The following is a 72089-nucleotide window of genomic DNA, read 5'->3' on the forward strand; positions in this document are numbered from 1 at the left end:
ATTCCATCAATTAAAAATAAAATACATTTTTAAAATGACCTATTACAGGAGGCATTGTTTCTGGCATTAGGGATACAAAGGAAAGTGTAGTTCTTGTCCTCAGGGTTGATATTCTCTGGTGAGGTGGATAAATCTAAACACAGAAAAGTACATAATACAGAGAAATCCAACACAATATAATTTGAAGGGCTTGGGGAAGCACTAAGAATTGAGATTCTAGGAGCTAGATATGGGGAAGGAGAGCATTCTATCATGTCATATATAAGGACCATGAAGTAGGACCACTCAACTAGAATGTATCATACATGAAGGGAAATATTATTAAATTGGGTCTGAATCACAAGGGAGACAAAGACATTGTACAGTGCCTTAAATATCATTCAGAGGCATTTGTATTTTTTCCCTTCTCTGGCCAATAAGGGAATACTCATTGTACCTTCTTGAGCAGGGGAAATGGTTGGTTAGACTTGTATAGCTGCCAGACTGTAGAGTAGGAGAGATTGGAGTCAGGGAGTATGCTGTAATAGTCCAGTTGAAAGGTGATGGGGACCTGAACTAGAGTAGTATCTGTTAAAGCTGAGAAAAGAGATCATATATGACAGATATAGTAGGGGTAGAATGGACAAGATATAACAATTGATCAGTTATTGAAAGAGAAGGTAAGGTAAAAGTCATACCCAAGCTGGCTGTCATGATCTCTGTTCCTACATTTTTATACCTCAAAAGATAAAGATAAGAGGCACCATTGCTCAAATCAAATCCCTGATATTTTCCTGTATCTGCCTTTAGAAAATATCTGGCATTTTAATGTATCTTTTTAAATTGCCTTTAGTGTATGGGAATGTAACCATTGCACAAGAATATACTAATCCTGACAGTTTGAAAACTTTATGTTGAACTAGAAAATTTAAATGCACAAAAACAAAAACAAAAACATTCCTATTGTGCAGAGAAAAACAAGTAGGAGACCTGGAGCTAAGATTTATGTCAGTTTCTGAAACTTCACTTGCCGGTTTTCATGGATAAGCAGCTGGTACCCATTATCTGCTAAGTAGGTGAACTTTAAATAAGTCCACCCCATCAAGGGTTATCAAGTAAGGTGTCCTGACCTATTTTTTCCCCCTAAATTCAGGGGGTGGAGTAAAGCAAAAGAGGCAAGCAGATATAATATTGTCAACTCTCTTCACTTGAAAAGTTGCTGTTGGGTCTGCACAACTGGGGTACTCATCCTCATTGGATCAAAGGGCAGAATTTGGTGTTTTGCATAGTTCTGATCAACATAGCTGCTTCCTGCTCCAATGTGACCTAGTTATCTCTATGTTCTGATGTGTAATAGCTAGTGTGAATGTCTCCAGTATGATAGTATAAAGCAGGGATTGATAACACTGGTCTCTAAGTTTGGAAATACTTAGATTAATGAGAAAGATGCTAGTGATATTTCTCCCCTTTTCATGCATGTGCATGAGTATCCACACACGTGCATATACACTCATATACAGAGCAAATGAATATGATAAATTTATGCATTTTAGAAATGTTTTTCTCTTTGAAATCATCAATAAGCAGTAGCCAGGAGCTGTGTTCTGATGAACATATATCAGAGTTAGAAACATCTGTTGATCCTTGAAAGCATCCCAAAAGAAGGTGTTTGTTCATGTAATTGAGACTGATCTCTAGATAAAGCAGGGAGATTAAACACCTCTCAGGAGGGTATAGTTTACAATGAGGATAAGATTTTGCCAGTACATCTTTCATGTAAGGTGCTGACTATAGCACCTTTTCCAAATGACTTGTGTATTTAAACCAATTAGAAATGGATTGCTCAAATTTGGCAATCCATAAAACAAACCCAAATAACCAATCAGTCCTGTGGTCTGTCATCTTCTTTTGAAGTGATAATATTGGAATAATGGAGAAATGACAAGAAGTTGGTAAAGCTTATACAGTTTTCAGAGTATCCATAAATGCAAATTTTGTTTTTGGAATAAAAAAAAAAGTGAGCTTCTTTTCCATTGGCAAGTTAGTGGATATGCTCTTGAGGGAAATAAATATCAATCCTAAATTTTTGGCTGTAAATTAAATCAGAAGACAAAAGAAAAGTTGGAACTTTATTTAATGAAGGTGAAGGGATTTTGTTTTGTGTAAAAAAAAAGAATTTAAAGAACCGGTATTATTGTAACTTCAAAGGCAACCCAATGCATTTCAATAAAATCCTTTTGACATTACAAAGACACTTTATCCAGACACTTGTGAAGACACACATACACACATACAGACTAGTATCAAAAGGCACTGGATATAGTGCCCACAAAATTAAAAAAAAGTGATGGAATTCTACCAAGCAAGACAGGATTAGTTACAAATATGGAAGGAATTTCCAAATCAGCTGCTATGTATAGTCAGGTCACTGAATTGTTGAGTAAAAATAACATTCAGTGCCAGATTAGAGGAAAAGGTGAAAAAAAAAAAGGGAAAAAAGAAGAAAAATGAGGAGTTGTGGGTTTCAATTAAAACAGTCCAATTGACCATTAAAATTATTAATAAAGTAGCAAATGAATTTTAGAAGGCATCAACAGAATATCACCATCACCATTTCCTAAAGAAATTTAACTAGCCTAAATCTATTTTCACAAGTAGGCCAAAAGGCCCTCCACTAACAATTTTACCAGTCACCCTCAATAATTCCCTTTGCTCTGAGTTTTAGGCTTCAGAAGACTTGGTATTAGGAGGAAACACATTTATCCAAGTGTAGAATGTCCTGTCTTTTTATTTTATTTATTAATTATTATTATTATAGCTTTTTAGTTACAAAACATATGCATAGGTGATTTTTCAACATTGACCTTTGCAAAGCCTTCCATTCCAACTTTTCCCCTCCTTGCCCCCACCCCCTCTCTTAGATGGCAGATAGTCCAATACATGTTAAATATGTTAAAGTATATGTTAGATCCAATATATGAATACTTATTTATACAGTTATCTTGCTGCATAAGTGCAAAGTCCAGGCTAGCTCCCTGGAGGCCTCAATAACAGCCAGAGTCAGGATAAGGAAAGGGCCTTAGTCTTTAGGGGGAGAAATGAAGGAGATAGACAAAACTGCCAGGAGTTTTGCCAAGGATCTGGAGTTCAGAATCTCCACACTTTTCTCCTCTCTGTCCTATGGCCAAGTGAAGTCCTCTGGCCTCTCTCACTCCACCCCTTAATCCTTACCTACAATTCTCTTAACCCAAGTGTTGAGCCAGCATGAACTGTGAAAAGAGAAATTACAAACATATGCTAATAGAGTTATTTTCCAATAGGTAATTAGCCTTAAGTACTCAGCTGTCTGATTCAAGCACACCTTTTAAGAATTTCAGCCCTTTACACATAAGGAAAATCGGATCTAGAAAGAAATACTTGAGAAGGAAAACAAAAATGCAAGCAAACAATAACAGAAAGAGTGAAAATGCTATGTTGTGGTCCACATTCATTTCCCATTTTTCTCTCTCTGGGTGTACCTGATTCTCTTCATTACTGAACAACTGGGGTTTGAATCATCTCAATGTTGAAGGGAGCCACATCCATCAGAGTTGATCATTATATAATCTTTTTGCTGTGTATAATGATTTCCTGGTTCTGCTTATTTCACTTAGCATCAATTTATGTAAGTGCCTCCAGGCCTCCCTGAAATCATCCTGCTGGTCATTTCTTACAGAACAATAATATTAAATAATATTCATATACCACAATTTATTCAGCCATTCTCCAGTTAATGGGCATTTCTAGCCACTACAAAGAGGGTTGCCACAAACATTTTTGCACATATGGGTCCCTTTCCCTTCTTTAAGATCTTTTTGGGATATAAGCCCAGTAGTAACACTGCTGGATCAAAAGCTAAGAACAGTTTGATAACTTTTTGAATACAGTGAATGTTATGGAATATTGTTGTTCTATAGGGAATGACCAACAGGATGAATACAGAGAGGCTTGGAGAGACCTACATGGACTGATGCTGAGTGGGATGAGCAGAACCAGGAGATCATTATACACTTTGACAACGATATTGTATGAGGATGTGTTCTGATGGAAGTGGATTTCTCTGACAAAGAGACTTAACTGAGTTTCATTGGATAAATGATGGACAGAAACAGCTACACCCAAAGAAGGAATACTGGGAAATGAATGTGAACTATTTGATTTTTGATTTTCTTCCCGAGTTATTTTTACCTTCTGAATCCAATTCTCCCTGTGCAGCAGGAGAACTGTTCGGTTCTGCAAATATGTATTGTATCTAGGATATACTGCAACATATTTAACATATATAGGACTGCTTGCCATCTTGGGGGGGGGGAGGAAGGGAGGGGAAAAAGCGAAACATAAGTGATTGCAAGGGATAATGCTGTGTAAAAATTATCCTGGCATGGATTCTGTCAATACAAAGTTATTATTAAATAAAATTAAATTAAAAAAAAAGAATATAGTTCTAAATTGCTCTCCAGAATGGTTGAATTTATTCACAATTCCACCAACAATATATTAGTATAGCTGTTTCCCCTTCTCCCCCAGCATTAGTCATTATCTTTTCCTGTCTTCTTAGCCAATCTGAGAGGTATGTAGTGGTATCTCAGAGTTGTCTTAATTTGTATTTTTCTGATCAATAATGATTTGAAGCACCTCTTCATATGATTAGAAATAGTTTCAATTTCTTCCTCTGAAAATTGTCTGTTCATATCTTTTGACCATTTATCATTTGGAGAATGGCTTGAACTATTATAAATTTGAGTCAAGTCTCTATATATTTTGGAAATGAGGCCTATAGCAGAATCTTTGATTGTAAACATGTTTTCCCGGTTTATTGCTTCCCTTCTAATGTTGTCTGTGCTAGTTCTGTTTGTACAAAAACTTTTTAACTTAATATATTCGAAATTTTCTATTTTGTGCTCAATAATGATCTCTAATTCTTCTTTGATCACAGATTCCTTACTCCTTCACTGGTTTGAGAGGTAAACTATGCTATGTTTTTCTAATTTATTTATAATCTCAGAATGTCCTGTATTAAGTGGTGATGTTGTCAAACTTGAGCTGATAACCTACATAATGGATCTGTCATAATAAGGCTTCCTTGGTTATACCCACAATTAGACCTTTAATGAAATACATGGCTCTCTTCTAACTTTTCAATTCTGTACTTCTGATTCAAGTGAGTAATTTTCATGTTCAAGATAACACTGGTTAAAATATCAACTACGTAATATAAGGTTAAAGAAAAATATGACAGACAATTAAGAACAAAAAGCTCTTTATAGGCAAAGAGAAATTGTGGAAGAGGAAAAAAAAGTTTATAGGAAGTTTGCTGAGACCCAAATAAACTAGATCATCCAGAAACATTTATACAACCTTATTGAGAATAAACTCTACACATATTGAAAACATTTGATAAGGATACAAGAATGTTTTTCAAATGCTATTCTACCACAGAATTTAGCTTTATAGTCTCAAAATTAACTTTAGGTGCAGAGGAAACAACATTCTACTTTGCTTATTTTTCATTGACATTATTAAAAGCTTTTAATTTAGTAAAGGAAAATAGCATTTTTAAAATGCTCCTTTTCCAATGTAGCTCCCATGCATACATTAAGATAAATTCATGGAAAGGTGCAACAGCAGAGATAACTTTTCAATGACTAATTATTTAATATCAAATGTTGCCACTCCTTGGAGGATCTCCAATGTAAAATTTGACTGGAAAAGATGTCAAATTCCTCTAGACATTCCAATTTGTAAATTATATTGTAATAAAGACATCAAAATCTTGTGCATTGCAGAGCCTCCTAAATGAAATCCAATCAGTCAATAAATCAGTAGGCATTTATTAAAGTCTTGCTATATTCCAGCCACCATGTTAACACCTTGTATCTACAATGCAAGGGAAAAAAAAAACATTCTCTGCCCTTTTGGAGCTTACATTCTTTAAAAAAAATAAAGCTTTTATTAAAGATTTATTATAAAACACATGTATGGGTTATTTTTCAACTTTAGCCCTTGCAAAACTTCTGTTCCAAATTATACCCTCTCCCCTCTCCTAGATGGCAGGTAGTCCAATACATGTTAAATATTTTAAAATATGTGTTACATCCCATATATGTATACATATTCATATAGTTATCTTGCTGCACAAGAAGAGAAAAACAGATCAAGAAGGAAAAAAAACTGAGAAAGCAAATAAAATGCATAGCAAACAACAGAAAGAGTGAGAATACTGCTGTGATCCACACTCAGTCCCTACAGTTCTTTCTCTGGGCATAGGTGGCTCTCTTCATCATTGAACAAGTGGCACTGGTTTGAATCATCCCATTGCTGAAGAAGCCATGATGGAGCTTACATTCTTATAGGGGAGATATGAATGAGAAGGACTTAGGACTCTTAAGGAACACAATATTTGAAAGGACTAACCAAGCTACAAAGTTTTTAGATGTGGTATGATAATGAACTTGGTTTCTCTCTCTCTCTCTCACTCTCTCTCTCTTTTTTTTTTTTAATGGCTACCCTAGATAAATTTCAGAGAATTACCCAATTGTTGATTAGTCTTTATCCTGCTTAAATTGTGGCTGCAGTATTGTGTTAAGCTTTGAGTGACACAATGGAATGATTTCCAGTAAATATAAATATAATGTATTTTATTATAAATATATAAATAAAATGTATTTTAGTATATCTTATGAATATGATCATTAATAAATACTTATTGAGAAAGTAACATTTTAAGGAGCATATTGTCAAATGGAAAGCATCCAGAGAAGAATATACATTGTGATAATATTTATTGAGATTCTGTCAGATGAACATCACTTGAGGTCACTGAAAATGTTATTCATCTAAGTGGATATCCATCAGTTGGAAAATGGCTGACTAAGTTATGGTATATGAATGTAATGGAATATTATTGTTCTATAAGAAATGACCAGCAGAATGATTTCAAAGAGGCCTGAAGAGACATATATGAACTGATGCTGAGAGAAATGAATAGAACAAAGAGAACATTGTACCCAGCAACAAGAAGATTATGTGATGATCAATTGTAATCAACTGGGCTCTTTTCAACAATGTGGTAATTCAGACCACTTCTAATATAGTTGTGATGGAGAAAGCCATCTGCACCCAGAGAGAGGAGGAAACTGAATGTGGATCACAACATGCTATTTTCATCTGATTTATTCTTTTTTGCTCATTTTTTCTTCTTTTTTGATCTGATTTTTCTTGTTCAGCATGATAAATGTGGAAATATGTTTGGAAGAATTGCACATATGTAATTTATGTTAGATTACCTGCTGCCTAGGTGAGGGGTTGGGAGGAGGGAGGGAGAAAAATTTGGATCACAAGGTTTTGCAAGGATGAATACTGAAAACTATCTTTGCATATATTTGGGGAAAAAGCTATTATTAAAAATTTTAAAAATAAACTATTTTTAAATGAGAAAAGCCAGTTGCAGTTAATGATTATAGATAACCCTGGATGTTATATTTGTCACAGCTTACACCTTTACATATAAATTAATTTCAATTTAGTTTGTTAGGCTATTACTAAGTTATATAATATTGATATCTGTCTTACTATGAGAATTTGCTTTGATTTACTCAAAGTAATGGGTGGAAAAATAATGGTATTTTTATTTTACAAAATAGGCTATGACATCAGAAATAAGTAATTAGAAAGATGGTATATTTCTTTTCTTTTTTTTTAACCGACACAGTTGGGGTTAAGGGACTTGCCTGGGTCACACAGCTATGAAAAAGATTCTTGCCAAACATAGGGCTCTAACTGAAGCCTGAAAAGAACCAGAAAGGCCATAGGCAGAGGTAAGGAAGGAGAAAGTTTTAGCCATGGAGGAAAAACAGTGAAGATGTTAAGAACAGAGTGTCTTGTTTGAGAAACATGAAGATCAATGCCTAAGGATCATTTAGGTGAGTAAAGGACTGCAAAGGAAGTAGTGGATCAGATTATAAAAGCCTTTAAAAGCCTAAAAGACAATTTCATATTTGATTCTGAAGGTACTAGAAGGTATTGGAATTTATTAAATTGGGAAGAGACATGATATTGCTTGTGTATTAGGAAAATCAAAACTATGCTATAAAGTAGTGGTCATCAAAACTTTTTAGTACTGGCTAGGAAATGTAATCAATCAGTAGAATAGATTAGGATCACAGGACAAAATTGGCAATATCTACAGCAAGCTTGTGTTTGACAAACCCAAAAACCCCAGCTTTTGGGATAAGAACTCACTATTTGACAAAAACTGCTGAGAAAATTGGAAACCAGTATGAAAGAAATTAGGGTTTGATTTAGACCTAGCATCTACCCAGTGGATGTCTCTTTGCATATAGTCACTTTTTATTGTGATCTCTGTATCTAAATCATAATCAGCCAAGAATAACTATTAAGAATAGCTGAGTTCTTTGGCTACAAAGCAATCACAAGCATAATTTTAAGTCTGGCACAGCTAAGCCACCTTCATTAGTATTTTTTTTTTCATTAATTCTCTTGAAATTCTTGATCTTTTGTTCTTCCAGATGAACTTTGATACTATTTTTTTCCAAATCTGTAAAATAATTTCTTGGGAGTTTGATTGGTATGCTATTAAATAAAGAGATTAATTTAGGTAGTTCTGTCATTGTTTTTATATTCACTTGGCCTACCCATGAGCACTTGAGATTTTAAAAAACTGATTAGGTCTGACTTTAGTTATGTAGAAAGTGTTTTGTAGTTGTGTTCATATAGTTTCTGACTTTCTCTTGGCAGATAGATTCCCAAATATTTTATATTATGAACAATTATTTTGAATGGAATTTATTTTTGTATCTATTTCTGCTGTGATTTGTTGATAATATATAAAAATGCTGATGATTTATGTGGATTTATTTTGTATGCTGCAACTTTGCTAAAGTTGTGATTTTTCTAATAGTTTTTTTAGTTGATTCTCTAGGGTTCTTTAAGTATACCATCATATCATTTGCAAAGAGTGATAATTTGGTTTCCTCATGACCTACTCTAATTCCTTTAATCTCTTTTTCTTCTCTTATTGCCAAAGCTAAAATTTCCAATACAATATTGAATAATAATGTTGATAGTGGGCAGCTTTGTTTCACTCCTGCTCTTACTGGGAATGGTTCTAGTTTGTTCCCATTACATATAATGCTTGCTGATGGTTTTAAGTAGATGATACTGATCATTTTAAGGAAAAGTCCATTTATTCCTATACTCTCTAGTGTTTTTAATAGGAATTGATATTGGATTTTATCAAATGCTTTTTCTGCATCTATTGAGATAAGTATCTGATTTTTGTTAGTTTGGCTATTGATATAATTGATTATGTTGATAGCTTTCCCAATAGTAAAACAGTCCTGCATTCCTAGTATAAATCCTACTTACTCATAGTGTCTTATTCTGGGAATGACTTTCTGTACTTTCTTTGCTAATGTTTTATTTAAGATTTTTGCATGAATATTCATTAGGGAAATTGGTCTACAATTTTCTTTCTCTATTTTCACCCTACATGGTTTAGCTATCAGCACCATATCTGTATCATAAATTAAATGTGATAGGACTTCTTTCCTTTTTTTTTTTTAATGATTATTTTTTTTTATTAAAGCTTTTTATTTACAAATATATATGCATGGGTAATTGTTCAACATTGACCCTTGCAAAACCTTTTGTTGCAAAATTTTCCCCTCCTTCCCCTTACCCTCTCCCCTAGCTGGCAGGTAGTTCAATACATGTCAAATGTGTTAAAATATGTGTTAAATCCAATATGTGTATACATATTTATACACTTATCTTTCTTCATAAGAAAAATTAGATCAAGAAGAAAGAAAAAACTGTGAAATAAAACAAAATGCAAGCAAACAACAACAGAGAGAGTGATAATGCTTTGTTGTGGTCTACACTCAGTTCCCATGGACCTCTCTCTGAGTGTAGATGGCTCTCTCCATCACTGAACAAGTGGCACTGATTTGAATCATCTCATTGTTGAAGAGAGCCACATCCATAAAAATTGATCATTTTATAGTCTTGTTGTTGCCATTTATAATGATCTCATTGTTGTGCTCATTTTACTTAGCATCAGTTCATGTGAGTCTCTCTAGGTATCTCTGAAATCATCATACTGGTTGTTTCTTACAGAACAATAATATTCCATAACATTCATACATCATAATTTATTTAGCCATTCTCTAGTTGATGGACATTTACTCAGTTTCCAGTTTCTTGCTACCATAAAAAGGGCTACAAACATTTTTGCACATATAGGTTCCTTTCTTTCCTCTAAGATCTCTTTGGGATATAATCCCAGTAGAAACATGATGGATCAAACGGTATGCACAGTATGGTATAACTTTTTGAGCACAGTTCCAAATTGCTCTCCAGAATGGTTGGATTCATTCACAATTCCACCAACAATGTATCAGTGTCCCAGTTTTCCCACATCCTCCCCAACATTCATCATTATCTTTGCCAATTATCTTATCCATTATCTCAGCCAATCTGACAAGTATGTAGTAGTATCTCAGAGTTGTCTCAATTTGCATTTCTCTGATCAATAGTGATTTAGAGCACCTTTTCATATGACTACAAATAGTTTCAATTTCTTCATCTGAAAATTGTTCATATCCATTGACCATTTATCATTTGGAGAATGGCTTGAACTATTATAAATTTGAGTCAATTCTCTATTTATTTTAAAAATGATATCTTTATCAGAACCTTTGACGTAAAAATGTTTCCCCAGTTTATTGGTTTTGTTTGTACAATAACATTTTAACTTAATATAATCAAAATTATCTATTTTATGATCAATAATGATCTTTAGTTCTTTGGTCACAAATTCCTTCCTCCTCCACAGGTGTGAAGGGTAAAGTTTCCTATGTTCTTCTAATTTATTTATAATCTCATTCTTTATGTCTAGATCATGAATCCATTTTGACCTTTTCTTGGTGCAGGGGTCCTCAAACTTTTTAAATAGGGAGTTTAAAAAGTTCACTATCCTTCAGACTGTTGGAGGGCCAGACTATAGTAAAAAACAAAAAAAACTTTATTTTGTGGGCCTTTAAATAAAGAAACTTCATAGCCTTGGGTGAGGCTGTACTCACCTCAGCCTCTGAATCTGGCCCATGGGCAGTAGTTTGAGAACCCCTGGTATACAGTGTTAAGTGTGGGTCAATGCCTAGTTTCTGCCATACTAGTTTCCAATTTTCCCAGCAGTTTTTGTCAAACAGTGAATTCTTATCCTCAAAACTGGGTTTGTCAAATACTACAATGCTATAGTCATTGACTATTTTGTTCTTTTAACCTCATCTGTTCCACTGATCAACTGCTCTATTTCTTAGCAAGTATCAAATGGTTTTGATGACTACTACTTTATAATATAGTTTTAGATCTGGTACACTAGGCCATCTTCATTTTCTTTTCTTTTTATTGATTTCCTTGAAATTCTTGACCTTTCCTTCTTCCAGATGAATTTTGATATTATTTTTTCTAGGTCAGTAAACTAGTTTTTGGGGAGTTTGATTGTTATAGCACTGAATACATAGATTAATTTAGGAAGCATTGTCAAATTTGCCTATTCAAGAGCACTCAGTATTTCCCCAGTTGCTTAGATCTTAATTTATTTGTGTAGAAAGTGTTTTGTAGTTTTGCTCATATAGTTCCTGACTTTCCCTTGGTAGATAGATTCCCAAAGATTTTATACTATTGACAGTTATGTCAAAATGGAATTTCTCTTTATATCTTTTGCTGTTGGATTTTGTTAGTGATGTATAATAATTCTGATGATTTGTGTGGACTTATTTTGTGTCCTGCAACTTTACTAAAGTTGTGGATTGCCTCTGGTAGTTTTTTAGTTGATTCTCTAGGGCTTTCCCTATTTTTTCATATAGTATTGGTTGAATTGGTAGATGAATGTTTGGTAGAATTCACATGTAAATCCATCTAGCCCTGGATATGTTTTCTTAGGGAGCTGATCAATAGCTTGTTCTATTTCTTTTTCTAAAATGGAATTATTTAAATAATTCATTTCTTCTTCTGTTAACCTGGGAATTCTCTATTTTGGTAGATATTCCTCCATTTCACTTTGATTTTCAAATTTATTGGTATGTAATTGGGCAAAGTAATGCCTAATTATTACTTTAATTTCCTCTTCATTGGTGGAAAGTTCTATTTTTTTATTTTTGAGACTAACAATTTGATTTTTATCTTCCCTTTTTCTAATCAAATTAACTAAAGGTTTATCTATCTATTTTATTGTTTTTTTTCATAAAATCAGCTCTTAGTTTTATTTATTAATTTGATAGCTTTCTTATTTTCAATTTTATTAATCTCTCCTTTTTCAGATTTTCAAATTTGGTATTTAATTGAGGCTTTTTAATTTTTTTCTAGCTTTTTTAGTTGTAAGTCCAATTCATGCATCTCCTCTTTCTCTATTTTATGCAAGGAAGCATCTAGAGAGATAAAATTTTCTCTAATAACCACTTTGATTATATACCACAAATTTTAGTTTGTTGTATCATTATTGTCATTCTCTTGGATGAAATTATTGATTTTGTCTATGATTTGCTGTTTCATCCATTCATTCTTTAGGATTAGATCATTCAATTTCCAATTAACTTTTGGTCTATTTTCTCTTGGCCTTATATTGCATGTGATTTTTATTGCATAATGATCTGAAAAAAATGCATTTACTATCTCTGTTTTTCTGCATTTGATTTTGAGGTTTTTATTCCCTAACACATGGTCAATTTTTGTATAAGTTCCAAGAACCACTGAGAAAAAAGTAAACTCTTTTCTGTGTCCATTCAATTTTCTCCAAAGATCTATCATACCTAACTTTTCTAATATTTTGTTTACTTCCTTAACTTTTTTCTTATTTATTTTGTGGTATGATTTATCCAATTCTGAGACAGCAAAGTTGAAATCCCTCACTAGTATAATTTTGCTGTCTATTTCTTGTTTCCTCTCTCTTAAATTCTCCTCTAGGAATTTGTTTGGTATGCCACTTATTGCGTATAAGTTTAGTATTGATATTGCTTCATTATCGATGGTACCTTTAGTAAAATATAATTTTCTTCCCCATCTCTTTTAATTAGATCTATCTTTGCTTTTACTTGCTCTGAGATCAGGGTTCCAACCTGTGCTTTTTTTTTTTTCTTCACCTGAAGCATAATAGAGTCTGCTCCAGCCCTTGACCTTTACTCTGTATGTATCACTATGTTTTAAATGTGTTTCTTGTAAACAATATATTGTAGGATTCTGGCTTTTAATCTAATCTGTTATCTGCTTCCATTTTATGGGTGAGTTCATGCCATTCACATTCACAGTTAAAATAACTAATTCTGTATTTCCTGCCATCTTATTTACCCTGTTATGCTTTTCTCTTTCCTTTTCCCCTTTCTTTCTCCTCAGTATTTTGTTTTTGATGACCATCTTCCTCAGTCCTCCCCCTTTAGAGCCCCTCCTTTTTTATACCTTTCCCCTAATACTTCTATTTTCCCTTCTATTAGTCTTTTCTTTTCTTTCCTTCTTTTCCCCCACCTCCCTATAAGGTGAGACAAGTTTCTCTGTGAAACCAAATATGTCTGATTTTCTCTCAGAGCCAAATCTAATAGTCAAATTATATTAATTAATTAATTAATAGTAAGAGTCAAATAGTGCTCCCTTCCCCTCCCTTTTCCCCCTCAATTATAATAGGTTTTTTTTTGCCTCTTTGTGAGATATAATTTGTCTTATTTTATGTCCTTTTTACCTCTTTTTCAATATGATTCTCTTCCCACCTCTAGTTTCCTTTTCATATTATCATAATAAAATTCTAATTATTAGTGTATTCAGTGTTTTTTAGTTTTTAGTTTTTTAATTTTTAGTGTATTATTTTCTTCAGTTACTTTTTTTGGCTCCTTTTGTAATTGGCCAATTAATTATGTATATATATATATATATATATATATATATATATATATATATATATATATATATACATATATATGCTGAGGCAATTGCAGTTAAATGAATTGGCTAAGGTCACAAGTCAGGAAGTGTTAAGTGTCTGAGACTAGATTTGAACTCAGGTCCTCCTTACTTCAAGTCTAGTGCTCTATTCACTGTACCCCTTAGTTGAAAAACAAAATATTCAGTGAATTGGTGTCTTTTTCAAATCTCTTTTGTAGGGCATTCTTTGCCTTTTCCATTCTTTCTTGCAATGATCTCATTTCATTTCCCCATTTTCCTTCTAACTGTCTTTTAAGAACCTTTATGCAATCTTCCAAGGAAGCCTTGTGAAATGGGGGCCAGTTCATATCTCACTTTGGGACTTCATCTGGAGTTGCTTTGCCTTCAGGAACCTCAGGATTTGAGGTCTGTTCTTCCCTCTCTCCACAAATGCTGTCTATAATGAGAGTTCTTTTTTTTTTTTTAATTCATTTTTTTTAAGGCTTAAAGTCTATTTGATGCAAACAAGTGACAAATGCTTTAATTTGCCCTGGGGCAGTTCTGCTGATTGATTTTCAGTGCTGGGTAATGGTGGCTAGGTCCTGCCTTCCAGGGCTCAGTGGTTTGCAATTTGCCTTTTGTAGCCAATCTACCAAATTACCTGCTTGCAACCAGTACAAAATAGCCTAAAAGGCTCACAGAAGATTCCCACGTGCATGGAAACTGCAATGCTCTGACTTCCCACTCTAGCTCTTAGCCCCAGTCTCCCTGTGATGCTGTTTGGGTTTGGTGGACTGTCTCCCTGCCTGTTTGTAACAAATCTGTTCTGAAGTTCTTCCAAGGTAACTTCTTCTGGGAATATGTTGTATCCAAATATTTGTGGGTTCTTTGACTCCAAAACCAGTTTAGAGACTTAATCTACTGTTGGTTTGAGAGAAGGTCAGAGGAGGTTACAGAAAATTGTGTCTACTCCACTCTTGGCCATCTTGCTTTCACCCTCTTTATTATCCTTTGAAGAATGTCCAAGTTCATGTTCATTGTTTCTATTCCTATAGTACCAGTAGAAGGTGATAAAGGTCTTTACTAGGGTGGTAGCAGCAACAGAGAAGAGAAAGGAAAAATATTAGGAAGAGATATTAAAACTGGTAGAAATGATAGAACTTGGTAACAGATTGTATATAGTAGAAAGTTAGAAAGGGGGAGGCAGAGAGAGAAGCCAGACAGAAAGAGGAGAGAAAGGAAGAGGGAGAAGAAAGAAGAGAGAGTTACATATAAAAAAAACTTTAAACATTTCTTTTTAAAACTTTGAATTCCAGATTCTCTCACTTCCTTGCTATCTCTCCTGCATTGAGAAGACAAACAATTAGATATAGCTTATACATATGTAGTGATGTAGAATATTTCCATTATACTCATGGTGTGAAATAATATATATATAAAAAATCCTCAAGAAAGATAAAGTAAAAAATAGTATGTCTTAATCTATATTTAGATACCACCAATTCTTTCTCTAGGGAGGATATATTTACTAAATCCTTCAAAACTATCTCCATCATTGTATTTATGATGATTGCTTAGTCATTGATAGCTGATCATTTTCCAATATTGTTATTACTTTTACACAATACATTTAACTTGTATCTTCTCATGTAAATCTTTCCAGGTCTTTCTGATGGCCTCACAATTTCTTATAGAACAATAGTATTCCACCATAATCACATGCCATAGTTTGTTCAACCATTCCCCAATTGATGATCATACCCTAAATTTCCAATCCTTACCCTTAGAAAAAAACTGCTATAAGTATTTTTATGTAAAGTTGTCCTTTCCATTTTTGTTTTTCATCTCTTTTAGGAGGTATGCCCAGTAATAGTATTGCTGGGTCAAAGGGAATGCATGGTTTTATAGACTTTTGAGCATAGTTCCAAATTGCTCTACAGAATGGTTAAATCAGTTCACAATTCCACCAACAATGCACTATTGTCTCATTTTTCCCATATTCCCTTCACCATTCATCATTCTCCTTTTCTGTTTTATTAGCCAATCTAATAGGTATTATATAATGCTTCAGAATTATTTTAATTTTCATGTCTACAGTTAATAATGAATTAGAGTAATTATTCCACAGGCCTATAGATAGCTAGTATGACTTCATCTGAAAACTGTTCATATCTTTAGACAGGTAGGTTGATTTTAACATGTCTACAAATTATCCCATTTTGAGATGATAAAAGGCCTTAGGGAAAAGTCTTGGGTACAGCCATTGCTAGCAGATGACAGGAAGATCAAGCAAAGAAGAATAAGAAGGGATTACTATATATGAGTAACACTAGAAGAGAAAAGTGTCACAGAAATCAAGAGAGAAATGAGTATCAAGGGGAAGATGGTTATTGTCAGCACTGAAAGCAGCTGAGATTGGGGGAAAAGGCTGCTACAGCTGACAATTTAGGAGCCATTGATACCTTTGGAAAGAAAAATTTGGGTGAAAGAGTGAAGTCAGAAATCAGATTGCAGTTAGGAATAGAAGGAGAGGAAATAGATTGAAGGCACCTATATTAAAGTCTGCTCAAGAAGTTTTACTCTTAAATAGAGGACAGTTTTTTAAAAAAAAAATAGTTTTCATGGATGGCTAAATCAAGTGAGACTTTCTGAGGAGGGGAAGATGTGGATTTACTTATTGGTAGTAGAGAAGTAGCCAGTAGGCAGATATGGATGAAAGACTGAAAGATAATAGAAATTATGAATGAATGATAAAGGTGATAAGCAGCTGGAGAAAATGGATGGAATGAAGTCACCTATGCATGTCTTCACCATGTCTTATGTAATAGGGATTGGATTACCTCACAATGCAACTTTTTCATTAAAGGACAGATTTTAATGATTAGAAATATGTTTCTTAAGTTGAGTCAAAACCTACTTTCTTATATCTTCTTCCTGTTGCTCTTAGTTTGAACTTCCAGAACTAGAGATATTAGGTCTAGCCTTTATATATTAGCTCATCAAATTCTGTTCTACCAATCAAAGTTTCACTTGGTATAAAAATATCTTGAGGTACCCACAAGGTAACAACAGGTATAATCGTGATAGATATAAACCTGAAATGATTTAAGACCCTAAGAAGTAAATTAGATTAAAGATGATTTACTAGGAAGCAAATTATCTGAATACTTATCTGTGCCAAAGGGACTAAGTTTTTCTTCTGTAAAAAGCAGTGATGGTGTGGAAGGTTTTGCTGAAGGAATAATACTCAACTCCTGGGAGGCTTCTTTGTTTGGGTATAAGATACCATTTATAGGTATGTCACCTTTATGGGACTGCACTCTTTTGAGAGAGACACATGTCACTATTTACTTTCATGAAGATAAGAAAGATTCTTGACAAGGTCTCTTTAAAGCAAAGATAATTTAAGCAGATCATCATCAGCATCTTCTCATTTGGCACATGAAAGGCCTCAAAAGGAGGTCATTAAGTCATTTTCTTCCCTGAATGTCTTTCAGTTTTCAAAGGAAATCAGGATTTAAGATTGAGGAATAAAAAAAAAATTCTGTCTAAACATTAAATAATCAGGGATCTCTGTTGACTCCTATGGTGTCATTTTGAAAGCCATACATACACTTCTTCTTCCTCTAATGATAAATAGGATTATTTTTGAATCTGTCGCCCAGAGATGTACAGAAGCTTCCATTCTCCTATTTCTATAAAGGACAGCTCATTTTGTGCCCAAAGGTTCTTAGTAAAGTTGATCTCATATATAATGTGTGCACCTTGGCAAGTATTAGTTTCTGGCTTGAGTCATCTATCCTTCCAGCACTGCTTTGAAATCATGTGATGGGTGTATCTGAGGAATCAAAAAAAAAAAAAAAACTGGTCTGTTCCAGTTGAAAATAGATTTCTCCCTTGATCAGAAATCTTGGCATGTTGGAAGAGTGAAGAGTAGGCTGCATCCTTTCCATATAATGGGCCAATGGAAATCCAAGTCTTTGGTAGATTTTTCAAATTCAGAATCCATTGTGTTCTCTGTAGATGATATTTGTTTTGCTATAAAAGAAGTCACTGCTTCCCCTCCCCTCTCTTAGCTCAATTGTTCATTCTAGGACAGTTTAGATTGAGTGTCTGGAACTGGCTGTTTTCACTGTGCTGAAATACAGGCCAGTTTGAGAGTTTGAATTGTCCCCTTGAGTGTTTTCTTTGGGGCTTTTATAGCTTGAAAGCTCAGAAGAGGTCAAAAGCAAGTACTTCCCAGAAATCACTCTCAGAATAAAGGTCTGGATAGGATAAGTAAATATGGTGTTTGCAAGGATGGGTGGTATGAAATCTTTACATCAATCAAGACCAGAGAAGTTAAGCACAGGTTGATGAGAAAATTCACTTGGCCAATGGCCTTTCTATTTTTCTAACAGTAGGGAAGAAGAGGAAAACCATTCCCAGAATCACTTCTAAATTCTTTCCAGATGATTCTGAATAGACAGAGAGAGTTGATCAGACATTTTAATTATTTATATAACTTTCAGAGTGCAAGAGTTCTAGAAAATCATTTAGCTGGTGTAAACCTCTCATTTTTCATAGGAGGAAGTTAAGAGATATACCTCATGGAAGTCAGAGGACATACCTAAGATCATACTACAAATTGTTTCTTCTTCCCCTTGAGAAAAACCAATGACATCAGAAGGATGACTTACAAGTGAAGTGGATTTAATGAGGCAGGCTGGGCAAAGTCGCCACCTCATTTTCTCGTTCAGACAGAATTCGTGGGAACCCAGTGGAACAAGTAAGTGATGAGAGCTGTTAGTAAAGTCCCAAAGTGAGAAGGCTGGATTTGGGAGTGGAGGTCTTATGTTGGATTTTTTCCTTGCCTCTTCTTTCTGTGACTTTGAACAACTTTTCCTTTATGCTCTTCAGTTACCTGCCTAATGAGGAGGTAGAATTCATCACCTCTGACTTTTCTACCAGCTCTAATTATCTGATTTTGTGGCCCAGACTCCCAAATCATTGTCAAATTTCCTGACAAATTCAGACTCCATAGATCTAACTTATTTAATTGGAAGGGTGTATCAAGCTATAGAAACAATGTGGCCCAGTGAGAAGAGCCTGGGGTTAGATAATCTGTGGCCCAAAGGAATGAAGTATTCTAAAGCCTGCTCTCTAAGATTATAGAGAATCCATTATTCAATTTTCATTATGAGCATTTCCACCTCAGACTTTGGCTGCCAATCAGTCTTGGTTTATTATTTTGTGGATTATCTAGATTTAAGAAAGTGATGGGAAAAATAACTATAATGCAGATTAAACTGGTGTGTCATGAGTTTTCAGAGAACTGATTGCTATGCATTTACAGCACTGTACTTCCTAATGCCTTCTCTTTGTTCTTACTGAATAGAAAGCAAGTTATTTCTCTCTGGGTAAATAGGCAGGATACAAGAACCCATGCTGCAATTTGAAAAATATTCTCTACATTTCTCTGCATTTAGTTCTATCAAATGTAGTCAGAGCCTCAAATAACAGCTCATGGGCCCTAAAAGCTACTACCCTGGAGGTCGGAATTATCCATGCTAAAGGGAAAAATGTAGTCTTGAATGTGAAATCAGTCAGCAAAAACTTTGCAACAGACCATAAATCATATATTTTATAAGTTTAGAGCTGTATAAGATATTAGGCTACTGTCCTATCATTTTATGGGTGAGTCTCAGGGAAGAAAGAATCCTTATATATAGAAAGATAAAGTGTACCTTAAAGGTTGTTTAGTTCAATTATGTTCTTTTACAGATAAGGAAACCAAGGTTCAGAGACAATAAATGAATTGTCGAAGGTCATACAAGAAATAAATGACAAAAAGGATATTCAAAATTGGCTATCCCATTCCAAACCAGTGTTATTGGCAGTCTCAATGAGATACTAGCCCGATGTTTCTTGCTCTGGACCAAAAGTCCCCTTCTCTCTTCTTCTCAGTGTACCATCCCCCAAACTAGGGATGAATAATTGTTCAGTCAATGATTTTCTTTGGTGTTGAACTTGTACATGAAAACCAAGATTGGAGAATTATAAGGGGAAAAACAGAGAGGTAGAGCAGTGTTGATCCTTGTTACTTCCTGATTCTTCACCTACACATGTATCTTTGGTACTTGGCTTCAGCTTTGTGGTTCTGCTCTGATGACTTATGTGATTTCTAGCATTGACCTGATGCCATTCTTGCTCTTGATTGTTGTTTCATTAATAAATGCTAACTAATATACATCCACATTCAAGAAGGATGCAGGAAGCATCTCAGGTCCCGAGCTCTGTTACAGAGTCTATCAGACTGGTAACACCTTGAGGACATCGATTACCTTTTGCCTTTCTTTCTACCTCCTGTGATTATCACAGTGCCTGATATGTACATTGTAGGCAAAACAACTTTATTGGCTTGATTAAATAGCTTCTTATATTATATAGGAAGTTAAAATATTGAAAATATCTGGAAGCCTTTTCCCCCCCACTGAAATAAAACCTACATTAAATTTTTGAGCACTATACTTTGACCACAAATCTAGGACTTTTCCCCCCCATCTTGCCACATTCCTCCTTGCTATTTATTTTCTAGGTGACAGTAGCCACAGAATTTAATCCCATAGGAGGCTCAGAGGGGCTAAACATATCAAATTTCATGAGTTTATTCACAGAAGTATATAGTACAAGTTGGAAGGGCCCTCAGGAACTTTCTTATTTATAATACTCCTAAAAGGCAAAAACTTCCATTTATGGGTTAACTTAAAACTCTTTGTTTGAATCAATCTCTTCCAGTTGTACATTTTTTTTCTAATTTTAGGAAGTTTTTTTTCTTCTTATGTCAATCTCGAATTTTGAACAATGGACAGTAGGTTTACCTTGAAGAAAGGAAAACTAGATTCAGGTCTCTGTTATGATGTGCATTAGCTGGGAGCAAAGGGTAAATTATTTAAACTGTTAATGTATCAGTCATCTTTATTTTTAGGGTAAATTTTCCACAACAAAATATAATAATATCTTAAATTCATATACCATTTGCTATCTGCTAAAAACTATTATGGGCCAGAACTCTGAACTTGAAACAAAGGATTCTTACAAGATACTAAGTCAGTGGAATTGATAGATCCAATAGTTATCTGATTTAGCATGGTTCAGTATGATTCATCTGATCCTACAAGGAGATGTTATGGGCCAGAACTTGAAACAATGGAGGAGACAATAGTTAAATCTAGTTTAGCATTGATTTAATCCTTCAACAAATAATGGTTTCCTAGTGATGTAGTGATTGGTATATACTCAATGTGAGGCATATAAGCTAGAAGCCTAAGCCAGGGAGATTCAGAGATTCAGAGACAAGCAGACAGAAGGCTGGAAGCTAAAGGCTGGAGCACAAGCCCTTGAACTTAGACAGATTCATCCCATCTCACACTGCCTTGGTGGCAGGCTCTCCTCTTTCATTTCCCCACTGAAACCAAAATTCCTGAAGGCCTCCAGGAAATTAGCCAAGCCCCAAGTGAAGGAGATAGGACTTTGAAAGAGATAATAAAGGATTTAGATTTTAACTCCTGGCTGCACTTGTGGTGATTACTGAACCCGAAAGGAAGACTGCTCCCAGAGACCCCAAGGAAACCTAAACAGAGAACATTACATTTTAGAAAGAATATTATAAAAAATTATTATTATTATTATTTTATTTAATCCTTATAATAGCCCTGGGAGTAGGTGCTACTATTATCTTAATTTTATAAGTAAGAAAACTGAAACAGAGTTTAAGTGATTTAGCTGGGGGTCACATCATTAATAAGCGTCTGAAGTAGATCTTGAACTCGGATCTTTCTGACTTCAGAAATGATGCTCAATTCACTGTACCAACTCACGGCTCTCAATTAATTTTCAACGAATAAGAATATTTTTCCTCTCCTTTCAGAGTCTCAATATTGAAAAGGAAAAGAAAAAAAAATCCTTATAACAAATATATATAGATTAGGAAAAAACCACATTCTTTCTCTGTGCTTGTATGCCTATTCATTCATTTATCTATCATGTGTCTATAAACATATATACACACATATGTATGCTTTTTACATAATTACCAGTATTATATAAATTATTCTTTGTTTTGTTCACTTTACTTTGCATCGGTTTATAACAACTGTACTAGCATGCAGAACACCCCATAATCAGCCTACATCAGGATAAGCAAAAGTCCTTAACCTTTATTCTTGGTCTTAGATGCAGGATTGAACAGGATGAAAGCAGATTCTCCCCAACTACCTACTCCCCCATCTACCACCGAGTGTGTCCCTGGTTAGCTTTACTCCACCCCCTAGTCCCTCCTACAATCCTCTATACACCACTCATTGAGCCAGTACAGATAGTGGAAAAGACCATTTTCCAAGCATATGCCCATAGAGTACTATCCAATCAACAGTTAGCCTCAAGCACTCTGCAGCCCCAACTTCAGTGCATCAACCCAATAGTTTCAGCCCTCTACAACAGTTGATACAAGTCTTCCAAGAAATAAGCTTAATTGTCTTATTCATTATTTTTTTTTTGCAGAATCATAGCAATTAATTATATCTTTAAGGTATAATCCATTCTGCCATTCCCCAATTGATGAACATTCCATTTCATTCCAATTATTTGCTCTTACAAAAAGATTTGCTGTAAATATTTTTGAACATATGGATCCTCTTCCTCTTTCTTTGATCTTGGAATACAGGTGTATTAGTGGCATTCTTGGGACAAAGGATTAAATTATTTTAGTAACTTTTTGAGTATAATTTTAAATTCTTTACCCCAGATTTTTGGAAATATTAACAAATTCATCCATAGTGTAGAAGTGCTCCTTCTACTCAAAGCACCTTAACATTTATCATTTCCTTTTCATGTTCCCAAATCAGTCGGGTACAAGGTAGAATTATTAGGATGGATACTGCACATTGAAAAAAATATCTGTATGAATGAATAGAACCAAGAGAAGATTGTACATAGCAACAACAAGATTATATAATAATCAATTCTGATGGATATGGCTCTTTTCAACAGTGAGGTGATTCAGGTTAGTTCCAATGGTTTTGTGATGGACAGAGCCATCTGCACCCAGAGAGAGGCTTGTGGATACTGAATATGGATCATAACATAGCATTTTCACTTTTTTGTTGTTATTCCTTGCATTTTATTTTCTTTAGCATTTTTTTCCCTCTCTGATCTGTTTTTTCTTGTATAACATGACAAATGTGGAAACATGTATGAAAGAATTGCATTATTCAATTTTTATTTTACAATTGCTTTCAGGATCTTCGGGATCCTGCCATGTTCAAACCATTATCTTAGTGTTCAGTTCTGGGCACCAGAATTAAGGAAGAGCATTGAGAGACCAGAAAATGTTTAATGAAGATTAACCAGGATGAGGAGGAGTGTTGAGTTCAAATTATGTAAGGTTCCATCAAAAGATCAGATTTAATCTTGAATGGAGACAGGAATATATAACATAATAATATTTCAAATGTAAGACATGTTCCCAGAGGGAGATGTGCTAAATGTTAACTGGGTGATCCCTTTCAATAAATTGTGATTAATTCCATTAATTACATCAAAAGCAGACATTGATACTTTATAAGTTGGCCACACTTGGTTAACACTAACATTTACCAGCTGTTACATTGTTAAATTAGGTTTTGAATGGTCATCACATGAGATAGGCAAAATGTGATCATCAGAAGGCAAAATAAGGAGCTATGGATGAAAAATCCAAAAAGACAGATTTAGGGGTTTGGGGGGAGGTTTTTGTTTAGTTGGGATCCAAATTATTGGTAGCTTCATTTGCCTTTATGTGTAATGTGCCTAGAACTGAACACCAAGATAATGATTTGAAAATGGCAGGATCCTAGATAAAATTGGTATGCAAGGAAAAAAAAAACATACCTTTAGAGAGCTGCCACCTCCTCCTGTCCTGTGAAAAGGCTAGCAGAACTCCCTCCTACTCTGTGGAAGAACTTCATTGGACATTGTTCAACTTCCTCAGTCTTGAAACACCTTTTAAAATATGCATGAATACATGTCCTTTTTGCTACTTTACAATACAGGGAGATCACAGACTTCAGAAAGCCAGACTTAAATTAAGCTTTCAAATAACCAAGGTGCATTTCCTCTAAAATAACAGTTCTATTAAATTTTATATCTGTGTATGCAGAAAACCTTAACCCAAGACTGGAGAGTAAAGTATGAACTCTTGAAAGCAGCTGTAAAATAAAAATTGAATCATGCAATCTGCTTTTTCTGATTTTTTTTTCTTTCTCTAGAGCTAAGAACAAAATGACTGTTGATAGGCCACAGTGAACTTATTCAATTACAAAACACATAAGAATCAGAAACTGGAAAGAAAGGGAATGGGAGTGAATCACCTTGTTCCAGCATATCCAGCACATTCTAGGATCATTAAAACTCCCAAACCTCCAATTTTCATTGCATATTTAAAAAAAAATCTTAAATAGGAAAATTGAAAAAAATCTTGCCATTTACTTAAACTTGAATTTTCCTAGAAAGTCATTGTTATAGATGAGAATGATTTTCCTTTTGTACAGATTGGCTTATAGAGAGTTCTATTTGCCAAGTATCTGGTGGAGAATAAAAAGAAAGGAATTAAAGTGATTATCTTCTCTCCATTACCTTCAATGCTGGTTTCTGACTAGATGGAGAATACCAAAGCACATTTCCACAGTCACCCCCAATAAAACTGCTAGCAAGTACAACCCATTAGCATGAAGAGGATGAGCCTAATGACCCTGAAACTTGCCCATCTGGTGAGGGAAGTGGACAGTGAGGACAGTTTGGAGAAACTGCATCCTTATAATTTTGGGCTATCACTGTCCTCCCCAACTTCATGTAAAGTCTTCTTTTGAGGACTTTGAGCCAGACAGCTTAATTTTTTAATAAAATTTAGGGGTAAGGATGAGTGATAAATGGGGAGAAAGGCCAGAAGGCATCTGGTCAGAGAAAACCTACCTTTGATGAAACCAAGAAAGTTCCCAGTGGTAGATTAGTACCTCCTTAAAGGTAGGGCCTATTTTTTTGTCATTTTATTCTCTTTACCTAAAATAGGAATTGACCCAAAGTAGGTTCATGAATGGGATCTACCTATAATTATTGTACAACCACCATAAATTTGACCCCAGAAAGCAAGTCTAAGAGCATTTCATAGAAGGAATTGGCAAAAAAGTAGGCAAAAATGAAAAATTCCCCAACAAAAGCATCAGAAAGTAGAATGAGTCAATTTCTTTATAAGGAGCTTGGTTCCATCTTTGAAAATAGTTGTATTTAGATGATGTTCTTGTCAAGGGGAGTCTTTTATTAGTACTGGCTGGGCTAAATACCCAGTCAAATTTCATCTAACTGGAAGTTCTGCATTGGTCTCTGCCTCCAATAGAAGGGTTAAAGCCCCTTGTAAAAGTGTGCGAGGGTGTGTGAATATGTTCTTAACAGTAACTTGCATTTCTCTGGTGCTTCAGAGAGGTAGGCAAGACAAGTATGATCACTCCTCTTTTGAAAATGATAAAACCAGATCTCACTTAAATTACTTGCCCAAGTTCAGAAGCCAACATATATTAGGTTTTGAACCTTGTTTTTTGAACCCATGTCAGTCACACCCAGAAACTTGTAGCTGGAAGGCAAGAGGCTTTAGAAGCCATCCAGTTTAACCTTTTCCTGAGCTAGCACCTTGGATGAAAGCTTGCCCAGTTTTGGCTTTAAAGCCTTCTAATGAGGTACCTGGTGATTAGTGAGTTTTTCCCCCACATTCTTCTCTTTGTATCCATTTTTCCATTATACTGCTAAACTGAAACAGACCAGTGTCTTTATAACATGATTCTTGCAGAATGGCAACAAAAGATATCTTCTTTTAAGGATCCAGGTACTAGAAAGTAAGCAGGGTGTTTTTGGTATATTCTTATTAGAGTTAGTATGAACATTTTGGGGCAGATGGAAAATTTGGAGTTTGTGGTCTCCATCCTTCATTTCTGTTTGTCTTTTTCTCTGTTTCTCTCTGTCCCTCCCTTTCTTCTTCCCCTCATGTCTTCCCTTTTCTCTTTCTCTGTCTCTTTCTGAATCTGTCTCTCTATCTGATTTTGTCTTTCTCTCTGTCTCGTTTCTTTACGTTTGTCTCTTTCTCTGTCTCTCTGCTTTCTCTGTGTGGGTCTCTCTCTCTCTCTGTCTCTCTCTCTCTCTCTCTGTTTCTCTCTCTCTCTCTCCTGGCACAGTGCTGGTATAACATAAGCACATAAATGCTTGTTGACTGATTGACTTTCTATTATTGGAGAACTTCAAAAGAAGAGACTGACTGAGTACTTTTGTATTGTGGTGGTAATATTTGTCTATCTATAAATTTTAGAATTCTTCAAGTCACTCTATTTCTAACTCTTAACTTTAACTACTTTCACTCGACCTTGGGGTCTCTTCTCAAATCTCATCCATTTTTAAGTGGATTGATATTTTTTTGGAGTGAGTGGAAGTAATTTTTTAAAATTATTTTTTTGTTGCTAAGAATCATAGATTTCAGAGCTATCAAGGGTCTTTATGGCCATCTAATTCAACACTTCATTTTAGTGAGAAAACTAAAGTTTAGCAAGATGACATGCCTTGCCTATTTCACATAGCTCATACACTAAGATGGGGGTTATATCCAAGTCTTCTCTTGCCTCAGGTATATCTTATATATTCCCATTTTTTGATGTGATATTTCCTTCATTAGAGTATGTGCTACATACAAGTTAGGAGGCTTTTTTGCCTTTATTTGTAGTCTTAATCCTCTTTACATTGCTTCATATGTAGTATTTAATAAATGCTGGTTAGCTGGCTCATTGTGAATATAGCTTCTCTCCTCTAAGGTCCCACTGATCCTAAATCAGCTTCTACTACATAACAGTTTTGTATATTTCTGATAGACTGGTGAAGTCTATGGGAATTGTTGTGAGAAAAAAATTTTTTTAAATAAATAAAAACATTCCAGAGAAGTAGAAAAGAAACCAAAGGTACTTTCCCATTCAAGTTCATAGACTTAAAAATCGAAGGATTTTTGTTCTCCTTCAAGTAGGCAACATATAAATAATCTTCACAATGTCCTAGCATCCCTGGCTTTAAGTAGTCATTTGCCAGGGCTACTAATGGAAAGAGACAAAAACTGTATTAAGGTTCACTTTCTAATCAATATAGCTTTTATTTACCCTGAGCCTCCTCTTATTTACCTCTAGTAATTAGTATGAATGAAGACAAATTCAAAGCTATGAGTTCCAAATCCAAAGTCTCCAAATCCAAAAAGAAAAGCAGATTTCTCTTCTGTCATGCAGATTGTAATTTTAATTTTTGCTAATTAATTACTAATTTACTAATTAATTTTAATTAATTTAAGTCTAATAGGAGAGAAATGTAAATAATTATGTATAAACAAGCTAGAGATGGGATGAAATGGAAATAATCCACAGAGGGAGAACTCCAGAATTAAGGAATATTGCACAGTTTGATGATGCAGTGCATAGTGCACTAGACCTGGAATCAAGAAGATATGAGCTCAAGTGCAACATCAGACATTTACTAGCTGTGTGTCATCACTTCATCTTGTTTGCCTCAGTTTCCCCACTTATCAAAAGATTTAGGGAAGAAAATGGCAAACCATTCCAATATATCTGCCAAGAGCACCCCAAAAGTTGTCATGAAGAGTTGGACACACAGAAAATAACAACAAAAATTCATAGTCACAAGAAATAGTAGAAAAGAACTTTTAATTAGATTCATTTTCAGGACTCAAAGAAATGGAATTCAGAGGATATGCTCTGTAGATGACAAGTGGCTAGGGGAAGCTAGGTGGCACAGTAGATAGAGTGCCAGTCCTGAAAGATCTGAGTTCAAATTTGGCCTCAGACACTTACTAGCTGTGTGAACCTGGGCAAGTCATTTAACCCTATTTGCCTCAGTTTCTTCATCTGTCAAATGAGTTGGAGAAGGCAATAGCAAACCTTTTATCTTTTTTTGCCAAAAAAACTTCAAAGATGGTCACAGAGTCAGACATGACTGAAAATGATTAAAAAACTATAATTGTTGGTAAATCCATAGCATTCACTTTGTGTTGTAGTCATAAAATGCATTCAGGTTATAATTGTAACATTTTCATCTATAAACTATCTCAAAGATTAAAACTAGACCTCTAAAGAATGAATATCTTCTGCCATCTATACTGCATAAAGTGATATTCATACTCTTATAGCCCCTACTTTCATGCTCTAGAAGCTTCAATGACTCCCTTTTGCTTGTGGGATAAAATCCCACTTCTCTCTTTAGCACTTGAAGAACTTTTTTCCAATACTGACTCTGGCTCATCTTCACACTCTGATTTCATTTTATTTCCCTTGAGGTACTCAATTTTCCTTGATTTGCAGTCCAACTAGTCTACTTATTATAGGATTAAAAATTTAGAGTTGGAAGGGATGGGACTTGGGAGGCCATCAAGTCCAACCCTTTCACTTTATAGAAAAGAAAAATGAGTCCCAGAGAGGTGATATAGCTCATTCACCAGAGTCATACTGCTATTCAGAATTTAAGGTAGAATTTGGATTCAAAATCAGGTCTTTATGAGCACAACCTTTTATACATTGTACTACCTGGTTACCTAATCAAATAACTAATGAATACATAAGGTAGAATTTGACCCAGATTTCTTGACGTTACCTCCATCATTTTGTGCCTTTTCATAGGCTATCCTTCATGCCTGGTGTGATTCCACCCCCATCCTCCAATATCTTCTTTTTCTTTTCCTAATCCAAAGCTGCTTTGAGCACCATCTCCTGCAGGAAGTCTTCTCTGATCTACCTGGGGATTCCCAAACTGTCAATTTTTTTTCTCTCTGCTCATATTTATTTTGGATATATATTTGCCTTAATATTTCTGTATATGGTTCAGCACAGTAGAATGTAAATTCCTTGAGGGTAAAAAATATTCCATTTTTGTCTCTCTATCTCAGCACTCGGTGTGTGAGATATATATATATATATATATATATATATATATATATATATAATATATATATATATAGTAAGTATTTAATAAGTGTGTATTGATTGACAGAATGAATGCAGTGGGTTATGTCTTTTAGTAACGGGTCTCAGAGAAGAAAGAATCTGTTTGTTTAAGGACAATCTCTACTCTCTGTGGGAAGTTACTTTCTCCCAATTCATCCATAGATCTGGAACATACCCCTTCAGTAGGGCTAGTAGGGCACAGATCCTGGAACATATCACTCTAGGGGGGCTAGGGCACAAGTATATTACTCCACTGGGTTTAGTTCCCAGATTGAAAATATCAGGTCATCCATATAGAAGCAAAAGGAATTGGAGGTTTGTAAGAGCTTACCAGACCTTTCTTAATAAATCACAGTCTGCAAGGCTCCCTGACTTCATTTCCTTTATAGAAGGTCACTGCACACAAACCATGACCTCTGGGGACTGAATTAAACCTAAAAACCAATAGTTACTGGGTTACTAGCAACATGGGCTCATTGTCACTACTTTAGAGAGAGGATACAAATAAAAAAAGCCTTCAGCTATTGAAAGGTCCCTTGTTAGACGACCTCACTTACTCAGGACACAGCCAAGGACCCAGAAGGAGATAAAAGACACTTTTGGGAAAAAATGGAAAAAAAAAAAGATTCAATCCAGTTCAATTTCCTAAACATTTAAAAGCAACTGCCATATAAGAGGCACTGTGCTTTATTCTGGGGATGTCTCATTACACAGATATGAGAAAGAACCTTTCAGAGTTTTAAAAATTTTAGAGAATTTAAAATCAAACAGGATGGGAAAGACTTGAACATCAAAAGCGAGGATATGAGATACAGAGAAATCAGAGAGAAGAGGGCAAAGGAAAATGCTACCAGGCCCTTGAGGAGCCTGAATTTATTTCCATCTTAGTATGAGGGAAAGCTTCATGGGATGATACCTGAATTAGGATCAGTGTACCACAGAGACTTATGACCACAACTAGGGGGTTCAAGAAATGAATAAATTAATGAAATGAATGAAAAAGAACTGATTATATGTTTAATATGTGTTAAAACTTGTTCTAAATGTAGTTAAACATGGAAACTGTGACCCAGTCCTTACTCTCAAGGACCGATGCTCTTAGTGGAGGAGATAATATAGAAGAAGTTCAGTTTTACAGAGGGTTGAAAAGTACAGAAACCCTGAGGGATGATTTCATGGTGGATGGCAAGAACCAACGGGATCCTTAGGTTATATTACTAGCTGAGGTCTGAAGGGCAAAAAGGGAGGGCTGATGTTAAGGTCTGAAGGGCTTTCAGAGATCATGTCAGGAAAAGATAGTAAGATTTGGTGACCTTTCATCCTGCCAGAAGAAATAAAGTTGGTGATTTCCATTTCATGTAATTTCTGTGAGTAGTCAAACAACCTAGATGGGTTCTGGGGAGGCTGGGGAGGTGGGGAATTATGAAGAGGGAATTATTTTCCATTTAAAAAAGGGTATCGATTCTTGGCAAAAATTATTGAGAGAATAAAAACCCAAACAGAGAAATATGGGTAAAAAGTGGTCTAATTTACCAGTAGAATCAATTTTACAAAGAAAAGTAGTTTGAGATGAGTCTGAGAAATTATGTTAGAGCTAGGTTCTTGAATCCCAAGTCAGTCAGCTAAGTTTTATTCATTAGAAAATAGGGAACTATGGGAAGTTTTTGAGTAAAAAGAGATTGATAATAAAGTAATATATTAGGGTGATTTATTAAATCAAGGAATTAAGAATTAAGTGTATACTGGAGGAACTAAAGACAGGAAAAGCAAGTAGAAGCCTTTTTTACAAATGAAAAGAGATAAGGACACATACCAGGATAATGTTAGGAATAGCAAAGAGAAGAAATGTGACAAGTCTATTGTGGAACACATTTGGCATTTTACTAGATTTCTAGGATGAGAGAGAGAGAGAAGATGGGTTCAAGGTTACAATCCTGTTTGCCTAGGATAATATCTGTTACAACAAGAATAAAATTAAGGTCTATGGTTTGGGGAGGCGGAAAATGGGAAGTGATGAGTTTTATGACTGCTAAGTTTGAAAGGTTGATAACACATATTATGTATCTACCAAATGCTGAGCACAGTGCTGGACACTGTAAACAAAGACAAAAATCAAACAGTTTCTACTTGAAGGACACTTAGATGCTTCAGGAGGGAAAAATAATCTGTATATTTACCTCTATATAAAATTATACTAAGATGATTTAGGAGAAATAGAAAAAAGGAATATATGGAGTCTGGAATACTGGAGATTCAAATAAGGACATTAGATAGAGGATACTACATGTGAACTGATATCTGAAGAGATAGATTTGCTAACAACAACAACAATAACAACAATAAAGGTGAAAATATAATCCACATTCAGTCTCCATAGTTCTTTCTGTGGATGCAATGGCTCTTTCCATCACAAGTCTATTGGAATTGCCTTGAATCATTGGATTGTTGAGAAAAGCCAAATCTATTACAGTTGATCATCATATAATCTGTTCTTACTATTTACAATCTTCTCCTGCTTCTACTCACTTCGCTTAGCATCAGTTTATGCAAGTCTTTCCAGACCTTCCTGAAATCAGACTCCTCATCATTTCTTATAAAACCATAATATTCCATTACAATTATATATAACTTATTCAGCCATTCCCCAACTGATGGACATTTATACTATTCCTTTCAAAGGACTCTCTCAGCTTGAAGTCTAATCTTCTATGTTATGGTCTAAATGGAGCTGACACATGTGATTTTACTTTCAACAGTAAAGAAATATTTTGATAGAACCATGATGATTTGGTCATGGCACACACACACATACATGTTCACAAAGAAACACACACACACACACATGCACTTTGTATACATATCCAGGAAAGAAGGAGATTTTGTATCTTGATCTAGATGTATACTAACCCCAAATACAAGCCCATATCTTAGACATTCAACCAATAAGGTAAATACTTTTTAAAAGCCCTTCCACCAAATATAAGCAAATAGCTAGGATGTCTATAGAGATGCTACACAGTACTTGACAAAGTTGATAGCAGCCACAAAAATTCAATACATTATCCTCTCTTTTCTTGATACAGTTTCATAAAACATTCCTTCTAAAAGCGGTATGAATTTAGCCAATTGTTCTTATTTGTCCTCCTTTCTCAAAGAGGACTATGACAGAAGGGAGGTGATGCTATAAGAGGCAAGTGAATAGGATTTAAGTGAGGGAAGGCCATGCAAAGTCAGCTATCTCACTTTCCCTTCCAGAGTCATCTGTGACCAGTGGCAAGATATAGATCAAGATGATTGGAGATGGCCCTTGATGAAATGGGAGACCTTGGCCTTTTTAAGCTAAAGTCTTCAACCGGTCTCAGTTGTGATTTAGGCTGGGTAGTAACTCAAAGTATCTCTTCTTTCACCTAGTCTGTCCCTCCCCCCCCCAAAAAAAATCTAAATAAATAAATCTGGGAGGGGAAGATTTTCAGGATTTCTGACCAAAGCAGAAATGATTGCTGTTAATTAGGACTCAAACAATGACCAAATGGGGCACTTAAAATATCCAAAGTCAATTGTCTATGACTAAATTATTGGCACCAAACATCTAAGCAATTCCTTAGAGCCCAAGTTGTTGTTCTTCAGTCATTTTAGTAATATCCAACTCTTTGAGATTCCATTTAAGGTTTTCTTATAAAAAGACTGTGGTTTCTTTTTCTTTCTTTTTTTTCTTTTTTAACATTTTTACATTTTACATTTCATTTTACAAATGAGAAAACTAAGGCAAACAAGATTAAATAACTTGTCCAGAGTCATACAGCTAGTAAATATCTGAGAAGACACATTTAAACTCACAAAGTATGATCTTATCATTACTCCTTGCCCCATATCTGTTCATTGTGTGTGAATCTTCATGTCGTCCCATAGATCAGCCATAGCAATGGGGGCAACCTGAGCAGGGATTTGCTTCAGATTTCTATGTGTTAAGATGGTAAGTCCAAAGGAAAATTGGAGCATAGACCTTCATTTGGTTAGCCCTGCTCTCTAGCCTTTGCCAATGTAACTTAAGGTTAAGCAAGTTCTGAAACACAAAGCCAGGAGTTTACAAAGTTTACTAGGACCAGCATAAGTCCAGATTGGCTCCCATCAATGGAAAGGCTTCTTGGTCATCAGTTCCTTGGCCATTTTGACCTCAAAACAAACAATATAAAACCAAGCAAAGAAAACAAACAATTTTGAAATAAAAGTGACTTATAAATACTTGGTTGTTTTACTAAATTCAACTACTTTCTTTATCAAAAGAAGAGCAACTAAAAGGGGGGAAAGGTCAATCTAATGCCATCAAGGTATTATAGACAGAACTTTTTTGAGCTATTTATATTATGCTTAACTCAGCACTGGGAAAAAAAATAAAAGTCATTGCATTGTTTTGTTTGTCTTTTTCTCCTTATCTCACAACCTTGAGTTTTAGAAAGTTTTTGCCTGGATTTTTCAAAGATTAAGGCTTTTGAGCCCTAGGGAATGGGGCTGATCTGCATTGTTCTTGGTGACTAATGATGTGGGTTTGCCACTTGCAAGGGTCAGAATCTTTTTAATTGGCAGTGACCTTTTAAAAATAGATCAAGGTTAGAGGGCCATGGGGAGGGACCAACCACGGAACATCATTTCCAAGTAGGAGAGGCCATCCTTGCCCATCCTTTAGCTCTGCAGCTTATTTGCATGAATCCATTTGGAGCTGTCATCACCCTAAAGTGAGGAGGAAATGCATTCTGTCAGGATTTTGGCTAGAGGCGAGCAATGTACCAGTAACATTTTTTTTTGAAAGAGAAAATATTGAATTTTATAAGCCAGGAAGGTTTTCTGTTTTATTTAGTGATGAGACAGAAGAAAAAAATAAAAACAAGACCAATGTTAACTTTTTGTATTCATTTTTCTGACTTATGAAAAAGAGAGAGAACAGGGACCCCAAGGATGAGACAATCTATTTTCTTTTAATGCAAGCCTGAGTCCATCAGTGTGACCTTGGAGTTTAAGGTGGTGGTAAGGCAACCAGTGGATATATTTAGCAAGTGACTGGAAATACGAACATAGGATCCATGGCAGACTGAGGATGAGAATCTAGATTTGGGGCTCATTTGCATAAAAGTGGTGATTGAAAGCATGGGAGTAGATAAAATTGCCAAGACAGAAAGTTTAGAAAGTTAAGAAAGGAAAATCAAAGTCAGAGGCAAGGATGAATCCCAATTTTAGTGAAGATACAATAATTCCCCAAGGACAACAAATACAATCTCATTGTTTAGGCCAGTGGTTCTCAAAGTATGGTCCAGAGCAGCCAGTCCAGAGCAGAAATCCTTTCAGAGTCTACAAATTCATAATTAGTTTTTATTTTTAATGTGATAAATCTAATATTTGTGATAATAAATATGATAATCTAATATTCTAATTATCTATCTAATTAGATATCTAAATATTTAATATTATAACCCACATAAACAAAAACTCTTTGGACAGAACTTCAATTGTGTTTAATAGGATAAAGATATTGAGAACCGAAGTTTGAGGACCACTGGTTTAGCCTGTCATTCTAGGCCTTGCTTGGACTGGGTATCACCTCCCTGAATGTATTTATTTCAGATCATTTTCTGCCATGAAGTCCATATTACAGCCAAATTCTACTACCAGGTATTTTTCACATGTTTACAAATAAACAGATTAGTATAGTAGATTAAAGTACTGATCCTAGAGTTAGAGGAACCTGGATTCAAATTCTAATTTGTATGTTTACTATGTGACCCTGATAATATCACTCTACCATTCTTTTTCTATGTCAGTGGTATTTTATTTTTTTTCCTAATTACATGTTAAGAGAATTTTTAGCTTTTATTTTAGTATTGCTATTTAAAAATATTTCCTTATTAGTCACAGTAGTGAAAGAAGAAACAGATGAAAAAAAGAATAAAATAAGTGGAAAAATATGTTTCAATCTGCATTCAGAGTGAGTATAATAGGAAACTGAGGACTTCTCAATAGTCACTTGATAGTTCCAGACCTAAATTCAAAGGTCTACTAATCATTAAGACTCTGGGAAGGAGAACAAAAGACTAGCTCTTCTACTAGAATTATCTGATCTCCTGGATCTTTACTTAACTGTTTAGAGAAGAATCTAACTATTTGATGACCTGGAGATATTCTAAGAGATCTATAAACTGGGTAATCTCTATTTATTGAGGAAGCCTGAAATAAATTAAATCTTTTTAGTTATTCCAGTTTAATGAACTACTTACCTCTAAACAAATCTCTTTGTGGGGGATCATATGGTTTGTTATAAAATCATTAACTAAGGTAGATTGAATTTATAACTTAGATGAAATTTATTTGGGGAATTTGGGGAAATGAAAAAGGGTAAACAGTTGTAAGCAGTTGCAAAACTGACCACCACAAAATATACCTGCAAACAGTTGTAGACCTTGTGAAACTGATCATCATAAAATTCAAGTCAAAATTTAACAAGTTCATGTTACTTCCAAGCATTGTTCTTGTGGTCACAACTATATAACTCATAAAATAATAACATTTCATTCTCTGTGGAAATTAATCTCTCTCTATTGGTAGAACTTCAGTTTAGAGAAGTTCACTTCTTGCCAGATTCTAGAATAACCACATCTATTCTTAACTTGAAATATCTCTGAGTATTTGTAAATTGGATTTACCATACCACACGAGAGTCCATTAATTCTCTATCTGGATGTGAATTGCATTTCCCTTCATGAGTCCTTTCTACTTGTCTTGAATCACTATTTGTTGAGAACAGGTGAATTATTCATGGTTGATCATCACACAATGTTGCTGATATAGTATACAATGTTTTATTGGTTCTGCTCATTTCACATTGTATCAGTTTGAACAAGTCTTTTCATGCTTTTTTGAAATCTGTCTATTCCTTATTTCTTATTGTGCGATAGTATTTGATTATATTCATGTACCACAGCTTGTTGGGCCATTCCCCAATGGATGGATATCCCTTCAATTTCTAATTCTTTGCCATCACAAAAAGTACTGTTTCAAAATATTTTTGAACATGTTGGTCCCTTTCCCTTTTTTATTGTCTCTTTGGGATACAGACTAGTAGTGTTTTTACTGGGTCAAAAGGTAGACACATTTTGGTTGCCTTTTGGTTATAGTTACAAATTGTTCTCCAGAATGGTTGGATCGATCCAAAAGTCTACCACAGTGCGTTAGTATCTCAATTTTCCTACACCTCTCCAACATTTATCTTTTTTCTTTTATAGTCATATTAGTCAATCTGATATTGTGAAGTGATAACTCAGTTTTTAAATTTTGCATTTCTCTAGTTAAAAGTAAAAAGAAAATGAAGATGACCTAGTGTATCAGATTTTCAATACAAGTCAAGTTGTGAAAGAGAAAACAGATTTCCCACCCTAATGAAAATAAAAACTCTCAAGAAAAATTAAGTTAAAAATAGAGAGATAAAAAGAGAAATTAATAATGCTTTGGTCTGTATTCAGACATGATAAACTCTTTCTCTGAGTATGGATAGGATATTTTTTTAATCATAAATCTTTCAAAATAGTTGTGGATGATGATACTACTGAGAATAACAAAGTCATTTACAGCTGACCATCCCAGAACATTGCTATTACTTTGTATATAGTATATTTCACTTTGTTCATGGAGGACTTTCCAAGTTTTTTTTTTTTTTTTTCTGAAAGCATCTTGTTCATCATTTCCCAGAGAACAATAATATTCTAAGAGAAACTTGTGTGGAAAACTTTTTTGTTTTTTACAAGCACTATTGCTAATTGCATTTCCCCCTCATTTATTCTCTCTCTCCTTTCACCATGTTATTCCTTGAAAGTGTTTTGCTACTGACTACTCCCTCCCCAAAATGTCTTTTATCAACCTCCCTTCTTCCTATCTCCCATTCTCCAGCAGGGAAAGATAGATTTCTATACCCCTATTGAGCAATGTATCTTATTTACTACTTGAGCCAATTCTGATGAGAGTAAGATTCACTCACTCATCCTCTTCTTTACCTCTTCCCCTCTACTGTAAAAGCTTTTTCTTGCTTGTTTTATGATTTATTTGCATTATTCCACTTCTCCTTTTCCCTTTCAGTACATTCCACTCTCATCTCTTAATTTCATCATTTTAAAAGCTATTATTCCTTCATATTTAACTCATACCTGTGCCCTCTGTCTATAAAAATTGCCACAATAATAAGAATGCTTAGGGCAGCTAGTTGGTGTAGAGGATAAAGCACCAGCCCTTAAGTCAGAGAGACCTGAGTTCAAATGTGCCCTCAGACACTTAACAGTTCCTGGCTATGTGACCCCAGGCAAGTCACTTAGCCCCAGTTGTCTCAGCAAAATGATAATAATAATAATAATAAGAAAAATAAGAATGTGTTACAAATTACAAGTATCATTCTCCCATTTAGGAATGTAAACAGATAATCCTTATTATGCCCTTTATGGTATCATTTTCGTGATTACCTCCTTATGCTTCTCCAGAGTCCTGTATTCGAAAATTAAAATTTCCATTCAGCTCTGATCTTTTCTTCATGATTGCTTGAAAATCCTCTTTTTCATTGAATGACTACCTTTTCCTCTGAAGAATTATACTCAGTTTGCTGGGTGGGTGACTCTGGATTGCAATCCTAGATCCATTGCTCTACAGAAGATCATATTCCAAGTCTTCCAGTCCTTTAATGTAAAAGTTACTAAGTCTTGTGTTGTCCTATGACTCCACTATACTTGAATTGTTTATTTTTGGGTGCATGCAATATTTTCTCCTTGACCTGGAAGTTCTGGAATTTGGCTATAATATTCCTAGGAGTTTTCATTTGGGAAATTTCAAATTCTTTCTCAGATACTTACTAGCTTTGTGACTTTAAACAAATCATAGCTACTTTCTACTTCAGTTTTTTCAATTGCAAAATGAAAATAATGAGAACATTTACTTCCGTGATCATTATGAGGATAAAAAGCTATGATATTTTAAAAGTTATTTGAAAATGCAAAGTATTATATAAATGTTAGCTGATAATGATGATAATGACGATGATGATCATCTTATTAAAATCTTGAACTTCCTTCAAAACCTATCTCAGATACTGTATTTTACATTAGTTTCCCTGATCATCCTTTCAACCCTCAAAAAGATAATGTTCTGTCTTCAAATTATATTATATTCCTTTTTACATGCATTGAGTTTACTTCCTTGGTAATCTCTCATACTTTGTATAATTATATGTGTATATGTTTTCTTTTCTGATAGAATATGACTTCCTGGAAAGCAGAGACTTATTTGTCTTTATCTTTTTGTCTCTTGTATCTATCATAATACCTTGAAAGTAATAGATATTTTAAAAGGTTGTTGAATTAAGGGACTGTCATCACACCATAGAAAAAGGAACTGGTTTGAAATCAGAAGTGATTTCAATCCCCCCACTGCTACCTTCTTACTCATTTACCTTCTCTGGGTCGCAGTGGTTTCTAATTCCTCTCCATCTTTAAAATTATAATTCCTTAAAGTGGAGACACTAACAACAATACATAAAATCATCCTGCTAAATATTTTTAAAATAATATTCAATAGAAAAATACATGGATTTTTGACACCTGTGATTTGGATAAAAAATGAATTTAAACATTCTGTTCTGTATGGGAAATTCCTCAGGGAAAAAAAAGTAAGAATTGTTTTTCAGGATTTATGAAACAAGATGAAAAATAACTTGCAGAATGAATGACCCTTCATTTCTAGTAACGGAAGAGAGATCATTTTTAGTTAAATGAAAATAATTAAAATGAAGAATTGAATGGCAACCCTAGGAGAAAGAAAAGTTCTTGGATCATCCTTGAAAGTACAAAATTGAAAATGAAAAATTTATTTATTTTTTTAAACTGTTGTTACTCTTTATTTTGATACAACAGACACTTTTCAATAAATACCCAAACAAGATCACCTCACCAAAAAGCTCCCCTCCCAAAACAGTTAGCTTATTGCTTCTTAATAGAAAGAACTGTCAAGAAAGAATAATTTATGTCAATTAATTGAAATTCAGAAAGAAATTATTAGGTATCTACTTGTGGATTGAGCACTAAGTTGGGTGCTATGTGCACATAGAAAAGAAATGATATTTTTTTCTTCAAAGAACTTATATCCCATGTGGAGGGAGATATATATATATATGTGTGTGTGTGTGTGTGTGTGTGTTTATATATACAGATTTATGAATATATACAGAGCTATGTCTATATATAAATACAAAGAATGTATAAAAATTAATACATGGTAATTTTGTATGGGAATTTTAATAATTGTAAAATTAAGGTCAGGATTTATAGGAGGTGTATGTCCTTCAATTATTCCTTAGAAGAGATCAAGGAATACCAAGAGTTGGAGTTGAAGAAGAAAATTTTTTCCTGAAACGAGTGGCAGCCCATAAAAAGGCAATGAGGTGAAAAATGGAATATAGACAAATCTACCCTATTAAGCTAGAATATATAGCATGAAAGAAGAAATAACGTGAAATCACTCATGAAATGTTAAAGTCATAATATCATGATCCTTTTAAGTAACCTTATGATTTGCAAAGTGTTTGACAAATATAATCTTATTTAATCTGCACAACAACCTTGGCTTATAGGTGCTATCATTATCAATATATTTGAGATGAGGAAACTACAAAGTTGAGGAACTTTAGGTGATTTGTCCAGAATCACATAACTAGTAAGTGTCTGAGGTTGGATTTGAACTTAGGCTAAAGCTCCAACATTTTATCTACTGTGCCACCTGGCAGTCTGATAGTAAAAAGTTTCCAAAAAAAAAAAAAAAGATTATATAGAATCATATAATTTAAGACTTTGAAGGCTCCTCACTGATTATCTAGTCTTCTTGTTACCTGAATGATACCCTTCAATTCTTAAGCTTGGAAGGAATAGGGAGCTATTAAAGCATAATGAAGGGTGTTTTAGTCAGCTATGTGCTTCAAGAATATTTAATTTTATACTAGTGGAGGCTGACTTAGTGAGGGGAAAGACCATCAGAAAGAATAATTTGGAGACTCTTCCAATAATTAAACAAGACATAAAATGGCCTAAAGTAGAATGGAGGCCCTACCAACTGAAGGAATGGATTTTCTTTTTCTTTCAAGTTGATTTTAAGTAGTTATTGTAGTTCTCATGTTTATTTATTTTTTGCATCTACTTTCTTCTCCCAATATAATTTCATATATTTCCTCATATTTTTCTAGTTATTTCAAAGACTTCATTCTCTGTGGTACAGCAATGGTCTGTTACTTTTGAGTACTGTAATTTGTTCAGGCATTGATCTATCTTTTATTTCTGTGTTTTTTTTTTTATTAGCAAAAACAACACTGCTATTTCCTCACTTTTTCTATAGATTTACATTAAATGAATGAATTATTTTAATAAGGAAGGACTCTTGGAAATTTTTTTCTCTTCCATTCTAATGGCTACAGCTTTGTTGTGGCTTTTCTCATTATCCTTAGAGTCTGCCTTGGGGTCTCTAATCCTATTTTTTTTATTTCTTCTTCTGAGGAAAGCAGGGTAGCTGTGATCACAAAGTCTAGAATTCACTGAATTTTTTTTTTCAGTTTTTATAAATATCCTATAACTTATTTGAAAGAAAGTGAAGTGATCTTTAAGAATTGCAGGGGAGAGGAAATGCTATCTATATATTAATATGATAGCAAGAAAAAGGTATTTATAGGGATGAATGATGAATGGATGAATAAAAATATTAATTATCATGTGAATAGTACTATAGTGACCACAAATAATATAAATACAATAGCAAAACAGTGCCTATCAACTGACATTTTAATAGGATAGGAAACTATGCATTAGGGTAGGTGAATAAAGAGAGCATTTTGATTTAGAAAGTTACAGAGGTGGTGAGCCGCACCATGGACGAGTTGATTGATATGTCTTTACCAGTCAAGAGATAATGGTTTCAGAGTTGGAAAATATATATTTTAAGTTTTGATAGTGTTTTAAACATGTGGTCTCACTTGAACCTGAAAGTAATACTTTCAGATGAGTCTTATAATCATCATTATTATCTATTTTTCATGTTAAAAAATTAGGTTTTGAAAAAGTTATTTGATGCTTCCCTTTCCAATGGTTGCTCATCTAGTAAGTGTTAAAAAGGCAAGGTTTTTTAAAAAAATAAAAACAAATAATCAGGTTTGGATTGTAAATGAAATTGGGTCAAGAATGTTGGTCTTTGGGTCAAGATTATTTGGGTTAAAGTCTTTTCCTCTTCTATACCCCCAATTTCCTCCCTATATTCTCTGTATTAACTCTGAACAAGTCACATCATCTCAAAGTGCTTAAGACAATTTTTTGAGATTGTAAATTGCAGAGCATGTGACAATATACATTAATAAAGAAATTTTCTTCACCAGCAGATTCTTTTGTAAATGCAGATTCTTTTATAAAAGACATTGTAGATTTGGAAGGGATACAGTAAAATAAATAAATGAATGAATGAATGAATAAATAAATAAATGAAAAGAAATTAAAAAAAGAAAGAACACAAGAAAAGAAGGAAAGAAGAAGTATAAAAGGAAAGGAAGCAAGGAAAAAAAAATTGCAGTCAAAATGTTGATCTTTCATAATTTTTTTTTTTTTATTTAGAGAGCAGGCTCTATCCTCCCTCCCTTTTGACCAAGGTATTGGTAATTTAAAATAACCATGGCAGTTGAAAGAGTTACATGGCATGTAAGTAGGCTTCAGTCTAATACTAACAATGAAGTATATGAGAGAAATCACTTTGGCCTTTCAACAAGGTTTTGTAAACTCCAGCAAGGAGTTGGGCATGTAGAAAGACAGAAGGAACATACAAATACTGCACTGCTATTCATTAAATATCCAAAGACTAATAGATAGACTTACTACTCATTGGGAAATTCTCTATGCCAAAGAGTTGTAGAAGATGCAAGATTGGGTGTGATTGAAGCTTTTTTCCTTCAAAACTCAAATTGCCACTTTCTACTTGAAACCATTTGTGGCACTCTCCTCCAGTTATTTGTACTTTTCCTCAAAATATTGCTTTATACATATTTTGTATATAGTTTGTATATACTTATATATGTACATGTTGTCTCCTCAGGCAGATTGTAAGCTCAGTGGGGTTTATACATTTTTATTTTTGCCTTCCTATGCCTTGGGCCTACCATAGTGCCTGGAACATAGAAAGACCTTAATAAATGTTTGTTGATTAATTGAAAACAAAGAGATTACAGATCCATTGAATAATAAGAACTACCATATACAACAATTTGAGACTATAGCCAGTTTATTAATTTTTGTCCAAATAAAGCTTCAGAGCAATTCTGTGCATTGGGTAATGCATGACTTTTTTTTTTTTATGGAGGCTTGATCTCATTAATATGGGTAAAATCTCCAATGTTGTAGGTCACAGCATATCTATTTTTTTTTCCCTAATCATACATGTTTTTGGTCTGTTCCTTACATTAAATCCTTCTGAAAAGGTCCATCAAGCATTCTGGTGACCTTTCTTGAGCTCTCTTGATATTGTGTCTATGCCAGAGAAGTATGGGATTAGTCATCTCTTAGTCTTTCTACAGAAATTTCTCAGGAAAATTACTTCTACTTTCTGGTATTTTATTCCCCACCACTTATTCAAGCTTGTATTATAAATATGTGGCAGCCTTTTCATATACAGAAATCTAATTCTCCATTGTCTCTCAACTTTAGCATTTTACATAACATAATATCTAATATCCTTCAAATTAGATTGCATATATTTTATATATACATGTTTTATTCCCTAATAGAATGTTAGAAAGTAGGCTACTTGAAAGCAGGGAGTATTTCATTTTTGTCTTTCTATTGCCAAGCTCAGGAATTGGAACATAGTAGGTGCTCAATAAATGTTGTGGATGAATTGTTATTGACTCCAGCACTTGCAACTCTATTGTATGATCTGCATAAGAGATGCTTTTATTCAGAGGAAAGTTTGGGAAGTCATTAAAATAAATCATTGAAGTGTTTTTAAGTTCACCTGAAAATATTAAATTCCACTTAATATTTCAACTTTTTAAAAAATTCAACATAAAATGTTAAGAACTGTTTTCTTTAACAGAAAGTCCTTTTTACATATTTCCATTTTGGAAAATGTGCAAAAGATGAAGAACAAAAGTAAAAGTCCTAGAGCATGCAATGCTTAACTTTGACCTCATTAACACCTTTCCACCCCCTTGAAGTGTTTGATTCCAAGATTCATGTCAAAGAAGCTTTCTGTTTTCCATTCAAGGATTAAGATATTGCTAAAAGAGTAGAAATTCTTGGAGGGTGGATATGAGGTGGTCAAGAAAAGAACTGAGTGGTTCTAGTTCAAGATTAAATGATTATAGTTTGGGAAGTTAGCCCCATACTACATTTTCATGTACTGTGAGATCATATTTGTTCAAGATTCCAATAATCATTATCTCATCATTTTAGTGACTCCTATGCCAATATCATAACCTAGTCCAGTTTTCTCTCTAAGCAAGAAATATTTGGATTAAGAATTAATAATAAGTTAGAGTAAAACAGAGTGCAGTGTATGCATATGTATTTCTGTGTATTTGTGTTTCTTTAATACTTAGAGTTTCCTAAAGGAAACTAACTTTCTTTTATCCTTTTAAAATTTAGTCCCAGATATTTACCCATATTGTCTTTTCAATATGGATGTGCTGGTAAACTTGTTTTATGTCTTGTCTCTCCAAGTTCCTTTCAGATTTTTGATGCTATGTCTTTTTTATCTATTATTTTCCCCAAGTGGATGGTTGGACTAAACTCCTTTAAGGAATGATGCATCTTATTTAGGAAGTTCTGCAATAGTCTAGAACATGATGCAGTGATCATGATGTCTACAAACATGAATGTGAACTTTTAGAGAGTATGAAGAATCAAAGAATTCTTTTATTTAGACACTTTTGTGAGACAGGTACTACAGTTACTATTGTACTCATGTTATAAAGAAATTGCGTCTCCAGAAGATTAAACAGATTTTTTTATCTTCATATAAATAGTAGTCAGAGATAGGATTTTAAACAGAATCCTTCTTGATTGAGTCTAATACTTTCTGTTACACTATACTTCCTCTTATTTAAGTCTTAAAGTGAGGTGCTTTCAGATGATCAAGTGTCATATTGACTATTATTCCTAGAAAAGCAAAATGAAATCCTATACTGTGTTCATTCATTAAGTATGTATTAACTATCTGCTATGCATTTGATAAGGTTGTGCTTTCTATAGAGCATACATGAATGGTTGAACATATAAACTTTATATTTGAATTATAATCTAGCTATATTAACTAGAATGCATACATTAAAATAAAAAAAAAACACAAAACCTTATGAAACTTTCCAGATTTGGGTGCAGCTAGCATTGATTGTCTCTCTGAACTCTAAGACTATTTTAGTTTAGGTTTTTCTTAATGAAAATACTTGGACCATTGAAAACATCTGGATTACAAAATTTCCACTTATTGTTGAGAATCTGACATTTAGTCATATCTTAAAAGTGCAATGGAAAGCATTCATTTATTTTTAGCATCACAGAGAAAAGGATTGAGAGAAGGGAAAATCTTTGAAACTCGTTTAGATCAATCATCTCATTTCACAGATAAAGAAACCAAGTCTCAGGTTAAATGACCCTCTTAAAATTTTGGATTGCAGTTTTGTGTTTTAAATGTTCCTCATTTGTCATCCAATCATCTCATTTTAGAGGAGAGGGGAGAATGAAAATAGCAGAGTGACTTGTCCGAGGTTACATAGGTACTAAGTGGCACAGCTGGACTTCCACTCCAAGTCTCTGACTCTATTTCAGAATGTCATTGTTCCTTTAGTGGAGTGACTAAAGAAAAATTAAGATCAAAGTAACACTGACATTGTAGTGAGTCATCTAGAAGGTGGGTTGTGTTATGCCTTGGAGAGCAGGAGCCTTTGTGGGAGGAAATGGTAATGATAGATGAGCACAATTATATTAGCTTAAAGAGAAATGTCTGTTCCTCTAAGGGATTGCTGGAGAAGACCTCGAAGAGGACTCAAACCTTTTAGTTGGTACGATTTATACATCTTAATTTGGAAAGACCCAGCTGTTCACAATATACTGCCCTGTATTTCATCTCCCTGAGGGTGAAGGGGCTGCTATTTTGTTTCTGAATGCAATGGAAACTTTTCTTGATGAAAAGTAACATGTTAATTTTCTTAGATTATGAGGAAACTCCAAAGGTGCATGATATTTCACAGCCTAGTCTATGTTCTTTCTAAACTTCCATAACTCTTAATCAATGAATATTTGTGTTTTTACTAAATCTGAAACCTAAGTCTAGGCTCTAATTGTTTGGATCCTAAATTATTATTTTTAAGTTATTTTCCTAAGTTGTGATTCACTTGTGGTCTCCTGATTTTATTTTTCCAGTGTGGATACAAGTAATGAAAAAAATAGAGCTTCAGCTATAGGTTTTAAAGTTAAACATGAATGCTTTGTTGGAGGGTATAAGGACTTAGCTGTACCTTATGCCTGGAAAGTCCTTGCAAAACGTAATTTCTGATCATAGAAATGGAAATTCTTCATCTGACATAGAAGGAATCTTCCTTCCTCTTTTGACTAGTTGAGAGGAGAAACAGAGAGAGGAGGATAAAAAAAAAGAGAATTTGAAGAAGGAAGAAGAAAGAGGAAGAGGAAAAGAGTAATAGAGAGAAAAGTGAAAAAAAAGGATAAGTAGTAAAAATTATAAAAGAGGCAGAAGAAGAAAGAATAGGTGAGAACAATGAAGAGTAAATATAGATATGTAAAAATTTATGAAGGGCTTATGATTTGCCAGGCTATACACTAATTATTGAATATGTGTGTGTGTGTGTGTGTGTGTGTGTGTGTGTGTAAATTCAATTTATATTTAGAACTATATATAGATATAGAAACAACCAAGAGTACCAATTCATGCTCTCATGAAGTTTATATTCTAATGGAAGAAAATGGTGATTCAGGAGCAGAAGAGAGAGGGAACAGAAGAGGAGAGACTTTAAAAGGAGATTAAGGAAGAAGGAAGCATAACAGAGAGACAATGGGAAGAAAGGAAGAGAGCTGTAAGAAGGAAAAGAGAGAGAAGATCATGATGTGGGGGGAAGGGAAAGAAAAAATTTTTCTTTGATCCTATTTTAATTAAAGTCTCAAATCTCTTTCCTGATTCAATACAAAAGCATCAATATAAATGTGTACATATGAGGAATAAAAAAAAATTCTTAAATATCCTTGTGAAATTTCCTGATTATGTGAAGTATGAAGAGGTACTTTCTGCTCATGAGTAAGAAGAATGAAAGGAGTGGAAAATGATGCATGGAAGGAAAATGAAATATTTTTATGCTAGATTTAAATCGGCACCAGGGCATCTGGGTAGAAATAAAATTATTTCTGATTGGAGGGTGCTAGGATCCTGAGCCAAGTAGAAAAAAGGTGTGAAGGTATGAGTGTATCATGGGTAGCTCATTCTTATGCCAACAACAGTGCTCATAATGCCTGACATTTCATAAGGCTTTAAACTTTGTTCACAGATCTGTATATATCCATCTACTCACACACAGATATGAAGGCTGTATGGGAAGAGTGTTTATTTCTCTATCAGATACTTTACACCCAAATTAAGGACTGGAGGCATCGCAGTATGATGATGATGATGATTGTAGTGTTCTCTTCTTTTCAAAAAATGTGATCGTTCTCTGTGGAGCAGGTTTCTCAGGGGCTTCTGGAGGCAGCCTTAGTTTCAGTTCAAATCAATAATCACCTCAAATGCAGCCAGATGTTAAGGTACAGTCCTTTATTGTCTCTTCCAAAATAGCCCAGTTAGTTTCTTAGAGGCCTATCTCCCTCCTTGGTTCCATGAGCTCTTGCAGCTTGTCCTTTGCCTCTGCCAGCTTCAGCCTCCTGCTCACTCTGAATCTTGTTCTAAATCTCCCGACTGAATTCTGGCTCTCAATCTCCCCCACTGACTCCTGCTTTCTCCATCTCACCAACTGACTCCTCACTGAGGCTCTTCCTTTTATATCCTCTTTTAGAAGTGTAAACTCAAAGGTTGACTCCTCCTCTGAGAGTGGGATTGTGGGAGGTGTAACTTGTGAATCTCCCGGACTTGTGAACACTAACGTGTGAGCTAATGTGTGAACTCTCAAAGGTGTAAACTTAAGTACATAAGCATTGTTTCTATTAATTCCAGTGTGTTAACACTTTGTAAGGATTTTAACTGATGATGATGATGACAATGATGATGAACAAAAACAATATTTAGCCTTCATATAGTTGTGAAATATTTGCAAAATATTTTCCAAGTATTATCACATTTGGCCTTCAAACCTTGAGAAATAGGTGCTATTATTATCTCCACTAGATAGATGAGGAAATTAAGCCTGCAGAAGGCTAAGTGACTTGCCCACTATTACATCATAAGCATCTGTGGCAAGATCCTAACTTACATTGCTAGACTTCAATTCCAATGTTATCACAAATACCAACCCTTTAGTAAGTGCCTTCCATAATCTGGCCCCAAAAATTTCCCAGCTGTGTGAGCAAGAGGTCAAGTCAGTTATCTTATCTGAATCTCAGTTCCATTTTCTGCAAAATGAGCGGTCATATCTATAAGACACCTTATAAGGCTCAAATGAGATATCCAGACTTGAAAATCTCTAGAAATATCAGATATTATCCATTAGAATGTCAACTTTTTAAGGTTTGGGACTATTTTATATCTTCTTTCTATCCCCAGTACCTTACATAGTGCCTTTAATCAGACAAAAAGCTTAATGTTGTATTAAAGTAGGCATTCTCATACCTAGTGTTAAGGTGCAAAATGTGTTGGAGTCAGGAAGATAACATTTCAAGTACTATATCATAATTAAACCTCACTCATCCCTTAGCCCTCATATCTAATCAATTCTCACATCTTGATTTTCTTTCCTCTACAATGCTTCATATTCCTTTCCTTGCTACTTATATAGTCACAACTTCATCCTTTATTTGAGATCCCTGTATCCAGTATCTCTTTCTCTAATCCATTCTTCACATAGCTGCTAAAATGGATATCCAAAAGGACTGATCTTACCATCTTCTTATTTGCTTAATAAGCTTCAAGTCGACTCTAACGTGAAATGTTTTTGACAGTGAATACTCTTCATCACTAGATCTTACCTAGTATAAGAGATTCATTATATAACATTTCACCTTTCATAGTAAAATGATTCATAATGGATATCTTTGATTTCTCAGAGATATACACTTTCACAATACCAGATCCAACTAGGTATATTCTAATGGAGTCCAACAATAAGATGTGGTGGAAATATCCTCTAATATTCTCTGGGATGCAAAGACCTGCAAGTATCTCAACTATAACTTTGCTCAAGTGAACAGAATCAAGAAGCAGATTCAGATCATCTGTAATGGGTTCAACAAAGTACTGCCCAGTAAAAACCATTGATTTTAACTTTGGACGTAAAGTAATTATCCACTTCTTAATCAACTAAGAAGCACTTTTCTTTAAGTCCCTATTACCATGTACTAGTCTAGATATTGTGACTACAAAGACAAAAATGAATTGGCCCTTGTATTCAAGGAGCTTACATGAAATTGGAGAAGAAAATATGTAACAAAATAAGCACATTGTAAATATATATAAATAAGTATTATATTTTTATACACACACATATATTGGAAGGAAAGCATTAATATCTTGGGTAGATGGGAATGGCATAAAAAATATGTGATGAATAAGGTAGTCCTTGAGCTGCATTTTAAAGGAGACTAAAAGGAAGAAATGAATAGGCAAAGCAAACTATACATTAAGGACAGATCACTCAAAAGAATGAAGATGGGAGATGGAATATCATGTGTAAGAAATAGCAATTTAGCCCATAAGACTGGAGTGAACAATGCCTGTCATCAGCTGTTATTAAACCTTTCTTATTTTGTAGTCCTTGCTATTTCTCTTCTCTTTCTCCTCTTCATGGGCAGGTAGGTGCCTCAATGGATAGAGTGTCTAATCTAGAGTCCAACCTCAGACACTTATTAGCTGTGTGACTCTGAGCAAGTCATTTAAGCCTATTTGCATCCATTTCCTCATCTGTAAAATGAACTGGAGAAGGAAATGGCAAACCACTCCTATATCTTTGTCCCCCTCCCAAAAAACAAACAAACCCTAGAATGGGATGCTGAAGAGTCAAAAATGACTGAATGAATAACCAAAACTTTCTCTTTATCTCATTTTCCAGTGGATATCCATGTCTTCTAAGGGTCAATGATCATTAAAAGCTACTTGCCTAGGAGATTCTTGAGTAGTTGGGCCTAGGTTCTGTGAAATCTGCTTATTCAAGGATTTTAAGAATTTATCTAGTATGTGACCTTGACATCTCTGTGATAAATAACATAGTTATTCAATGCTTAGACATGCTAAAACTGAGGGATAGGGAGAGGGAAGCTTAGCAACTTCTCTATGGTCATACAGTAGCTCAGTACCAGAGATAAGACTAGATGCTCATCTTTGTTACAATGGCTCAATTAGGAACCAGAGTTCAGGGGTTCAAATCACTGCCTGTGCCAACAAATCACTCAATCTCTCTGGACCATAGTTTCTACACTTGTAAAATGGGGGGGGGGGCAGTTGAAATAGATGATCTTTTAGCTCAAGCTCTATGTCCCTTTTATTCAATATGATCTCTTATTCTAAACTTTAGTTTCTCTTTGTTTTATGATGCTTTATCTAGTTCTTTTTTTTTTTTAATGGAAGGCAGGGTGGCTTAGTAAAATAAGAATTGGGTTTAAAGACAGGAAGACATGTTTTAATGCTGTTTCATTGCTTACTAGCTATATATGACTGTGTGTAAGCTACCTGACCTTTCTGAGCTTCAGTTTTTCCTATAAAAAGGGATAATGCCATGTGCAGCACTCATCTCACAGAGGTCCAAAGAAGCTCAGCTGAGATGAGATAATATGTATCAACCTTAAAGTGCCAACCTTAAAGTGTGATGCAAATGTCAGTTATTATTATCATCCTCATAACTCTCAGCTTCAGATGATTTCAATTCCAAGTGACCTCGCCAATCTTTAGAACTTCCTAGCTGGCAGAATTCCTGAAAATATAGACTTGCTGGAGCAGTAATATATGTAAAATAGTAGAAGTTCCATTTGATTCAAAGGCTCAGGGAGCAAAATGATGCACACACATGCTTTTTTTATTCCAAACTCCTCTGCATTAAGTTAACTGAATTGCATTGTTTTTGACAGGTGGTGAGTTTTACCTTTTGAATGAAATGGACCATGACTGAGCAGGAATTTGAATTGCTCTTGACCCTGAAGACAGTCTTTCTATCTACTTAACACATTGAGACAATTTTCTGAAACAAACAAAACAACCATTTCTAGACCAGGATGCTTTGTTGTTTATTTATCTCCATTAATTCAGTAACATTTCGGGCAAGGGATTTTGGGAAAAGACGAAGATCAAAAAAAACCCAAAAAACTAAACTTTGCAAATCCCAGTTCTAAGGAAACAAGAATTAATTAAAATACTTGTGAATTTTGCAGCTTTCTTTGAATGTTTTCCTCTTTTTTGTTCATTTTGCTTATTTTGTTTATTTTCCTTATCTGTGTTGGTTGGCAATTTATATACTCCCAATTTAGGGCAATTAAAACTACGATGGGCTCTTTTAAAGTTTAAGTTTTAAAAGCCTTTTGTGGAGGCAAAGAGAACAACAAATTGTGTTTCCCACGTATCTCATAATCATTCTGTGTTTCAGTCAAATTGACATGTTTGTGAATCCTAACACATGCCATTTTTTCCCATCCAATTTCTCCACTTTTGCAAAAGCTGAATGCACCCTTTTCTCACCTGGCTGAAATGCTCTTACTTCTCACTGCTCTCTACCTTCCTTCAAATCATAGTTCAAGTACTACCTGCTGTAGGAGTCTTTCCAGTTATTGTTCTCCCCTCCTCAATTGTTTAGTATTTACTAAACTTACCTGTTTATATAATTCCTGCCAAGAGAAAATAACCTCCTTGGGGGTAAAAGAATAAAAAAAAAAATCCTAGCATACAATACACACTCGATCATTAAATCAAATTAAGTGCATTTCTGTTATATTTGCTTTTAGTCCCCACCACGGGCAGCTCTAGGAATCTACCTTCTCTTGGATCTGTATTCTTTTGGTTGTTAATTCATCAAGTCTATAGATTTTCAAAGCAACTAATTATAACAGTTGGAATGATATCTTGAGGGAATTGTTCCCTCCCTCCTTCACTTAAAAAAATCATAAATCATCTCTGATGTTGACATGAGTCTTTAAGGTTTACCGTGGCTACAAAAGGCACCAATTGACACCCAACTTTGGGATGAGAGTCTTATAATTAAACTAGACTCAACCTCTCTGGGTTGATACTGAAGTGATCACCAAGGGCCTTGAGATGCTTTTTGAATAGCACATTTTAGAACTAAAGCTATATCAGTAATGATTTTTTTTAGAATTCAAAACTACATACACACTAAGGTGAAGGATCAGAAGAAGATTTTGGTGGAGCAGAAAGAATGTCAAGATGGGAAGAGAAAAGGGAAAACACAGTTTTCTGTGAATCAATGTTTAAATTCTTGTCTTGCTAGAATTACTTACTGTAGGACTTTAAGGAACTTAATTACCCCTTTCAAGTCTCATTTAAGACTTAATGACCTTTGGTACTTCCAATTCCATATGTGAGCCCCTATTGTAAGGGTGAAATTCCATCTTTATCCCAAAGTAATCACACAAAGCCCAGCTTGAATGAATAAAAAATGCAAACTAGGAGAAAATAAAATCTTAACGAACTTGAAAGAAGTAGGTACTTTGATCACTGGAGAAAGACAGATGATGACCTCTAGGAAATTTGTGATTGGCTAAAAGAATCAGATACACCTCTGAGTGATGTATAAAACAGTAAGCTAGTTCAGAATCATTGAAAAGAGGGTTGATCTAATCCATCAGAAAATATTTTTGAGAGCTGACATTTGTCTCTCTGTACCACAAATTTCAGAGATGCCTGTCGGTGATCAGAAATAATCTTAATTTTAATCCTGAAACATTAAAATCTAGCATTTATATATCACTTTATGGGCTTCAAAGCATTTCCCACATATTATCTCATTTAATCTTCATAGAAGCTTTTTGCTATATGTTCTGTTAAAACTCCCACTTCACAGATGACATTGAGTCCGGAAGAGCTTATGGCTCAGGGTCACTCAGCTAGTGAGTATCAGAAGCAAGATTCGGCTCAAGTTTTCCTGATTTTAAGTTACACACTTCATTCGCTTTACTTCCTGGATGCCTATTACGCTATGATCCTTCCCCCTTGAAGCCTGTGATCCAAATGCCATGTGGTTACAATCAAACAAATGTAGAGAAACAGCCCACTTGCCTGCACTGCCAAAGACAAGTACATAAAATATTCTGGGAGTGCTTCAGAGAAGAAGGTAGTGAAGATGTTATATAACACATCCCCCCCCTTTTTTTTTCCTGCTGGCTTCAGGGTCCTTTCACTACAGAAAAATTAAAAGCTAACTCATTCATCCCCAGCTGGACTGGAAAAGATTGGAAAGAGAGAAAATGTTATAATTATAGTTTTTTACAATCCCCCTGCTGCTTGCTTGTCTCATGGAATATATAGTAGTGGGAGTTTCCATATAATATGCAGGGTCTCACCACCCATCTCTAGCTTCACTTTATGTCTCTGTGCTGCATGTTCCTGAGGGGACAGCAACTCTCTGATCCTCTAAGAAGTGTTTCAAGGACAGGACCTTTTTCTAGCTATTCCTGGGAATGGCCTTGCTGCTGTAATATGCACAGGAGTCAGATAATAAAACCCAGAATGAGTGATTTAATGTATATGGGCCACCTGGCCACCAATTGTGTGACTTTCAAATGTTGTCATGAGATAATTAAGAGGGCACATGTTGAGTGGTTTCATAGCAAACAACACCTGCTTGTGGAGAGTGACACATTACTTTTCAGCAGGTTAAAAGAGATGCCAAGGTTTGTCTATCATAAGGCTGCCACTTTGTGTTATCCTGCTTAGGGAAGACTATCAGCTGGTATATCAAAGAGAGGACAGACCTTGATCATCTCCTTGTCCGGCCATGAGCCTCAGATCCTAATGCCTGAGGACAAATGACAATACATATTCTTAAAGGGCAATTAAATAGGGAAGGTATTTGTGGCCTGTTTGCCTGAAATATTTCTTAAACTAGGATTCTGAACCTGAGGTTTTATGCATATATACATATTTATGTGTATGGATGTGTACACAATTTACATATAATGCACATTTACAAATTCACACATACATGAATACACATATGTATATGTACATATATATGTATGTGTATATATAGTCCCTCACACACATATAACACATTTACAATTGCACAGCATATGCACATATGTATATGTATACATGTGTAGGCATACATATGCATGTATATATATATTCATTCATATACTTATATAATACATACTTTAAAATGCACATATATACACTCAAGCATATAAATGTGTATGGTATCTATACTTATATTATCATTGATTTTCTTTGCAATGATTTTATTTCATGTAGTTAACATTATTCTGACATTGGTAGACTTCATTGGACTTGCTGCTTTATCCATCAATTTTTAAGCAGATGTCATGATGTCATGGAGTGATTTCTTGACATGCTGGAATTGGATATAAGTGAGACAGAGTTATACAAAGTCAACAGCTTCACTCTCTCTTCCAGAATCATGAAAGTCTAGTGATGAGACAAAAATCAAGATGTTGGCCATGATTTACAATGCAGTGGAAGATCTTGGTGTCGTTTATATTTCTCTAAACATTCCACAGCATTTGGTTGAGCCACCTTCGTGGCCATTTTTCTCATTGGTCCATTCAGCTGGGAGAAGTTGTCATACTCCCATAACTCCCCAATGCATTTGAAGCCTGTGGGTTATACTCAACTTGGTTTAGCCTATCTGCCAAGATGGTTTAGTGCGTGTCATCGTTGCACGTGGCATATGTTATTGGAGTCACAGATGAGAGTTCAGTATCAGGTAGATAACAAAGGTGAATGAACAGCCCAAAAAAATTCAGCAAGTCCTCATAGTTGGTAGGTAATTCTCCTCAAACATCCCAGGTCAATTGGACTAATGGGATTAATGACATAAAAAACTAAGAAATAAAGCTTAAATATGTATTAATTAAAATAAAACTAAAAGCCCATAAAGTAATCTCAGAACAGAACAATTAATGATTTATTATTAGCCAATTCTTAGTGTTGTAGAGTGAACACTTCTTCAATAGCAGGATTTATGGATGAGTTATATACTTCATAGAAGTATCATAGAAATGATGGTGATGATTTATTTATTTTTCAGTTTTGTGAAGCTCTTTATATTTGTTATTTTATTTGAATTTCACAACTAACATATGAGATAGATATTATTATTATCTCCATTTTATAGAAAAAGATATTGTTATTACTATTTGAAATGATGTGGGAGGTAAGTGAAACAAAATTGGAGTTCAAATTCTGGCTCTGATGTTTAATACCTGTGTGACTTGGGGCTAGCCCCTTAATCTCTCTAGCCTTTTGAATATGTATAAAGAGATTGGATTTGATCATCTCTAAATATCTCTTTCAGTTCCAAACCCTAGCAACTAGAATTGCTGAAAGGGAACAAAAAGAGTTCTTGTTCCAGTGACATTATCAGCCATATGGCCTAAAGTCTTCTAAAATAATTTCATTCTTTAAAAAAAAAAAAAAAAATCCTCCACCAATATATAAAGACTTGAAGATGGGAGTCATGTAGCATACCTGTTTCCAGTGTGTTATTTTCACTCCCCAGTTGGATTATAAGCTCCCTGCAGATAAGTACATACCTTATACTTATTCTGTATATCTTATTGCATTAACATAATGAGATAGCACATTTTGGTTTTCAATACATTCTCTTTGGTGGAGTAATAGAGGATTATTCAGATTAAATACCATCAACATAGAGCTGGAAGGCATCCCAGAAACTCTATAGTCCAAATATTCATTTTGGAGATAAGAAAATGTAGCCAGGAGAATTCAATTGAAATTCCCGAGGACTAAATGATAGAGTCAGAAGAAAACTTTGGTTCATTCAATTCCAAATTCTTAGCTTTTTCCATGACACTGAGAGCTTTCTTTCACGCAGTGATCATCTTTCATATTGTATGAGCAAGGTTTCCAATTTGCTGAATGCTATCATCAACAAACTATAAACAATTCCTTTTCCCACCCTGAGAAACTTTCTGACTGGTAGCTTTCTAAAGACTAAGCATGAGACAATAAGATTGTTCTAGCCCATTTTCTTAGGCTCATCTCAACATACATTTTTCTATCTCTGCTTTTTTAAAAGTGCTTTCCTCATAACAATCCTGTGGGAAAAGTGCTGCATATTTAGTTATATCCATTTTATAGATATGGAAATGGATGTTCTGACAGATAAATGACTAATTAAAATAATGTAATGATCACATATCATTATAGTCTGGGTCCATTTTTCTGTGGTCACTTCGCTCAGAGAAATGGCATTATCGTCAAACTGGAGATCAGATACATAGGAACAAATATGTAAACTGAGTCAGCCATGGAAAAAAGTTGGTTATATCACAGATACTCAACTTTTTTTTTTCTTCTTTCTAATTTATTCTTCAGGATGTTGTGTCTATTGCATTATCCTTTCAGTTGTTGAAACATTTTCCATCTCAGAGTTTTGGGATCATTTTCCTTTATACTTTGACAATTTCCATTGAATTAGAATCAATTTTATTGTTTGATGATTTTTCTTTTTTTTTAATCAACCTTAGTCTTATTTTCCTTTGTGAAGTTTTTCATGTGACTAGCTCTTTCTGAACCTTTGTTATTTGCTGTTCATTTAATGTATCAGGCTCATTCTTCTACTTTAAGATGATAGAGGGGAACTGAGTTTAGATGTGGCCTCTTGCTCAGTCATCTCACCAGCAGTCAGGCATTTATCATTCAGAGGAGGAATTTCTTGCAGAAGAATGAACCAGATGCATGATTGAATCAGCCCTGTGGCAAAGAAGACTATGTCTGAGTCTACTTATGCTTGATGCAGCAGATTTGGACATGACTGACTGATCTCCTCTACTTTTATAAGACAAAGTCCTGGATACAGCAGTCTATACTTCTCCTGAGGGAGTTAAGTATGAATGCCAGTGAACAGACCATGCAAAACCCCATGACTTCTTTCACAGTTGTAGAGCAGAGAGTACTGGGCTTTGTGAAAGGACTCAGCTCTGCTATTTATCATCTGTGTGACCTTGATGAAGTTTCCTCATCTAAAAAATGAGGATGACTGACTGGATGATCTCTAAGTTCATTTTCAGCTCCTCCATCCTATAAATTGGTTGAGAGATTATAAATATACAGTGAAGGATACTTGGAACCACTAGCTCCTCAGAGGGTGACTGTAATGTTCTGGTTAGCTTTCTGGAGGTCTCAGGATCTGCTTTTTTTTTTTTTTTTCAGCAGAGTAATCACCACAAGAATAATCAGGGATAAACCAATCATTAGATCACTAGTATATTTCTCCAAAGTTCCTGTCCTTTACAGGTGACAATACTAATAGCTAGCATTTATATAGCATTGTAAATCTGCAGAGTTGTTTGATCCTCACTACAACCCTGGGAAGTAAGTCATATATATTACATGTGTGTATGTGTGGTTATATATATACATATCTACCGCCCTCCTGCAAGTGCCTACAACCAACAGCCATCCTACCTTTCCCCACTGCATATATATATATAATATATATATATATATATATATATATATATATATATATATATATATATATATATATATGTTAAATATTTCCAAATTACATGTAAAAATAATTTTAATAATCATTTTAATTTTTTGAGTTTCAAATTCTTTCCCTCTATCCAGCCTGTCATTGAGAATAAAAATCTGGGAAAATTAATAAAGAAAAATGAAATTATTCTTCAATTTGCATTTAGAATTCATCCATTTTCTTTCTGGAGGCAACAGCATTTTTCATTTGGGGTCCCTTGGAATCGTCTTGGATCATTTAAAAATTTATACTTTATTTTTTTTTCAAATTATATGGAAACAAAAATAATTTTATTAAAACAAATATAAAATATAAAAAAAAAACAGAGAAGGAAAAAAGATCATGCGCCCAAGGAAGATTCAAAATAGGAATAAATTTCTATTTCAAGAAAGCATATAGAATAATAGGAGACATTGTATTCAAAACCGTCCATCTATGCTTACTTATAGGTATTCTTTTGTTCTCTGCTGTGCACTTTTTACTTTATTCTTTTTTCCCTTTCCTCCTTCCCACTTCACCCAAGCCGACTCTATTAAATCATGAATATATTTATGTATACATATACATATACAAACACACATACATACACATATACAAACATTTATACACTCCTACATATGTGAATTTATACATATACACATATCTATACATGATCTAAAGCAATATTAATAAGGCTGATATATAATGAAATTTTTCTTTGAATCTTTTTTTAACTTTGACTTTGTCTGAGATCAATGATTACTCCCCCGCTTTTTTTTCTAATAAATTCTACTACTTAATCATTGTTATTGTATGTCACTCTTTTTTCATATCACTGTTAAAGCTTCTATTTTACTTCTACCCATTAGTTTGCCTTGTTATTAGTTAACCATCCCTTACCCCAAGGATCCCACTCTTATCCTGTTCCCACCTTTTCCCTCTTTTTATCCCACTCCTATTAGTCTACACACCCTTCTGTATCCCATCTTATCCTTATCCTATTCTAGCCTTTATCTCCCTCTTTATCCCACTCTTAATGGACTCAGACCACAGACTCCCCACTATCCAGGAGGTTCCTGTTTTAATTTTAATTTTATGTAATCAAAATTATCTGTTTCATATTCCATAATGCTCTCTGTTTCTTGTTTGGTCATAAACTTTCATTGTATCTATACATATAATAGGTACATGTTCCTATACTTCTCTAATTTTCTTACAATATCAACCTTTATGTTTTAAACTCATTTTAATTTTATTTTGGTATAAACCAAGATATAAAACTCTGCCTAGTTTCTGCCAAATCTCAGCACAAATCTTTGAATTTTATCAATGTTGGTGGATTCAGATCACACTGAAGTAAATAAACATGTATTGGAAGGGAAACATTAAGACCAAGCTGACTGGAGTGAAAAGAAAAAGATCAAAAGTGGTAAATGAATGCAAAGTATTTAGAGTTGGAGCAGATACAAGAATCTAGACTAAGCCAGGATGTAAAATCTTGAGTGAAAAGCTAATGATAAAAGTGGTCCTTTTAGAACATCAGGGCAGATATTTATATGATAGATTAAAGGTCCTTAGGATTATAGTATTTAGATGTATAAAGGTTCAATCAACTAAGTTGCATATAATTAGCACCTACTATCTTCCAGGCATTGTGCTATAGCCTGGGGATATAAATGTCAAGAATTAAACAATCTTTAATCTCATAGAGTTTACTTACATTCTAATGGAGGAGACCAAATGTATATCTACAGCTAAATACCTATAGTATACATTAAAAAAACAAAACAAAACAAAACAGCACCACCAGATTGAGAGTTAAAAGGCATTCTGTCCCTTGTCTGAGTTCTTCACCTCACCTTTATTTCATATTTAAAATGACTGAAGTTCAGAAATTGAAAATGATTTGTCCACATCAGAGTGATAATAAGAAACAGAAATGGGATACAGTTCTTAGACACAAAATCCAGTGTTCTGTAATTAAATAGGAAACCATAAGTGGCCAACGGGTTGTGACTATGAACAAACATAAATAGATCTCACATTGTACTTCATTATAAAAATCTCTTATTTCATCTCTTATTTCAATTTATTTTATTTCTTGTGTATGCTTCATTAAGAATGATCCTTCAATGTGAAAATTCCCTTTCCTGATGTAAATCAGCAATTCTTTATGTTGGGGAGGGAGTGTTAGTAATCCAATGACAAATCCTATGTCATATTTAATTCATCTGAGAATTTGAACTCAAGCCTTTATGATTCCCAAACTGTCCTAATATCCATGATGTCAATCTGCTTCTCAAGTTTTCTAAATAAAGTGACATCATAATATAGGAAGGGGAACTCATCAAGAACTTAAGATATTTTTTTCAAGTAAACATTTAGAGCTGCTGAAGTTCTCTTTTCTAGACATTTATGAGTTGTTCAGGAAATTTTTATTATCTCCTCTGCTCTTGGTAACACACAAAAAAATAATGTTTACAAGTAGATAAATGTCTGTGGAAAAAGCAAGTGATGGAAACTCCCATTGCCATTGACCTCATCTGTGTTTAGAAGTTGTATTTTCTGTAGAGATCAATGATATATAAATCATTTATCCTAATGAATTCTATACAGACATTATTTATTCTTCCTCCACTGAGCATTTTCTTGTCAATAAAGCATTTGGTTGAGCACAATTACTTCTCTAGCAAAATTGTAAATATATAGTATGATTTTTCCTCCTCTTGTCTTCTTTCCACAATGCCTTGAGTCCTTTGCAGTTCACCATCAAGATATATCAAAAGGTAGTGAGAAGTCTACTTTTTAAAGTTTCTAGTGATAATTGAGGTCGATAGGCTTTCATGAAGACAGTGCTATTATCAGTATGGGCTCAGTGACCTTCGCCCACTTTTCTGAATGAAATTTTCAATTATATGATGGAGGATAGTATTAAGAATGTGCAATCAGAAGACCTGGGATCAAATTCTAGTTCGGTTCCTTGCTAGATGTTTGAAATTAAGCAATTCAAATCTGAGTATATTTCCTTATTTTCTGTAATATGAATGAGTCTGGATGAATGGGAGAATGGTGGTGCTCTCAATAGGAAAGACAGGAAGGAATTTTTATGGCGGGGGGGATTAGGATTGAATGAAAGAATCAACTGTGTCTAGGGATGCTGAAAGATTTCTGTTCTGCTGTAGTGTTGTCATTGGCCTCTTAATTTTAGTCCTCTAACACAAAATTGCAGTAGCTCTGCCCTAATTCAGATCCTGCCCCATCCTGTTCCTCAATTGCCCTCCCCTAGCATGCATATTGTCCATGATAGCATGACAATTTTCTGCTCTAACATTGTAGAAATTTTTTTTTAAAATGTATTGATGGCAAAAAGAATAAGAACATTTCATTCACAGAACATAGATTTTTTTTTAAAGAAATAAAACTGAGATCAGGTTTACTAGTTTAGCAAATTTTTTGGTTTCTTTTTCATTTCTCTTTAAATCTTTTAAGGATAAAGTGATATTCAACACTCTTACAATGTTAGAAGGGATTTTGTTGTACTTAATAACTATGCATGATGCTTCCTCCCTTTTTATTTTCCCTGGAATAAAATATCTTTACCTTGGAAATCTTTCTTAAAGATTTGACACCATAATTCCAGGCTTATCTCACCTTTATTAGTTATCCATATGGCTAAAGTGGGGATTGAAAAATCTATCCATTTTGAATAAGTATGTTAGAAAGTATGACAGGGGAGCAAAGAAGGTTTTTGGGTCCCAAGGGGAAAATGCTATAAAGCCTGAAGTAATCAGACATACAAAATGTGACCAATGAAAAGAAGGCAGCTTCATAACTAAAGATGTTAAAAGGAGATTTCTACTTCATCACCAGCCATTTACATCCAATAGGAGTAATTCAAATTACAGCCAATAAAACTTAGATTTTGGAAAAGATGATGAATAGTATGGCAAATTTAGTTTGGGCACTAGCTGTAAGAAATTGACTTGGGGTACTAAATTAAGACAGAGAACTTAAAGAAGAGGCCAAATGAACCTCCAGCTATTGTGACTGAAGGGCTCACTCTCTTTCCTCTAACTGACATATTGGTTTTCAACTCAACAGACATGCTAAAAGTTAACTGTTGTTTGCTGGGCACTGTGCTGGACTCTGTTAACATAAAAGCAGAGGAAAAAAAGTCTTATTTTCAAGAATTATACTATTCTTATACTATTATGTACTGATACTATTCTCTTCTTTCTATGATCTTTCAAATATTATTAACAGTAACTGAAAGCACAGCTAACTAATTCAATTCTCAACTAAGGAGAGAATTCATCTAGATCAGCACTTCTTTTTATTTTATTTTTTTTTATTAAAGCTTTTTTTATTTTTGAAAAATAAGCACAGATAATTTTTCAACATTGATCCTTGCCTAGCCTTGTATTCCAAATAACCCCCTCCTCCCCAACCTCTCCCCTACATGGCAAGCAATTCAGTATATGGTATACATATTAAAATATATGTAAATCCAATATATGTAAACATATTTGTAGAATTTTCTTGCTGTACAAGAAAGATCAGATCAAAAAGGAAAGAAAATGAAAAAAGAAATTCAAATGAACCACAAAAAGAACGAGAATGTTATGATCCACAATCAACTGAGTATAATCTACAGTCTGAATACTGACTACAGTCCTCTCTCTGGGTGTAGATGGCTCTCTTCATCATGAGATGATTGAAAGTGGCCTCAATCATCTCATAGTTGGAATGAGCCACATCATATAGTATTATTGTTTCCATGTATAATGATCTCCTGTTTCTGCCCACTTCACTTAGCATCAGTTCATCCTGATGTAGATCTGCACTTCTTAAATTTATTCCTCTTGTGATTTTTTTTTTTTTTGTCAGAGTAATTTTAGTTCAACATTTGATTGCATATTTTGGTTATTCTAGATACATCTAGATAGAATTAGGTAGATGGGCGTAGACATAGAGAACTTAAAATAGAGATCTATGTACATACATTCCACACTGTTAAGAAAGAAAGAAGGAGCAAAAGCATGGATAAGACCTTTGCTTTGGGGTGAATGAGATCTTATGATATCTGAGAAGAGAGAGAAGGCTGAGAGGCTCAAATTTTATTTTGTTTCTATTTTATATATTAAACAAATGATCTTTGCACTGGAAATGATAGAACCAAGATGAATACCAAAACGTTGTCACATAAGGCAAAGAAAGGAATTATAAGAGAGCACCTTCCTCTACTAATGAATTCAAGTCACCTGTTCAGATGCATTCCATCCAGGGGTCCTCAAACTTTTTAAATAGGGGGCTAGTTCACTGTCCCTCAGATTGTTAGGGGGCTGGACTATAGTAAAAACAAAAACTTTGTTTTGTGGGCCTTTAAATAAAGAAACCTCATAGCCCTGGGTGAGGGGGTTAATCGTCCTCAGTTGCGGGCATCTGGCCCGCGGGCCATAGTTTGAGTACCTCTGAAGACCCTAGAGAAGGGGAAGATATGATTGCTGACACAATGCTACACCCACACCCACTCATCCCCCATATATATATATATATATATATATAAATATATATATATATATATATATATATATATATATATATATATGTATGTATGTATGTAACAGGCTTAATCCTGTATGTATGTATGTAACAGGCTTAATCCTGTAACAGGCTTAATCCTGAAAGTGTGGCCAATGCATACATGTTATCCAGAGATATGTGAAAGATTAGAGAAAACAGGAGAGAGACTACAAGATCAGAAGACAACCTGTCTCAATTTCTTCAAACTAGGAAAGGAAACATTTGCAAACTATGGATTACTTATTGTGGATTACTTAATAATTACTATGGATTACTTTATAATCTCAGATATTAGAAAAATTCCCAAACAGATCATTAAAGAAATAATTGTCAAAGTTAAAGGAAAGTGGATTGCAAAGCACCAGTATGGTCTAATTATTAAAGATCATGCAAGATTAATCTTATTTTTTGAAGGATTATTAAAGTAGAAGATAAAGGGAATGCAAGGTTATTTTGCTGGTTAGTTGTTACATTCATGTCTGACTCATTGAAACCCTCTTTGGGGTATTTTTGACAGATGCTTTTGCATTTCTTTCCCAAAAGATTTTACATTTAAGGAAACTGAGGCAAACAAGGTTAAGTGCCTTGTGCAGGTTCCCACAACTAGTAAGTTTGAGGCCAAATCTGAACTCTGATCTTTCTGTTTCTAGACCAGGTACTATGTCCACTACACCATCTAGCTGCCATGGATATACTTACCTGTATTTTACAAAGCTTTTGATAAAATACATTTTGCTATTCTCATAGGAATATGAAAAGATGTAGATTAAATAACAATAAAATTAAATAGACATAGAACTGGTTGGATGGACTTTCTCAAATAACAAGTCCTAAATGTTTGATGTTCCTGTGGCAGGAGATCTTTAGTGGAAAACCTTGGGAACCTGTGCTTGTCCCTGTGATGTTTAAACTCAGATCTTTCTGTCTTTAGGCTCAGCAACCTGTCTATTGTAGCTCCTAACTGCTGCAGAGGCTAGATGGACACTTGCTGGGGATGTTTTTGAATGGTTTCTTGACCAGGAATTGATTGGACTGGATGCCCCCAAGAATCTTTCCAAGTCTAAAGCACTGGTGTTTGGTTTCATGGAAGCCAAAAATCCAAGCCACAGCTCAATCCAGAGAAAACAGAAAGAATCGCTAAAGCATTCGTAAGGGGCTCCAGTCCACTGGGCTGCCACTTAATTCCAGTCAAGAACCAATATCACAGTGCATTTAAGTATCTTAAAAGGAATAAACCTTTAGTTCCATCAGCATGGCTCCTAATGTGTTTGAAATTATCCAGTCCAGTGAATAATTCACTCCATGTATGCTGTCAGAAATAGAACTGTCAATCAAGGTGGGCCTGATGACAACTCACTCATCAAATCATTCTGTCTAAATTCTTCATCTTTCAGCCAGATGTTTGGGATCCTAGGGAGAGCCTCAGAATATAGAATGTGAGGCTCCCTCAAAAGCAATGAAGATACTTCAGTGTGAGCTAGGAAACTTGCCCAGATATATATTATAGAGTCACAAACACCAAATATAAATACTGAGAATAATAACATGAAACATTAGCTTCACAGAGGTATCTTAACATTTACAAATCCCTTACTTCATCAAAACCTTATACATTGATAGATTGACTTCAAATTAACCAAGAGGCTGTTCAGTTCAGTTCAAAAACCATTTGAGTAATGGACTTTCAGAGTTGGTAAGGACATCAGAGACCATTGAAACAAATATATTTGTGTGTGTGTGTGTGTGTGTGTGTGTTTTATTTGTTAGTTTTTTTTCCTATTATCAACTCTGAATGTGCCCTATGCAACTCCCTCCCATTGTTTCTACCTATGCTTTCTAGGGCTAAGTAGAACAGTTTTCTTTCTTCACTTAGAAGAAAGGAAGCAAGCAATGAAGAAAGACATGGATAATCAAAGAAGTGGCAAGTAAGGAAAGAAAAACAAAACAAGCAGTTATGTACATATTAAGTGTCAGGAACTGTGCTAAGTGTTTTACAAATATTGTCTCATATGATCCTCACAATAATTTTATGGATCAGGTAATATTGGCACCTCAATTTTACCAATGAAGAAAATGAGAAAAACAGGTTAATTGACTTGCACTCTCGTAATTGTCTGAGATAAATTTCAACTTGTCTTTCTGACTCCAATCAGAGCTCTATCCACAGACTTAAAGGCTAGATAACAGCTCTTAAGTCCCGACTAAATCTTCTATTCATTTGAAGGAACACAAACCAGCAAACAAAATAAAATAAAAATACTAACAGCTAAGATACTATATCTTTTTTTCTTTAATTTTTATTTAATAATTACTTTATATTGACAGAATCCATGCCAGGGTAATTTTTTTTTTTACAACATTATCCTTTGCATTCGTTTCTGTTCCAATTTTTTTCCCCTCCCTCCCTCCACCCCCTCCCCTAGATGGCAAGCAGTCCTTTATATGTTGGATATGTTGCAGTATATCCTAGCTACAATATATGTTTGCAGAACCGAACAGTTCTCTTGTTGCATAGGGAGAATTGGATTCAGAAGGTATAAATAACCCGGGAAGAAAAACAAAAATGCAGATAGTTCACATTTGTTTCCCAGTGTTCTTTCTTTGGGTGTAGCTGCTTTTGTCCGTCATTTATCAATTGAAACTCAGTTAGGTCTCTTTGTCAAAGAAATCCACTTCCATCAAAATATGTCCTCATACAATATCGTTGTCGAAGTGTATAATGATCTCCTGGTTCTGCTCATTTCACTTAGCATCAGTTCATGTAAGTCTCGCCAGTCCTCTCTGTATTCATCCTGCTGGTCATTTCTTACAGAACAATAATATTCCATAACATTCATATACCACAATTTACCCAGCCATTCTCCAATTGATGGGCATCCATTCATTTTCCAGTTTCTAGCCACTACAAATAGGGCTGCCACAAACATTTTGGCACATACAGGTCCCTTTCCCTTCTTTAGTATTTCTTTGGGATATAAGCCCAATAGAAACACTGCTGGATCAAAGGGTATGCACAATTTGATAATTTTGGGGGCATAATTCCAGATTGCTCTCCAGAATGGTTGGATTCGTTCACAACTCCACCAACAATGCATTAGTGTCCCAGTTTTCCCGCATCCCCTCCAACATTCATCATTATTTTTTCCTGTCATCTTAGCCAATCTGACAGGTGTGTAGTGGTATCTCAGAGTTGTCTTAATTTGCATTTCTCTGATCAATAATGATTTGGAACACTCTTTCATATGAGTGGTAATAGTTTCAATTTCATCCTCTGAAAATTGTCTGTTCATATCCTTTGACCATTTATCAATTGGAGAATGGCTTGATTTCTTATAAATTTGAGTCAGTTCTCTATATATTTTGGAAATGAGGCCTTTATCAGAACCTTTAACTGTGAAGATGTTTTCCCAGTTTGTTGCTTCCCTTCTAATCTTGTTTGCATTAGTTTTGTTTGTACAAAGGCTTTTTAATTTGATGTAATCAAAATTTTCTATTTTGTGATCAGTAATGGTCTCTAGTTCATCTTGGTCACAAATTTCTTTCTCCTCCACAAGTCTGAGAGATAAACTATTCTATGTTCCTCTAATTTATTTATAATCTTGTTCTTTATGCCTAGGTCATAAAGGTCATATGACAGATTTACTTCTTCATCTGTACCCCTGTCTTCCTCCAATCCCAATTCCCAACAAATGAACATGCAAATCTGCCTTATTCCCCCACAGAAATAAATGAATCATTGTGTTTTCAGCCTCAAAAGAACTTTATAGGACATACAATCCAAATACATTTTTTTCCCAGAGAAAAGGATATGAAATTTAAATTAAGTGACTTGCGCAATGCTATAAGGCTAAAACTTTGATAATAATTCCCCTCTTCTTTATGGTCAGGTCAATAACAAGGATATCTTGTTTTCATAGATCATAGATCATTATCTATACTGGAAGGAAGCTTAAAGGGTATTGGATTCAATCCCTCATTTTATAGATAATGAAAGAAGCATATAAAAAGTAAACATTTTGCCTAAATTTATGTAGCTAGTAAGTCTCTAGGAGGAACTGACCCCAAGGTTTCCTTGACTTCAAAATCAGTGCTTTATCTCTTTCCAGTTCACTTCTATTAAAAACATATTTCATGTAGAAATGAAATTTTGGTCTGAGTGCTTCATAAACCATCCCTGTCTCTCCTCTTCTCTTTGTCCCTATAAGGAACTTCCAGACCAGTCTACTTGCCTATTTAGTCATCCTTTAATGATGGTAATATGAACATTACTTGAAATAAGTAATTGTTTCTATAAGGGCTCCTTTTCTCTTTGCACTGCATCCTGTGTGGGGACTAATGTTCCTCAGTGCCTACATGTGATGTTTCTGTGATTGAGTTCAAGTAGCATACCATGGATTGGAGGATCAGTAGAACAAAACTGTCTCCTGCTGCCATGGCTTGACTTTCTTGTCTTAGTGGTCACCTAATGGTCACATTGTTAGAAAGGTTGGCTTGCAAGGAACATCATGAATGTCACACATTTTCTTAATCTTTGATGTTGGAATTGAGAGAAGATACAGTTAAAAAAAAGTTTCCTAAGTAAGATCAAGTGAAGGGTTTTGATTCCCTTTTTCTTTTTATTTGCCCCATCCCTCATATTCCTCCTCAAGAAGTTGTCCTATTTATGAACTATACAAAGGAGGCCATCTTTATTGAGGAATGGAGAGAAATTATGTAGTATATCTCTGTGCTCACAAGCTTGGAAGAGATAGCTCTATCTATAATCTATATGTAATTATCTCTCTACATATAAATCTATAGTTATATCTACATTGGGCTGTCAACATGTGGGGATACTGTAATCATTATGTCTCATTGTGCTTGGTATAATCCAATTATAATAGTTTCAATTAGAAACCAAGGCTGATATGGGTTGGAGGAAGAGGATCATGGCGATTGTGACTGAAGAAGAAATATAGTTAAAATTTGATACACACACACACACATACACACAAATATAAATTTATCTGGAGCCTTAATTATTCTATAAAGTGCCTATTAAATGTATTATAACTTCAAATTAACTTTAATTGATAGTTAATATTTTCTCATTATTTAAGTTTCTCCCTGAAACCTTTCCCCTCACTCTTCTATAGAGACAACACATAATTAAAAATGTATTTGAAAAAGGAGAAACACTAATCCAAACTAATCTATACATTATAACCCCATGTATATGTAATTTTTCATACCTCTAAATCCTGCAGTGAAGTAGGGTAGGGTATTGAAGGACTTTCATTGAGACACATTTAGACACAGGGTGATCTAGAACAGAAATACATATATTTTGGGGTGACAAAACATGTCTTTTGGGGCAATCTAGAGCACAGTCATCTTGAACATGGTGGTCTAGAAATGCCAATCTAGAATGTGACAGTCTAGAACAAGGAGATCTAGAGCAGAAAGACATATCTTTGAGGGTGCTCTAGAACACAGTGGTCTGGAGTGTGACAGTTCACGGTGATCTAGAACAGGAAGACATGTCTTTTGGGGGATCTGGAACATGGTTATCGAACACAATGGTCTAGAACAGATCAATCTAGAACAGAAATACATCTTTTGGGGTGATCTAGAATGTGGTGCTCTAGGAAGAAGGTGATCCAGAACAGAAAGGCATGTCTTTTGGGGTGATCTAGGACACAGTGATCTAGAACATAAAGATGTCCTTTTGTGCAATCTAAAATGTAGCAAGAATAGGAACATGTCTTTTTGTGTGATCTAGAATATGATGGTCTAAAACAAGGTGATCTAGAACAGAACAACATGTCTTTGGGGACAATCTAGAATATAGCAAACAGATTTTTGGGTGATTTAGAATAGACAATTTAGAGCATTGTGATCTAGAACAGAAAGACATGTCTTTTGGGGCGATTTAGAACATGGTGATCTGGAACAGAGCTTTATTGCTATGCTATATACCATATTGTATGCTATGCTGTGATGCCTCCACAAACTTGCATAATTTAAATCTGTATATGTTTATTAGAAGGCAAATTGTTATTTTATGTGCTACAAGTTTTTTTTTTTTTTTTTGGGGGGGGGAACTTATTTTTAGAGGTGTATGCGGAAATCCTAAAGTGCCTGGCTGCAAAATGGTTAGGAAGAGGCAACTTTTTAAAAGCAGGAAAGTTAAAAGATTTATTGTTTAAAAAAAGGAAATAATCCTCCCCCCCCAAAAAAAAAACAAAAAAAAAACTGTTGAACACAAACCTTTTAGCAGTGATGTTTTATCATTCTTGGAAGCTAAGGATGTTAGAGGAAAAAAATACAGAAATAGTTGTTTATTTTAACAAAAAAAAGTTTTTTTTTTGTTTTTTTTGTTTTTTTTTAGGACAGTATCTACTTTTTGCACAATGTGCCTTCTTGACTTGTCTTATTAAAAAAAAAAAAAGCTATGTGACTTCTATTACTGTTTATGAGATGTCTTGAAATAAACTAGGATTTCTCATTGTCAAGGCTTTTTGGGAAAGTTCTTTAATAGTCTAGGAGAGACAGCTGTGGTTAACCATCTTTAGTAATGGCTCAAGCTGTTTATCCATGTCCTATCTGGTCATGCTGAGTGCCAAAAGGATGTATCATACATCCTCAGACCATATTGTCAAGGAGTTTGATCAGCTTAATTGTTCTGCAAATAGAACTTTGAATACATGTAAAGCCTTTGTACCATTTCACACACCATTGAATGAACCCACAGAAAAGACATTGGTTACATTGATATTACCAGTTGGCTGGTCTCTGACATGGCAAAGTGGTCATGTGGTCAATTAAAAACCCATCAGGATTGAATGCATATTATAGAGGAATTCACAATAGGAATGGTGATGTTTGAAAGGAAAATAAATAATTGAATGAAGACATGTCAACTATATTCAGGTATTGGAAGGGCTATCATATGAATGAGGGCTCAGCCGTATTCTGTTTAGCTTCAGAGTGGAGAACAAGGAAAACTGGAGAGAGAGAGGCTACCAAGAAGCATATTTAGGTTGGACATGGGAAAGAACTCTCTTATGTTGGAAATATTTGGATTTTAAAGAATATAGTTCTTGAACTGTGAGGATCTTTTGAGGTCATTATAGCTAAACTCATTTTACAGTTGAGGAAACTGAAACATATGGAAAGCAAGTGACTTTCTCATGACTGCATAGTGGTGGAGATGGGGGTTGAACTTTTATCTCTTGATCACTCAATCAATGTTCTTCCCACTCTGTAGGTTCTATATTTTCCCATGTTGGGAAGATAAACTACTTGTTTAAAGATTTCACTTCTGCCAAAGGACTCCCATGTTGGGAATCCTTAAGCAGAAACAGGAAGACCTCTTGTCAGGTGTTCTATACCAGTGCAGGAAAAACAAACAAACAACAACAACAACAACAACAAAAAAAAACAACCTGTGATTCAATTGTGTGGTGATATCTGGGTGATTGCCTAGATATCATCTTGTTTTACTTTATTATAGATGAGGAAATTGAGGTACACAAAGGAAAAAAAAATACCATAGTCACATAAGTAGGAGGAATTAGAACTGGGATTTGAATACAAGTTTTCTAATACTAAATTCTATATTTTTGATATTTCATCAAAATGCTTCATATGGTTGAAACATACCATTATAACATAAGGCATAGAAATGCAGATGAGTTATGAAGTAGTATTCCAACTACTACACTCACAGTGCCTACCTGATTTCCTCACTTACCAATTGATATTTTGGAACTTGGTCTTCTTGCTATGCTGTGATGTCTTCCACAAACTTGCTTAATTTAAATCTGTATATATTTATTTGAAGGCATATTGTTATTTTATGTGCTATAAGTTTTGAACTTTGGTCCCAAATGTAAAATGGGGGAATATGAAATATGTAGAGATTAGAGTAATTACGTACAATAATTTCTAGAAACTGGATGTAATCTTTGTTTAAATCCCTTAATTTAAATAAATGTAGAGATATTCAAAGTTGTCTTATCCCTAGAAGTATCCTTTAACTAATAGTCAATAGCTTATGCTTATTGGAAAAAGGAAAACAGCAGATTTTTCATCAATCTGCTTCAGAAACAGACCCTTGAAAATTTATCCTTTTCTCTGAGCATCACTCAGTCTGAGCCTCTTGCTGTCCCTTACATATGCTCCTCCGTCTCTTGTCTATATACTTTGGTCTTGACTCTTTTCCATGCCAGAAATATACTTCCTCTTCACCTTTGTCTTTTCAAATGCCTCTAGTCCTTCATGATGCTGGAAAAGTGCCAACATCTACATGAGACTCTTCTGATTCCCCTAATGGTGCCCCTCCTTTTCTAAGTCACTTCTGATTATTTTTGTTTGTGTGTGTATGTGTGTGTGTGTGTATATATATATATATATATATATCTTCTTAAATAGCAAGTCTGCCTTCCTTGAGAGATACACAATGACAAATGCTTATTTGTTAATAATATATATACTTCACATATAATTCTATATATCATGTATATATATACATGCTTACCTTGGATTATGTTTATTGCATTACACTGTATTTTGCCAAGCCACATATAATACCATGTCATATCACATCATGTCATATTATATCACTATATATCTTTATTATATCATATTATATTAATCAAATATAATTCATCCTAGCATATGTATACTCTCTCTCTGTATATAAATATACACATGCATGCACTTACATTTGCATGTATATTATCAGTTCTGATAGAAGATACATTTCTAGAGACCAGAGACTATGTCATTTTTGTCTTTGTATTTTTAGCATCTACACAATGAAGAACTGAATAAATGCTTTTTGGCTGACTCCTTATACATGTACACAGATATACATATTTGTTATTCCCTAATAGATTGTAAGTTATTTGAAAGCCTGGTCTGTATCATTTTTGTCCTTGAAACTTTGCTGCCTAATACAGTGCCTAGCACATAGTGGGTACTTAATAAACACTTGGCTGCTTCACCAATAGGTAGATAGCATCTAAGTTTCCATATCTGCTAAATAGTTAATCAGTTTATTTGAATAATGATAACTAGTGATCACATAGCCAGATCAAATTAGTGAATTATAAATGTGTATGGACACCACCTCCATCTCTGGCTACATTGATAAATGACCTAGTTCTTTCAGTAAATGCGTTTTTTAAAAGTCACTAATTTAGATGCAAGGGAAACAAAATCTTACTAGTTGTTAGCTTCCTATGAAGGAGAAAATTGGATTGAATAATGCCTAAAAAGTATATGAACACAACTACACAACACTTTCCACACAAATAAAGTCAGATCTAGTCAATTAGAAAAACATCAAGTGCTCATGGGTAGGCTGAATGAATATAATAAAAATGACAATGCTACCTAAATTAATCTACTTATTTTGTGCCATATCAATCAAACTCCCAAGAAATTGTTTTACAGATCTTGAAAAAATAATACCAAAGTTCATCTGGAAGAACAAAAGGTCAAGAATTTCAAGGGAATTAATGAAAAAAAAAAAAGCCAATTAAGGTGGCCTAACTATGCCAGATCTAAAAACTATATTATAAAGCAGCCGTCATCAAAACTATTTC

The 72089-nt window shown here is 34.4% G+C and overlaps 1 long non-coding RNA gene across 1 annotated transcript; it reads left to right on the top strand.

Moving 5' to 3' along the window:
• Positions 1 to 14671: 14671 nt before the first annotated feature.
• On the top strand, positions 14672 to 50610 carry LOC127547208 (uncharacterized). Its single transcript, XR_007950093.1, has 3 exons — positions 14672 to 14789; positions 18514 to 18715; positions 50312 to 50610. It is a non-coding gene; the product is annotated as an uncharacterized LOC127547208 (long non-coding RNA).
• Positions 50611 to 72089: the final 21479 nt, after the last annotated feature.

Source organism: Antechinus flavipes, chromosome 2 (assembly GCF_016432865.1).
Source record: "Antechinus flavipes isolate AdamAnt ecotype Samford, QLD, Australia chromosome 2, AdamAnt_v2, whole genome shotgun sequence".
Classification (NCBI taxonomy): domain Eukaryota; kingdom Metazoa; phylum Chordata; class Mammalia; order Dasyuromorphia; family Dasyuridae; genus Antechinus; species Antechinus flavipes.